This window comes from Nothobranchius furzeri, chromosome 16 (assembly GCF_043380555.1).
Source record: "Nothobranchius furzeri strain GRZ-AD chromosome 16, NfurGRZ-RIMD1, whole genome shotgun sequence".
NCBI classification, from domain to species: domain Eukaryota; kingdom Metazoa; phylum Chordata; class Actinopteri; order Cyprinodontiformes; family Nothobranchiidae; genus Nothobranchius; species Nothobranchius furzeri.
In genome coordinates this window covers 30337667-30409119 of record NC_091756.1, presented here as the reverse complement: position 1 = coordinate 30409119, position 71453 = coordinate 30337667, and the positions used below count along the sequence as shown (strand labels likewise).

Sequence of the window (71453 nt, the reverse complement as noted above, 5' to 3'; positions counted from 1 at the left end):
TTAGTTGTCACTTATGAATATCAAATTTAAATGTAATGAACATTGGAAATACATTGGTCTGTGTGCATTGCATGAATATAATGTACAAGTTTCACGTTTTGAATGGAATTACTGAAATATTTTCAACCTTTTGATGATATTCTAATTTACTGGCCAGCACCTGTATAGGTGTGTGCGTAAATGAACATGTGTGTGGGTATACATGTTCTTATGTGTTTTTAGGTATTTTTATTCTCATTTATTATGGTTGTTGTATGTTTTAGAGAGCGAACATCTACCGAATACAAATTCCTTGTAAATGTAATTTTACTTGGCCAATAAATCTGAAATCTGAATCTGATTAGTTGGTGCTCTGAATGTTTTAGACAAAGCAGCAATGAAGTTAAATTTATTTCAATTAATTGCTTTGTTTGTTTTAAACTTGTTAATAAAGGTTTTTAAAAAAAGGTTTCACAGCGACCAACATCACAGCATGCGTTACGATCGATGACGCAATGCTCCCTGTCTCAATTCAGCAATTACCTGCACACTTGTGTACTACACACTCGAAGCCTACTGTGCACTTTCTCTAAGTGCACTTTGCTGAAGACCGCAGGGCGCAGTGCGAGTATTGAGATTGGGCCAATGTTTTAGTTTCTTCACTGCTCCATCACACCTGATTTTTATCAGTAGGCAATTGGTAGACTATTGCAGAGCTTGATGAACTGCCAAACAGGTGATTTAATGATGAATCAAGTGTGTTGGAGAAGGCAAACAATTAAAACGTGCTAGACAATCGCACTCCAGATCCAGGATTGATCTAGGAGAAAGGACTGCCACCAGAGGTACAAAACTGAAATCTAGAATGTGAACATTAAGTTGTACCAGTAGGAACCCTTGTAGTTAAATCTGTTTTGTTTCCTGTGTGGACTCTCACGTGTGTGTTTAAACTGACCTTATGCCTGAACCTGTCTCCACAAACATCACACACAAAAGGTTTCAGTCCTGTGTGGACTCTCATGTGAGTGTTTAAATTAGTCTTTTGGCTGAATCCTTTCCCACAAACATCGCACACAAAAGGTTTTTGTCCCGTGTGGACATTTATGTGTCTGTTTAAAATTGCCTTAAGGTTAAATTTTTGTCCACAGACCTTACAGTCAAACGGTTTCTGTCCGGTGTGGACTCGTACATGTCTGTTTAAACTTGATGTTTGGCTAAATCTTTGTCCACAGAGTTCACAAACAAAAGGTTTTTGTCCTGTGTGGACTCTCATGTGACTTATTAAAACTGACTTTTGGCTAAATCTTTGTCCACAGCACTCACAAGAAAAAGGTTTCTGTCCTGTGTGTCCTCTCATGTGAACAATCAAATGTGGCATACAGTTAAATCCTTTTCCACAAACATCACACATAAATGTTTTTTGTTTAGTGTAGAATTGCACGTTTAAATTTGAGTTTTCACTAAACGGTTGTCCACGAACATCAGCAGCAAGTGGTTTCTGACCTGGGTGAACTTTCATATGACCGATCAAATGTGCCTTAAACCTAAATCTTTGTCCACAAACATCACAAGCAAATGGTTTCTGACCCGCGTGTCCTCTCGTGTGACAGTTAATTTTTGATTTATCGTTAAAAGAAAATCCACAGTGATCACAACTAAATGATAGTTCTGCCTGGGCTTTCTTGCACAAGTCTACATTTTGTTCCACTCCAACACTTTTCTCATTGCACCAACAGCTTGAAGAACTTTTTGCTGAAGGACTTGAAACTCTCACGTGTTTATAGAGAGACCCTTTGTGGAAAATACGTTTACCACACTCAGGGCAGCTAAAGGATTTGTTCACAGCCTTAACATCTGACTCAGAAGACTCGCTCTCATTCCATTCTTGTTCACTGTCTTCAGTTTCTGGCTCAGAGTCTGACAAGGATTTCAGCTGACAGTCACATATGTTCCCATCCTGGTCATCTTTATTCTCAATCATTTTCATCTCTGAAGAGTTGGAATCATCTCCATAAAAATTTATATCTGGATTTCTGGTACATTTTGCTCCTCCACAGTCCTCTTCACCATTTACAGCTTTTATCTGGTCAGGACAGCTGCTGGTTGGAAGATCTCGGTCAGTAGCCTGGTGCTGATTGAACTGTGACAGAACTTTGTCTTCATCCTCCTCACACAGACAAGAACCTGCAGTGGATGAAATGCTGGTGGCACATGACTCCATCATCTCATTAAGTGGATCCTCCTCTTCCTTCTTAATGTTGAGGGTCTCCAGGTCCATCTGGCTCACACCAGGACTTAGTTCTTCAGGAGCTGCTTCTTTATTCAACATCATCTGCTGAACATCTACAGGGAACACTGAAACACAAAAACATTACCTTTATGTTTACACCAGGTTAAGGCAGCTTTATTTGTACAGCACATTTCATACACAGAGGCAATTCAATGTGCTTTCCATTAACAAGAATAGCATGAACATTAGGGATGTAAGAAAATATCGATATGGCAATATATCGTGATATTATTTCATGCAATATTAAATTGATACTCAAAAGCTGTATCAAATTTTTGGGAGAATTTACATGCAAATATTTGCAAGTGGTGCTCGCTGCAGAACCACAAAGGCGGAGCTGCACCAGAAGGTGGAGCTGCACCAGAGTCAGCCCCGCCCATTCCAGAATCAGCCCCACCCATTCTATCAGAGTCAGTCCAATTCCTTCCAGTTGTCAGGCTTTATAGCATTCTGGAACCAAAGAGGGTGTTATAGCTAAAAAATGCGAGATTGAGGACGGAGTTGAGAAGTGAATTGAACAGTTTTTGTAAAGGTTCCATATAATTAAAAATCTAACTTTTGGAACTTTTAATCATGTTATATTGTCATTTCCTCATAAGAAACACGCCAAAGCCATTTTTGGCCTCATTCATGCATTTTCTTCCCATCTCAGCTTCAATTTGGTCTCCTCCCCCGAAGCGGGTCTGGTTTTGGTTCTCAAATCTGGATATTCTGTGAATTTTCTGACAAATTATTTCTGAAATGACTTCTACTGAGACACCGCCAATAAACCATACATCCCATCTCCAAAGACACACCAGATAGCATAATAAAATGTAACGCCGCCTGATTTTTATCAGATGTGGTGGTGTAGTGGTAATGGTGTCAGGTTGACATGCAGTTTTGCGCGGGTTCGCCTCCCAGCAGTGGAAATATCCTATAATCTATTTTCCTCATTTCTAGCTACACTTGCCAGTACTATGTTTACAACAATTTATTGGTATGCCGTTTAACATATAATGACTAATGTGTTTTTTTATTTATTCATTCGTTTATTTAGCCAGTGTGAGTCCATCTGTGAGCAGAGTTTCAACTAAAATGCTGTTTAGGAACGACCAAATTCAAAGAACTTGTAGAGACATAAATATTTTGCTGAAAATGAACATTACAACTAAAATATGAACAAATTAAATGTTTCAGCTGGCTAAAGATTGTTGCCGACCCCACCGAGAATCGAACCAACATCAGCTGAGGGGAAAGCAAAACTTAACTCCGACGACCTTGCCACTGGACTAACAGAACCCACATGGTGGTGGTACATGCTGTTGTACAGGAGTTTTATTAGAGCGGCTGTGGGCAGATATTCGCTAAGAGAAACCTTTTTATTTCGGGATATATTCAGACTTTGTCATGTAGCAAGTTATATTTATCTTGTTTAATTGGAGCATAGAACATAGCATTAACAATTGTAAACTAGTAACAGCCGTAATTCATGTGGGTCAGGTCAGTTTGCGATAAAGTTGAAAACAAAAACGGAAGTCAGTGGGCTAGGCTGAGTTTGCGTGAATGGGCGGGGCTGACTCTGGTGCAGCTCCACCTTATGGTGCAGCTCCGCCTTTGTAGTTCTGCAGCGAGCACCCTCTCAATATTTTTGTCTTTGCTTTTATTTTGGTGCAATTCGAACGCTGACCACTAGTTGGCAGCATTGTGCAGTGGGTTTTGTTTCTACCACTGAAATGTAAATAATCCCTTTACAATGGTTCAGATGCCTCACGTTGAAAATGTTAAGTATCAGTTTGGACTGTTTATTGAATTTTCCTATAATAAATTCAGTCTAAAAAAATCGATAATGTCATCTGACTGAATGTATCACAATATATCATGATAACGCATTGCCAGAATTTCACCAATACACATTTCTAATGACCTGACAGCACAACTGAAATACACAAGTAAATTTAGGTCAAATGAAATACACAAACTAATTTAAAATTTACGAATCAGAAAAGAACAAAGGTACAGAGTGAGCAGTTACAGTACAGAAGGTGCAGCATAAGAAACAATAATTTAACCAGGGCTGGAAGCTGACCATCTGTGTGCAGCATAGTAGCGAAAAGCAGCTTCACCCTGTTTGATTCTAGGTTCTGACCCGAGAATCGACCAGCTTAGCCTTCGGAACCAATGAATTATTGATTCTTCACGAATAAAATCGATTCTATTCTAATCATGAGCATCTTCCCGAACGTGACCTCTTCCGCAGTGAGTAAGGCAGCATCACGGTACCTGTAGGACCTCATCTGTGTTTAGGGTTGCCAACCGTCCCTTGAAAAACGGAATCGTCCCGTATTTAGAAACACAAGTGCACGTCCCGTATTGAACTCAAAAGGGACGCACTTTGTCCCGTAATATAGTATGGATCAAAATTAGTCTGTAGTCTATTACCGGAATTAACGCTTTGTTTGAAAGCCAGCCCTTCGCCTGCTCTGTGACCAATGAACTGGCCGCATGCTTACACACGAATATGATGATACAGATTACCGCTTATTTCATTGGTCGAGGAACGGTCGCTTGGGGAGAAGATACCGGAAGAAAACAGACGACAGCAAACAGCACGGCCAACCGGGAAACTAACGCCGACACTGCTGTACAAGTCTCGGACGACAGTACCCCTCCGAGAAAGAAGAAAAAAGGCTTCAAAAATACAGGGAGGAATGGGAAAAGGAAAATTCCTGGCTGGAAAAACTGCGCGAGAACACCTATAAAGCGCACTGCACCGTGTACCGGCGCAGTTTTTCCAAAGGGCATGGTGGACTCACTGACCTCAAGCAACATGCTTCTAGTAGTAGCCACATGAAAAACATAAAGGACGTGAAATTACGGGGAACCCTCGATCAGTTTGTCGTCCACAAGGCCACGGCAGAAGCAGATATGGTAAGTAAACATTGCTTTTTTAAACCCTCTGGTTAAAGTGAAGGTATTTATATGAAGAAAAAAAAACACTGTGTTGGGGCTTGTTTACTATTATTTTTATTATTTTTGTTGTCTGTTTCTGTTTTGTCATTAGTTTTTCTATTTTTTTTAACTTGGGTGTTTAGTTTCGATGTAGCCTTGTCTTGGTTTATATGTTGTTTGGATAATTTTAAACTAAAAGGATGGATAAATACATAATAAATAAAGTGAACTATTGTATTGTATAAAAGCTATACAATGTAATAAATATACAATAAATGTTTTCCATTTATTTACCACTGTAAGTGTTCTATGTGGTGCTTATAACCCAGGTTTACTTCTTATCTCCATTGGCAGGTTAAACATCTCTATGGATGAGCTTTATGACGAGTGTGTCACTGCAACCAGCCTTCTGGAGCCCCTCACCAAAGGACCTCAGGAGAAGGAAAAGTGGCAGTCCAAGGGAACAGCAGAGAAGTGTATAGAAATTCTTCAGGCAGCTGACCTCTCCAACATCCAGCCTGTTGTATCGTTTGTACTCAGCATCCCATCTTCCACTGGATTGGCAGAGAGGATTTTCTCTCTCATGAAGAATAAGTGGACTGATGTGCGGAACAAATGTTCTACTGAAATAATTAGATGTGAGCTCATTGTCACTCTAAATTGTGACATGTTTTGCTCAGAGTTTTACTCTGCAGTACTGAAAGACAACTCCTAAATGCAGCAAGATCTCAAAAGAAATACAAATGGAGAAAATAGTCTGTTTTCACATAATGTAGCATTGAGCTTTTGAGTTCATGAGTTTGGACTTTTTTTTTTTACTTCAACCGTAGGCTACAGTCAAGGCCTTTGAGGCACAAATATGTTTACAGCTTCTCCACAGACTTTCTGTTTGCACTTTTCTAATTGCACTCAATGTGCAGTTACAGCGTTGCTCTTTCTGTTGTTTTCTATTAATTTATACAATTTTAAGTTAAGCAGAACAGAGTTGTTTTAAAGAGAGTTATTTATATTCTAAAAAGTAAAGCATAACAGGCTACCGTTTAAGAAAGAGACCTACCTTTTTTTGTCATTTTGCACAAAAAGTTGAGCATGACAGTTTTCTGTTTAAGAAAAATACCTTTGTTACTTATAATAATTTTGTAATTTCACGCCATAAATAAATGGCTAAATGATCATTTGTTTCCCATGTTTTCATATCACAAAGAATATGCATCTTCTTAAACCAACTTCAAGTCAAATAGTAAAAAAAAAAAAATCCTTTCACACCCACACACAAAAAAAGAGCAAAAAATCACCACGCTGGGAAGGGTGGCCTGGAGCGGCCGGCCCTGCCCGCGAGGTGTCCCTTATTTATTTTTCAGGGAGTTGGCAACCCTATCTGTGTTTGAACTGTTTTGATTCAGCTGAGCTTTCGGAGCTATCAAAAATATTAGCTTCAGCTTAACCTTCAATTTGTATTTTAAACTAAATCCCAAACAAAAGATTACGTTTTATGCTAAGTTACGGACACACAAGAAGAAGCTAAAGTATTTAGCAACCACTAACTTAATCATTTGATTGGAAAAATAAAATTATACAAACCTGACATGTCCAGCTGGTCGTGGGGACTTTTTCCTCTGTTGCTCATTTTCCGTCTGTGGCTCCCGAATTTCTCCCTCTGCTGCATCCAGTCGCTGTTTGGCCTGCTGGCTCCACGTTGTCAACATTAACATTTACTGTGATGTTTGAGGTGGGTGTAACCAGTTTCAATTAGTGCCTCTGCTCCTTTTCTCAACCTTAAAGTAAAACAACAGTAAACATTACGCAGTTACTTCTCGGACGGAAGTTCCGTCTTTTTTTTTCTTCCGTCACGGAACACTAGCTTACCGGAACGAAAAGCAAGATTGAAGCTTGTAGAACAGAAAATGCGCCAAAAATTGTAAGAAAACAGACAAACTAAAAATAATAAAATGATTAAAAAACAATATATTTATTGATCGGTTTTAAAGGTTATTTAGTGCTTTTCATAGTTGCAACAGAATAGAATAGAAAAGCATTTGTGTTCAAGGCAACCAAATGGCTAGCACCAGCCCAGCTGGACCGAGAGTTTCACTGAAAACAGCTGGATTTTTCTGGGTATAGAAGCTTCAGTCCCCATACTATGGTTGTGAGTTGTAGTCAGAAATGATCACACCGATTGTGCTGCATTTTTATTTGCTTTTTTAATACATGTTGCTAAATTAAGGTGATGTTATGGTTCATAGAATCAAAATTCATGTGAAAGTTCAAACTATTTAGTCAACTAAAACCTATGGTTAGCTGGCTCATTTAAACCATGACGTTTTTGGACCCTGCCTCTTGAATGAATTGGAATCAATAGGAATCAAAACAAGGAATTGGAATTGCTTAAATCCAAACAATGACCTATTGGCCTGAAAACACAATAGGTAAGTTGTCTACCAAGAGCCAGGATCAATCACAACCTGCTCTACCGCCTGAGCTAGAGATGATAGTATAGACACAAAATTTACAATTCCTCACCAAAAGTGATCTCACAAGCTCTTTTCTTCACCATATCAGTACATTCCAAAATGAGCCATTTTAGGGCTTTGTCACTGTAAGAAAACAGCTCTTTTTGGGAACGTCCACCCATCCCCTTAGGCTGAGCATTTGCCACACATGAATATGGGAAATTACAGAATGTTTACTTACATGCTACAGCGCACCTGATTTGAATCTGTGTTTAACAGACATCTGCAGAGCTTGATCAACTGCTGACTGCACAATTTAACTATTGAATGAAGTGTGCTGTAGCAAGAAAACAACTAAAACATGCTTGATAGTGGTCCTGCAGGACCAGGATTGAGCACCCCTAACCTATAGGGCAAGAACTGCCACCAAAGTTTCAAGACTGAAATCTAGAATGTGAAAATTAAACCCTTGTAGTTAAATCTGTGTTTTGTCCTGTGTGGACTCTTTTGTGTGCGTTTAAACTTACTTTATGCCTGAACCCCTCTCCACAAACGTCACACACAAAAGGCTTCTGTCCTGTGTGAACTCTCATGTGAGTGTTTAGATTTGCTTTTTGGTTACAACTTTTTCCACAAACATTACACACAAAAGGTTTTTGTCCTGTGTGGATTTTCATGTGTCTGTTTAAACCTCGCTTAAGGCCAAATCTTTGTCCACAGAACTCACAATTATATGGCTTCTGCGCTGTGTGGACTACCATGTGATTGTTTAAACTGGACCTTTGGCTAAATCTTTGTCCACAGAGTTTACAAGTATACGGTTTCTGTCCTGTGTGGACTCTCATGTGTATGTTCAAAGTTTGCTTTTTGGTAAACCTTTGCCCACAGAGCTTGCAGGGAAATGGTTTCTGTCCTGTGTGGACTCTAATATGACTTATCAAATGTGCTTTATGGCTAAATCCTTTTCCACAGAACTCACAAAAAAAAGGTTTCTCTCCTGTGTGGACTCTAGTGTGACTGATCAATTGTCCCTTATGGCTAAATCTTTGTCCACAAACATCACACATAAAGGCTTTTTGTTCATTGTGGGCTCGCATGTGTGTGTTGAAATTAGTGTGTTCACTAAATTCTTGTCCACAAACATCACACATAAAAGGTTTTTGTTCACTGTGGACTCTCATGTGACCAATCAAATGTGTCTTATACCTAAATCTGTGTCCACAAACAACACAAGCAAATGGTTTCTGATCTGTGTGGACTCTCATGTGACTTTTAAATATGGATTTATCGTTAAAAGAAAATCCACACTCAACACAACCATAAGACTTATTGCGCTGGCAGTTTGAAGACCTCGCTGCTGAGGCACTTATACCTCTCATATGTTTCTGGAGGGACCCTTTGTGGAGAACAGGTTTACCACACTCAAGGCAGCTTAAAGATTTGTTCACAGCCTTAACATCTGACTCAGAAGACTCGTTCTCATTCCATTCTTTTTCACTGTCTTCAGTTTCTGGCTCAGAGTCTGACAAGGATTTCAGCTGACAGTCACATATGTTCCCATCCTGGTCATCTTCATTCTCACTGCTTTCAGACTCTGACGAGTTGGAATCATCTTCAAAAGGATTTGGATCTGGCTTGCTGGTACATTTTGCTCCTCCACTGTCCTCTCCACCACCTTCTCTTTTCTTTTGGTTGAAGCTGCTGGTTGGAAGATCATCGTCTGCAGCCTGGTGCTGATCGAACTGTGACAACAGAACTTTGCCTTCATCTTCCTCATACTGACAAGAAACAGCATTGAGGGAAGTACTGGTGGTCTCAATCATCTCCTGAAGGGGCTCTTCTTCCTCCTTCACGTTGAGGGTCTCCAGGTCCATTGGACTCACACCAAGCTTCAGTTCTTCAGGAGCTGCTTCTTTATTAAACACCATCTGCTGAACGTCTAAAGGAAACACCGAAACACAAAAACATCACCTTTATGTTTACATGAAGCAGAATCTTCTTTACCTTAATTCTTCCACATTACCTAAACAGCAAACAAACAGCATGATCCTTTTTCTTTATGTTAACTTATTTATGAAAATCCTGTGTTTAACATTTTTTACACCAAGCCAAGCTACGGGTTCTGTAGATTTTTTCATATAATTTTTAGGGATGGACTATATATCGGCATCAATATCGGTATCGGCCAATGTTAGTCATTTTTTAACATCTCAGTATCGGTTCGATAAATAAAACCGGCCAATATTAACAATCAATATTTTTTCCATCTTGTCTCCATTTGTTTGCCTGTTTCAGAGGGTCAGGGGGTGATGTGTAATTGTTGAGTCATGCGAACAGTGAATGAAATCCTCTCAGAACCATGAATGTGTGTGGTGTGTGTACATAATAATGTAAATTCGGCTTTAATAATTTTCATTCTATAAAAAATCTGCTGATTTTAGAAGCATTAATGTCAGTATATCGGTATCGGCTAAAATCATTTATCAGCCATAACAGTGATCTTAATATCGGCATCAGCCCAAAAATTTCATATCGTTGCATCACTACTTAAAATGCGTATCGTGTTTGTGCCCCGCTCCAGACTAGCGAATTTCAACACAGCCACAGCAGCGACGTTTGCACGTCCTCTCCTGTTATTACTGCAGGTAATGATCAACTAGCACTGTCTTTTATGTAAGCGTCATTAGCCTTATATACACACCCCCACACTAGCCGACTCCACGAAATAAAGTCCGACCTATGGTGAGCTTTTGCCCATTTTGCAAAAGCTAATATATATATATACATATATATATATATATATATATATATATATATTAACCTCTCCTCTGTCCTGACCGCGTTTATAACCTTTGCAATTTGTTTGGTTCTTTTGCATTTCAGCAGCCAGTGTCTATCTCGCAACAAAATGTTCTTTTTTTTCTGGGTAGAATGAAGGGAATCCCCTTAAGAGCTGAGGATGTAGCATGACCAAATATGGTTAATTGAGTTTATGTAAATGACTGAAAACGGACACGAGAACCTGAGTAAACACAGGTGGGATTTATCATCAGAAAAGTGCGGAGGAACATGCGTACACATGTTTCATAAATCAGGATTTTGACTGTTTGTACAAAAATTCTAAATTCCGTTGACAGGAAGGAATTTAGGAATATTTCTACAAACATTTGATGATTGAGGCGGCCAGGACCTTAAAATACTTCTTACAAAGCCACACCTGTTACCTGGGTGGTGTGTTTGGGATCAGGTGTCTTGCTGAACGACCCAGCCATCTTCAATGCCCTTGCTGACAGGAGGAGGCTTTCACTCAAAATCTAGTAATCAATTTCTTTTCATGAGCTACAAACTAGGGGTGGGCAATATAAACGATAGAAGGTAGAAACAATATAAAATTGGGTAATGATAGAGTTTTTGGCTATATCGCAATACCGCGATAACACATGACGTCACTAAGATGTGTGCCCTGCTGACATTGGGACAACAGAATGGCCGTGACTGCAAGCATGGAGTGGGCGGAGGAGGAGGCCTATATGCCTCAAGCGGCATATATTTGCCACATGAGGATATTTAAAAGCATGTCATTTTGACATATATAAACAGAGAAAAATATATTGCAATATATATCGTTACCGCAAATGCTTCAGATTATATCGCAATATAGATTTGAGGCCATAGCTTTGTAGAACTTTTATCTGGAGCTCCCCTTCTGCAGTTAGAGAGGCGAGTTTGATCATGATGTGGTGCTGCCTTCTCTTCAGAAACAGACTTAACCAATAACAAAGTCTGACAGCCGTGGCTCCCTTTTATGCATGTTTAGGAAGCACACTTTTTGTCACCTTTGGCTTGCCACAGACAGCGCCACATGTCTCCAGTCCACGTCAAGCCAACCAATGTGATGCCATGTGCTCAAGATTCCCTACCCAGCATGTTAAATACGTTTCTCTGCTGATTCAGAGACTGAATGACCTTCTCAGCAGCCCATCGGGCTCTGCAGCAGCCTGTTAATCATCACTGATTCAAGTCAGATGTGTTGAAACAAGGAACATATAAAACATAATGCTGGATAGTGGATCTCGAGGCCCAGGGATGGGCTCATACGTTTGATGGTAAGCTAGACACATTGGAAGAAGCGAAATGATTTAACAACATGAGAACTATCATTAACTTCATCACATTTGATTGGAAAATAAAGATACTCAAACCCAGTATAGGTCCAGCTGATCGCGGGGATTCAAAACAGTATTTTTACATTTTCCTGATGCTTATTTTCCTTAAACGTGAAAGCTCCTGCTCAAGTTTCTGCGGCTGATCTTTCAGAACGAATTTAGTGAACCTAGAATAGAAAATTCCCTTTATTTCCCTTAAGGGGGGACATTTTGGTGCAACAGCAGCAAAGCAGATTCAAATGACAACGTAAGATTTCCAACAGGAACAATGAATAAATACTGACTGTACCATCCATCCATCTGCAGCAACGAGGAGTCTCGCGATGCTAGTAAACAGCTAGGCCGTCTCAACACTGCTACCTCCAGAACTGAGGAAAGAACACACAATTGTTTCCGATCCGACCACGAAAATAAAACCACAATAGCAACCAGCGGCGGATAAACCCTGCAGCAGGAGCGATTAGTGCTCAACCCGGACAGTGCCAGAGTCTCGCGCACGGTAGGACCTGGCTGCAAACTGACTCCAACCAAGAGCACCAGGCTGCAGCCGCTGTAGGTGTCACTGCCCGATCCGTACATGAAACCCGATCCGTACCACGCATGCGCGAATGTTACGTCACTTCCTCTCTTTGCCAACTTTTTTTTAAACAGGTTTTATTAACTTGTCAATACATTCAGAAAATACATTCAATATATCCATGGATCACATTTTACAGTTGTTTACAATTGCAATAACATACATGCAACATTAGGAAACTATTAAACAAAAAAAAACAAGAAATAAACAAAAAACTGACAAAAACATTAATAACTTAGAAACATAACACTTAGGGGTCTGCTGTGTCTAAGTTGAAATGATGAAATAAGTTGATGGTCTTTGTTAGTTTATTGTTCTTCTTTTTTAATTTTTCAATGCTGTTCCAATATTTCATAAGGTCTGTAATTCTGAAATTATAGAAGGAGGGGATACTTTTCTGAAAAATCATTTTATGTAAATAATATTTTGCTAAAATAATGACTAAGTTAATTATGCATTTTTCATTGGATGATAAATGAGGGCTAGTAACAATAAGAAGTATTTCATATTTGCTTAAAGAAACATTTTTTGTAACTTTCTGGAAATGTATCTTTGTAAATGGAACCAAAACAAAGTTACATGAAAGCAATCAACAAAAACATGTTCAATAGTTGCTCCCTTATAACCACAAAAAGTACAGATGTCAGAAACATTTGGAAAAAAAATACAGATGTTTGCTTTTGACGGGTAATATCTAGGAACAATTTTGAATAAAACTTCTTTTATCTTATTCACAATGATATATTGGTGAGGTAGCAGAAAGATCCTGTTCCAGAGTTTTGTATTCATCAAAGTCCATCGATGTTTACATATCGGGGTTGAGACAGGATCAATTGCTTTTCTAATAACAGAATTATTACATTTCTTATCTGTCATTGGAATCCCAGAAATAGTTGGAGGTCTGACTGCTGCAGATAAGATAATGTTTGATTGTATGGTCTGTGCTAAAGAGAAAATACAAGCAGGGATGGATTTAATTACTATGTTATACTCTTCTTGTGAAGTATTAATATTATATTTTTCTAAGAAGTCTTAATGGGATAATGTTTCACCAGTAGTATTTAGTAGATTATTCACAGTGTTTACATTATTTAATGACCAATTGTGTAGAAAGAGTGTTTTATTTTTGTTTACAATATATGTATTGTTCCAAATAATACAATTGTGAGGTGAGAAATTGTGTTTAAAGATAAGATTCCAACATAATAAAGCTTGTTTATGAAAATTACTTAATTTAACTGGGAGTTTTCCTACTGAGAAAGGACATATCAACAGAAAGTTAAGTCCACCAACAGCATTAAATAGATTATCTGGGACAATATTCCACATGCTATTAGGGCTTTTAATGAATCTTTTAATCCAATTGATTTTTATAGTTTGGTTAAATGAGGTAAAGGTTAGTGCATTAAGGCCCCCTTCAGCCACTGGATTTGAGAGAACAGATCTTTTTACCTTGTCAGGCTTGTTTTTCCATATAAAATTATAAAGAATTTTATCAAGTTGGGAGCAAATGGATTTGGGAATATCTAAGATTGAAAAAATATAGGCTGCTCTAGACATTCCCTCTGCCTTGCTTAGCAGAACTCAACCGTATATGGAAAAATCTCTGGAGGCCAAACAATTAAACTTAGCTTTAATAGCCTGAGTCACTGGGAGCATATTTAAGTCCGGAGTTTCTCTGTTATTTTTTGATATCTTAATGCCTAAATAAGTAACTATATTTTTAATAGGAATGTTACATATTTCAGGTTGGCAGCTGTCCTTTAGGGGTAGAATTTCACATTTTTTAATATTTAGATTTAATCTGATATTTTTGAAAATTCAGATATTGTAGATAAAGCTGTGGGAATTTGTTCAGTATTTTGCAGAAACAAAGTAGTGTCGTCTGCTAGTTGCGAGATTTTGATTTCTTTGTCAAAAATTTGTATTCCCATCAAAGGTGATTGTAGTATTAAATAGTTTAATATTTGGGCTACTAGCAAGAAGATATAAGGGGAGGCTGGGCAACCCTGGTGCACCCCTTTTTCTACGTTAAATCTTTGAGATGTGCCACACATGAGTTTGACTGAGCTATTGTTGTTTCTATAAAGTGTTTTCACTGCTTTGATGAAAAAATTACCAAAGTTTAAGAAGGTTAAAGTATCAAATATAAATTCATGGTTAATTGTGTCAAATGCCTTTTGAAAGTCTAAAAAAAGAATAACTGGGTCCCCAGAGAGTAAATAATTATAATTAATCAAGTCCAAAACTAATCTAAAATTGTTTGAAATATGATGTCCAGGTAAGAAGCCATTTTGGGCTTCATGGATAATGTCATTAATTCCATATTTTAGTCGTTTGACTATTACTGAAGCAAGAATTTTGTAATCGTTGTTTAATAATGTAATGCCTCTCTTTGCCAACTTTGCGACAGTTACCGACCGCGGGACGTTTAAACAATGGATACCTCCGTATACAAAGAAATTCATGCTTTTCTCCTCAACGGAGAGCTTCCGGCGATTGAACAAAAGTGCCGTAAAATAAGAAGAATGGAGCCTAATTACAAACTTAAAGGTAAGTACGAAAATTAAAGATGATCTTTTATCATGGTCTACAGCTGCCCTTGCTGCTTGAGGGTACAGACTCTCCGTTATTGTTCTAAAGTTGCATGACACCTGCGTTGATTCAGGAGGGTGTAACGAGTAATATCAGTGTAGCATCGTCTGTAATATATAGGTCTATATCTTGGTGTGTGGTCTTATTTTAGATTAAAAAATGTCGTAAATACAAAATCATATATATAGCCTATATATTTTTTAAAGATAATTGCAATTGGAGGTAAATGTACCATATTCTCACAATTTACGTTAGATTTCCAGAGGTGGAACTCCCTCCCACTGTCATTAATTGGCAGGATTAATATTATCAAAATGAATGTGCTACCCAGATTTCTCTTTCTATGTCAGTGTATCCCTTTATTTTTGCCCATGCGGTTTTTTAAGTCTCTGGACCGGATGGTTTCTTCTTTTTTGTGGAAGGGAAGAGCCCCTAGACTTAGGCTTTCTTTATTACAACAGTTTACTTCTAATGGGGGTCTTTCCCTACCAAATTTTTTAATGTACTACTGGTCTTCGCATATTCATAAGCTGACCTACTGGTTAAATTTGCCTGATCTGATTTGGTGTAAACTTGAAATTCAATCTATTTCTTCACATTTTTCACCCGCCTCTCTTATCTATTCATCACTACCTGTTAAAATATCTTCTGTTGCTTCGAATCCCGTAGTGATCTCTACACTTAAGATATGGTTTCAGTTCAGGTCGCATTTTAAATTCATATCCCCCTCTGCCAGATTACCATTGTTAAGGAATCATCTATTTTCCCCTGCCACCACCAGCGCCGCCTACTTGATGTGGCACGAAAGAGGCATAAAGTCCATGAGAGCCCTTTACAGAGATGATGTCTTTCTTAGTTTCTCAGAGCTATCCTCAAAGTTTAACCTACCTTCCACTCACTTGTTTCTCTATTTTCAAATTAGACACTGTGTCTCATCACTGTTTCCAAATTTCCCGATTCTCCCCACTGATCCTCCGTGGGTTGACCTCCTGCTTGCTAGGCCTAATCAAAAATCACCTTTATCAAGTATATATTGTATGCTTATGGCAACTGAATCTAACTCACCAGGTAAAATCAGAACTGCCTGGGAGCATGAATTAGGTCTTGAACTGTGTGAATCATGGTGGGATAAGGTGAATCTCATCATGCGTTCAAGTACACCATGTGCTAGGCTACAGCTTATACAATTTAAAGTGATAAACAGAGTCCATTTCTCAAAATCTCGTTTATCTAAGATGTTTCCTTCAATCATAGACCAATGTGACAGGTGTCACATCTCCCCTTGTAATTTAAGCCATATGTTTTTTTTCTGTCCGAGTTTGAACAAGTTTTGGAGTGATTTCTTTTCTGTACTTTCGGGGGTTTTTGGAACACAAATCCGAGAGGACGCTCTAATAGCCATTTTTGGAGTTCCGATGACGCCTCTTAATATAACTCCCCAGCAAAATGAGATCTTGGCCTTTTGCTCCCTCCTTGCTAGACGGTGTATTTTACTTCTTTGGAAATCTCCCACGCCTCCATCTACATTGCAATGGCTTAACACTGTCCGGACATTTTTGAAGGTGGATAAGATCTCACTCACAGTGAAGGGTAGTTCAGCAAAATTTATCCACAAGTGGAAACCTTTCTGGAATATCTCAAATCTTTTCCTTAATGCGAAGCAACTTGCCCATCCTGCGACTATATTGAAAAGAATCCGACACTTATTCCTTTCTTTTTTTTAGGTAGACATTGGATTTAAGCACCCCCCTTCCCCCTTATATTTATCTATTTATTTTTATTTTTTTAATTTATTATTATTTTTTCTCTTTTTTCTGTCTTCTGTTTGATAAGTTAAAGTTAAAAAATATTGTGAAAGAAATATCTGAGAAAATATGTCATTTAAGTTGTATACAATGCAATGTATGTAAGTCTATATGTGTTCTTGATAAACAAATTAATAAAAAAAAATGTACCATATTGGTGCAGATCTCAAACTTTAATATCTATCAGACATTTCAATTTACTTTAGCCAGCAACTCTCATCTTTTTTTTTTTTTTTATCTTGTTCTAGACAACAGACTCTTCTACACTGGCTCCAGTATGCAGAGCATGCGCCTGGTAGTCATGTCAGAGGAGGAGAAGAAGTCTGTTTTGATGGAATGCCACAATAACCCTGGTACCGGGAACCACAATGGTGTCAGAGGTACCCAAAACAGCTTGCTGGCTATTACTGGCCAACATTGAACCAGGACATCTGTGAATGGGTAATGGCCTTATTTGAGTGAAGAAGCTAAATCAGGTCGTCATAATTTTTTCTAAAACCTCTGTAGACTATATAATTGAATGTATTTACTTGCTCACTTACATTTCAACATTTGTTTCTGTCTTTTTTTATTATCAATTTACATCAACTGGTTTAGGGTTTCCTAGACATATTGTTTGGAATATGCCTTTCAGGTCAGATGTTGTCATCGCTGCCAGATGAATAACCCAATCAAGACCGTGGCACCTCTCAGTGGGAGCAACTCCAGAGTGGTAGAAAGTCCAACCCCTCTGATTAAAGGGACTACATGCAGACTCCGAGACTCCTGTGAGGGGAAAAGATACTGTAGGATGTCATAGCCAGGGTAAGTTGATCTGGCTGTGCATTTGACCTGTGGGATCTCAAAATCAGGCCAGTTCGTGATGTTACATTCATAAACAAGAAACTTGAAGTCGCCATCTTAAAAAAACAGATCACGAGATTATTTGTGTGATATGCTTGTCAGCAACTAGATGGTGCCATCGGATAAGAGAAGTATTCTGGAAAAATACTTGAAGGGCTTTGTTCCAGAGGTGTGACCAAGTCACTGCTTTGCAAGTCACAAGTAAAGGTTGGTTTATGCTTGACGCGTCCGCGAGGTCCGCACGGCTCCGCGCGGAAAAGTTGCGTCATTTGCTGAAATGCCATGTTGTAAACAGTGATTTCTACTTCTACTATGGTGTAGTGTTGGGTGCATGCTGTAGAGCTCCATGCTGCCCCGTTCAGTTTGGGAGAATATTGGCTCACCGCAGAGACGAGCCGCACAAACCATAAACGCTGCGAGTTGTGAAGCGCGTTCCAGCCGCGAGCCGCATCACCGCGCGGAAAGTGAATGCGTCAAGCATAAACCAAGCTTAAGTCACAAGTCTTTGCAGTCAAGTCTCGAGTCAAGTCCAAGTCAAAGACAACCAAGTCCAAGTCCAGTCCAAAGTCAATGATGTGGAAGTCCAAGTCAAGTCCAAGTCCTTAACTTTGAATTTTCAAGTCATAATCAAGTCATCTGTCCAACTTCAATTTAATGATAATGATAATAAATAAATTCCAGAAATAAAGCATCTTAAAGCTTCATTTATTTCCTCAAACAAGCAGGAAGTGCAACTGAAACTGATTATAAACAAAGTGCTGCTGCATTTAGCAGAACAAGATCAAACACAGAACGAAGAAGGATTCATGATTTTTGTTCATGTCGTGCCACTTTTGTGCTAAAATATCAGATATGCTCAAGTCATCATCAAGTCAACAGATGCAAGTCGATTCAAGTCAAAAGTCATTTGCATTCAAGTCTGAGTCAAGTCATTAGTCTTTATAGATTTTATCAAGTCAAGTCAGAAGTCATTAAAATAATGACTCAAGTCTGACTTGAGTCCAAGTCATGTGACTCGAGTCCACACCTCAGCTTTGTTCGGTATGTACTCTCTCACGTAGTACAAGATGAAACCTACTGCCACTTTATTGGGCAGGAAAAGCATGCTTTAAGTATCTTTCACCATCTATAACTACAGTGCACTACCGTGCTTTGTGTACCAGAGTCCCCGTCAGATTAGCTTTTATGTCATCACCTCCACAGGTCCCCTTATCACACCTTTGGGTCCCTGTTCTCCCATTCCCACTTTGCTTAATGTGGCGGTGTGAGCGTCCTGTCACAGTGTCCCAATTGATTATGTGCCCTGGCTACTTGGCCAAGGGCTGACTGACTGGTTAGTGCGTATGACTCTCACCCGGGAGTCTGGGGGATCGAATCCCACCCGGGCCCTCGTTTCTCCACCTTGCCACATTTGGCATTGTCGGCAGGATCCATGTAGTACTGTCAAGTAGGTCCATGGATGTGAAGTTTGTGGCACCCTGCGCGGGAGCACGAGGACGTGCTTGTGGAAAGAGGGCGGAAGATGTGGCAGTGTGAGCGTCCTGTCACAGTGTCCCGATTGATCATGCACCCTGGCTACTCGGCCAAGGGGATATCCCTTGGGCTGACTGGTTAGTGCGTATGACTCTCACCCGGGAGTCTGGGGATGAAATCCTGCCCGGGCCCTCGTTTGTCCACCTTGCCACACTCTGGATAGATAATGCTGTTATTGCATATGACCTGACCCAGGGGGAGCATATAGAGATTGAAGAGCAGTGGTCCAAAAATTGAGCCTTGGGGGACCCCACATGTCATGGAGATCAGCTTTGATTTGTGATCACCAATAGAAAAAACATAACCCGTATTCGAGATATGATCGGAACCAACTATGGAATAGTGCCTGATAATCTCACCCAGTTTAGGAGTCTATCAAGATGGATCTTGTGGTCCACAGTATCAAAAGCTGGACTGAGCTCACCTGGAATTAGCCGTACTTAGTCAATACGTATACGTCTTGAACACAACCACATGCTTCCTGACACCAATCAGCCGGATGTCCTCTCCTCAGCGAATATGCAAGAGCACAGACGTCATCTACATAGGCGCCCTATGGACTGGTGCTGCCTATTGAAGCTGCAGAAATATACCCAGACGACCACCACCAAAGCCTCCAGCCTCTCACAGTTAAACCCTCACACTTTGTACAGGTAGTTTGTTTGAGCAGTGTTTCCACCTTTTTTTCCCCTCTCAGTTCAGGGTAGACTCCTGTGTTTCAGGCTGATAACAGTTTAACTGTTTAAGCACATTTGTTCTATTTAACCTGTTTTCCAATTTTCTAAACAGTTTGTGCTTTTTCAACCGTCTCCTGCCATTTTTTTTCTTCTGCTGATTTTACTATTGCTGATACTGCGCTAGTTTATCTTCTTCAACTAATCTTTTTCTGATGTATTGTCGCTCGTCTTCATAATCTTCTGCTAGTTTCTAGGGATGCTCTGATCCGATTACGTGATCGGAAATCGGGCCGATCACGTGTTTTTGAGGGGATTAGAATCGGAAGAAATAAATCGGATTTTTAAAACAACAAAGATGACTTTTAAAATTCATCCTTAGATATTTTCAAATTGAATAAAAATTACTTAGTTGTCATTTCAATAAGTCCCTCTACATCAATAATATTTGTTTCTTGTACGAAAACAACACAGTAACATCACACAATTTACGACAGGCAAAGACTCAGACACCAAGTGCGGCTGTTAGCAAGCCTGCTAACACAGAGCTAACATGTCTCCTCAGGACCTAAAATATTTGCAGCTTAGTGGTATTTAACCTGGATAGCGAAGGCAGAGCTACAGACACTTGTAATATGTGCAAAATGAGCATTCAGCATGCTGGAAGGAAACAGCTCCATGATTTGCTGCCTTCCAACAAGCTACTTTCGCTATTGGCTTTTCCCTTCGGGCATCAACGAAGCAAATCACCGGTCTCCATTAATCCCCAGTTTACCTCTAAAAGTCACAGTGAAGTCAGACAAAAACACAGAGCCAGCCGACAGAGAAAGTTACGTTAATGAATAGTGATGTGTCGATCGCGAATGAACCGGCTCTAAGAGCCAGCTCTTTGAAGTGAACGACGGGAGCCGGCTCGTCATTGGGAGCCGTCCCCTACCCCCTTCCCTCTTGCTTTGGTGAAAACTACAGGCGATTGGTCAACATGTGTAACTGCATGTCCAGACTGTCCACACACAGTAGGGGCAGGGAAGAGGGAGGATCAGACTCAGACACACAGCAGAGCACATGCGGGCGGAGGGAGATGAGAGGGAAAAAGGCGAGCGAGAGAGAGGAGAGTGCGACGAAGACGGTGAGAAAATGAGAACCAGCAGTCGGAAGATTTCTTAAAGTTAAAGTCCCATTAGTTGTCACAGACACAGGTGTGTGTGCGAAATTTGTTCTCCGCATTTGACCCATCCCCTGGGGGAGCGGTGAGCTGCAGACACAGCCGCGCTCGGGAAGTATTTGGTGGTTTAAGTGTTCAGTTACTAAATCCATAGAAATTATAAATATTTGATATATTGCATTTTTTTACATTAGTAAATAGTTTTACATATAGTTTTGCATTATTTTGGTTATAAATGTACTCTATGCAACAGAAAATCTGAGGAGCCACTTGGGAGCTGAGCCAAAAGAACCGACCCTCTAAAAAGAGCTGGAATTCCCATCACTACTAACGAACAAACTGAGAAATTGCCAACAGACTACAGTTTTTTTTTTTTAATTAGACTAGTTCTCCTGCAGCACGGAGCTGCACGCTGGAGCTACAGGTGTAATGCAGAGAAAAGAGCCCTGCCTACCTAAGGGTCCGTCTGCCTGCTCCAACACGTGAACATGCTTTGCTCACAGCTGCATATTCAGGGAGTGAACAACTTCAAATAAGAGCAACACAGCTACTTTGAATTATATTTACGATATAAACAAGTTTTCAATCGGAGTACTTCCTAAAAAAAGTTAAAGGACAATTTGGATGTGATTTCTTCTTATTTGAATTGAATACTTTCTTGATCCAACCCCCCCCCCCCCCCCCCCTTTTATTTATTTATTTCAATGCTTTGCCAAAAAAATTCTTATTAACTTTATGCTTTTTCTGAAAAGTATCCAATCGGGACTCAATTTCGGCAGATACTCAAACTCAAATGACCGGGAATTGGATCGGAAGCAAATAAATGTGATCAGAACATCCCTGGTTTCTCTTTCTGTTAATTTTCAAACTTAAGCTTCACTTCAGGTACACCAGTTCCAGCAAATAATTCAGCAATGAGCATTCGACGTAATTTTGCAAGAAATATTACTCTGTAGTTTCTAATTTATTTAATATTTAGAAAAGAAGATGATAAAAATTAGTCAAACGAATGCCAAAAGGCAATTGTTTTTACGCTCATATTATTTTCGTATTTATCAGAAATCAGACTACACTTGTTTTGTGTCAAAAGAGATTTCTATCCTGTGTGGATTGTTACATAAGACTTAAAATGTGTCCTTTAAATCTCTGTTCAGACATTGGAAAAATCTCCACAAGAGGGTGATAGTGGTCTGTCAGAATCAGAACGCAGAAAAAAAAATGTGTATTAATGCCATTTAATCGTCTATTTCTTAATGTTTATAACAGGTTCTTCAACTACTTGTTGTAATGTCATCAAACTACAAAAAGAGGGTGATAGCAAGCTGTAGAAATGTAAACTGAACTTTAGTTCTTCATAAATGAGCTTTAGATGAGTCTCTTCTTCCTTGACTTCAACTGGTTTTCTTCTTCAGATTACAGTATTTTAATGTACCTGATGTTATAGCAGTTCAATTAATGGTATACAGAATTTTTTTATTTGAACTGGGGCAACATTTTAAAATTACAACATGAAAAAACATTTTCCATTGTTTCCGTTTTCCAGAGTCTCTTTAGGAAGTAGACAGGAATCTTAAATCTGAATTAAAAACTACTTTTTGGAGTATTCACTGCCTCTTTCTAATCAGGAAAAGACATCATAAGCGGCATACACCATAATTACCTTGTTTTTTTTTACACCAATGGTAAACTTTTCAGAAAAACAAAAGCTGTAGTTATGACTTTAAAGGGAACACATGACATTTTTCTTCAAGTTCTAAAAGTGCTATGGTCTACACAAAACGTGTTCATAATTGAACGGTGAATTCAGAATTAAAAGAAAACTGTAAAAATACCATATATACAAGGAATAACTGAGCGGGTCAGAAGGACCCAACATAAACACCACATAGGCACCACAGCCAAAATTCATAAGAAATTAAAACACTTATTTGTACATCCGAAAGGAAAAATGAACAAGAACTATGCAATGTACGGTAGACTATAAAGTACCCAGCTGCACATGCAACAAATGCTACAGCGGAGAAACTGGAAGGTCCCTCGGCACATGAACCAACAAAACATCGTTAAGATGGCAAAAAAGAAACTCAGGCTAGACTCACCAGACACAAAAGACACACCACGGAAAAGAGACACTAATCTGTAATTACCAATCACTGCAAGCAAAACAACAACATAAAGGACTGGGAAAACATCTGCATTGTAGGAAGAGGAAGTGACAAATACAAAAGATGGATAAAAGAAGCCATTCAAATCAGAGAATAGAACATGAACCAAAAACTATCAACAGACGAGGTGGCTTGTAAACTGTCCAACACTTGGGACACACTCATCAAGGCAACGCCGATCATATGTGGGAGGACGCTCAGACCCGACAGATTCTCTCACCCCTCCACATGACGTGCACAGGGGTTCCGGATATAAGCCACGTCAGTGTCTATACAGTTGACAACTCATGAAGGCTTCAAGTGAGAAGCCAAAAATGTTGGTACAGGTGAAGAACGATCCACCTTTTTTTTTTTTTTACCCCCAAAAAACTTATTGTCAAATAGAAAAAACTTATAAGTATAGAAAGAACAGGCATCATGAACTTCATATTGGAGTTCAGATCCTTCCAGAATGAGCGGTTTCAGGGCTGTCGCTTTAAGAAGACATGCTACTGCTGGACACACTCACGCACCCCCTAATAGGACAGGAGTTTACCACAAGTGAAAATGGAAAATTACTGCATGTTTTTGTTTCCTCCCTGCTCCAGCACACCTGATATTAATAAGTGATGACTTCTTCAGAGCTTGATGAATTGCTGACCAGGTGACTTAACCATTGAATTGAATCTAACCTTTGTATTGACCCTTTGCACCGACGTCACCTAATCACGTGGGTCCGCCATACTGGACGGCAAAAGCGTGTAAACAGTGAGCAACATAAGTACTAAACAAAGGGAAACGTAGAGCCTGAAATTGATTTTTGCGATCTTTACCATTCCCTCTACTAGTTCAAGCCCATGTTCAGTTATCTGAAGAGGTAGCACACCTAGATGGGGCTCATAGAGAGCGTTATTTGCAAAAGTTAACTGTTATTAACTAGCTTACGAACGTTAGCTTAAGTTCTCTCTGCAGCTGTTCACCGATGTAAACAAGCTGCCTACTTTGACTAAATTCAACCGACTGGATTTATAACATTATGTTATAAACAGTGTTTCACTTTACACTGAAGCTGAAACGTCCGGATCCCTACTAGTTTTTGTTGCTGGTGGTGTCACCGCGTGTTCAGCTGCTGCTCTCACACCAGGATGAGACAAGATCTCTCTTAACGGCAACACTCATACTAAAAAAACGTAATTTTAACACACGTAAAAATACATTGGAGCAATATTGTAATTAATTATCTCGCATTTCACTACAGTGGACGGTACCGCGCATCCTCCATGGTGGAATATCCATCCATCAGAAGAACGCACACATTTGTCCCTGTCCCCGTCTTCGTCATGAAATAAATAAACATTAACCATACCCAGTAAAAACATGTTCACTGTAAACCTGAGGGCTGCTAGTCCGTTTGATTGATCGCTGCAGTTCATCTCCGTCCTCAGTCTCGATCAACGTTATTTGAAGAAGAAGAAAAAAAAGTTGACTTTACATTCTTGTCTGTTAGTGCAGCCAGCCAAGTAGCAAGTTGTTACCATTTTACTGTGAAACCAACTAAATAAGTGATTAAAGGCTACAAACGGGCTTGTTTTGACTAGCTTCACCGGAGTTTCTAAATGTGTAAACGGTCTTTTTGCCGTCCATCATGGCGAAGGGGGCAGTCCCATGAGTGGTGTGATGTCACGTGCAAAGGGTCAATAGTGTAGCAGGGAAACTAGCACATGCTAGTAGCCTTCCAGAACCTGGATTGATCTAGGAGAAAGAGCTGCCGCTGGAAGCACAAAACCGAAATCTAGGATGTGAACATTAAGTTGTACCAGTAGGAACCCTTGTAGTTAAATCTGTTTTGTTTTCTGTGTGGACTCTCATGTGTGTGTTTAAACTGACCTTATGCCTGAACCTGTCTCCACAAACATCACACACAAAAGGTTTCAGTCCTGTGTGGACTCTCATGTGAGTGTTTAAATTAGTCTTTTGGTTAAATTCTTTTCCACAAACATCGCATGGAAAAGGTTTTTGTCCTGTGTGGACACTTACGTGTCTGTTTAAATGTGTCTTATGGAAAAAATTTTGTCCACAGAACTTACAAGAATATGGTTTATACCCTGTGTGGACTCTTATGTGTCTGTTTAAACTTGCCAATTGGCTAAATCTTTTTCCACAAAGCTCACACACAAAAGGTTTCTGTCCTGTGTGGACTCTCATGTGAGTTATTAAAGCTGTCTTCTGACTAAATGTTTGTCCACAGACCTCACAAGAAAAAGGTTTCTCTCCTGTGTGGACTCTAATATGACCAATCAAATGTGGCTTACAGTTAAATCTTTGTCCACAAACATCACACATAAAAAGTTTCTGTTTAGTGTGGACTTGCAGGTGTCCATTTGAGTTTTCACTAAATGTTTGTCCAGGAACATCGCAAGCAAGTGGTTTCTGACCTGTGTGGACTCTCATGTGACTGATAAAATGTGCCTTATAGCCAAATCTTTGTCCACAAACATCACAAGCAAAAGGTTTCTGACCTGTGTGGACTCTCATGTGACTGTTAAGTTTTGATTCATCGCTAAAAGAAAATCCACGATCATCACAACTAAATGATTTTAGTTGCTTCTGGACTTTCCTGCATGAGTCTACATTTTGCTCCACTCCAACACCTTTTTTATTTTCCCAACATCTTGAAGACCTCATTGCTGAATAACTTGTCACTCTCACATGTTTCTGGAGAGACCCTTTGTGGAAAATACGTTTACCACACTCAGGGCAGCTTAAAGATTTGTTCACAGCCTTAACATCTGACTCAGATGACCCACTCTCGTTCCATTCTTTTTGACTGTCTTCAGTTTCTGGCTCAGAGTCTGACAAGGATTTCAGCTGACAGTCACATATGTTCTCTTCCTGGTCATCTTTATTCTCACTGAAATCAGTCCCAGAAGAGTTGGAATCATCTTCATAAGGATTTAGATCTGCATTCCTGGTACTTTCTGCTCCTTCACAGTCCTCTTCACCACTTTCTCCTTTGATCTGGACAGAAAAGCTGCTGGTTGGAAGATCTCGGTCAGTAGCCTGTTGCTGATTGAACTGTGACAACAGAAATTTGTCTTCATCCTCCTCACACTGACAAGAACCTGCAGTGCATGATATCCTGGTGGCATAAGTCTCCATCATCTCATGAAGTGGCTCCTCCTCTTCCTCCTTCACGTTGAGGGTCTCCAGGTCCATCTGGCTCACACCAGGGCTTAGTTCTTTAGGAGCTGCTTCTTTATTCAACACCGTCTGCTGAACATCTACAGAGAACATTGAAACACAGAAACATTAACTTTATGTTTACACCAAGCACCTTACTTCTTTGTTTACCTTAACAAAACAACAAACATGTAACGGCAACAAATAGCTAATTTTCAAGGCCCAGAATTAAAGGATGTGAGCTTTATGCTTGTTGTTTTGAACTGGAGATCAGCTGCAGAAAAGGGAGCCTAGTCTCCTTCCCTTTCAGTTGGCTCATGGGCTCCCAGAAAAAAAATGAATGTATGTGAATGGTGATAAAAGAGCTATTTTCTAATCTGCTTTGCCTTACACCCTGAATCGCCAATATTTTGCACTTAAATTTAAATGAAAATTAATTATTTGTGTTTTGACCACGTCTGACACGTACTTTAGGATTTATCAGCTAGTAAAAATTAGTAATTACTATGATTACAAATCAGACGTCGGCACGTCGCATACAGGTCCTTCTCAAAAAATTAACATATTGTGATAACGTGCATTATTGTCTGTAATGTACTGATAAACATTAGACGTTCATATATATTAGATTCATTACACACAACTGAAGCAGTTCAAGCCTTTTATTGGTTCTAACATGGATGATTTTGGCATACAGCTCATGAAAACCCCAAATTCCTATCTCAAAAAATTAGCATATTTCATCCGACCAATAAAATAAGTGTTTTTAATACAAAAACAGTTAACCTTCAAATAATTATGTTCAGTTACGCACTCAATACTTGGTCGGGAATCCTTTTGCAGAAATGACTGCTTGAATGCGGCGTGGCATGGAGGCAATCAGCCTGTAGCACTGCTGAGGTGTTATGGAGGCCCAGGATGCTTCGATAGCGGCCTTAAGCTCATCCAGAGTGTTGGGTCTTGCGTCTCTCAACTTTCTCTTCACAATATCCCACAGATTCTCTACGGGGTCCAGGTTAGGAGAGTTGGCAGGTCAATTGAGCACAGTAATACCATGGTCAGTAAACCATCTACCAGTGGTTTTGGCACAATGAGCAGGTGCCAGGTCGTGCTGAAAAATGAAATCTTCATCTCCATAAAGCTTTTCGGCAGATGGAAGCATGAAGTGCTCCAAAATCTCCTGATAGCTAGCTGCATTGACCCTGCCCTTGATAAAACACAGTGGACCAACACCAGCAGCTGACATGGCACCCCAGACCATCACTGACTGTGGGTACTTGACACTAGACTTCAGGCATTTTGGCATTTCCCTCTGCCCAGGCTTTCTCCAGACTCTGGCACCTTGATTTCCGATTGACATGCAAAATTTGCTTTCATCCGAAAAAAGTACTTTGGACCACTGAGCAACCAATGCTGCTTCTCTGTAGCCCCCCCCCCCCCCCCCCCCCCCCCCAAGGTCTGGAATCGGTCCTTCTCCACAATCTTCTTCAGGGTCCGGTCACCTCTTCTCGTTGTGCAGCGTTTTCTGCCATTTTTTCCTTCCTACAGAATTCCCACTGAGGTGCCTTGATACAGCACTCTGGGAGCAGCCTATTCATTCAGAAATTTCTTTTTGTGTCTTACCCTCTTGCTTGAGGGTGTCAATGATGGCCTTCTGGACAGCAGTCAGGTTGGCAGTCTTACCCATCTTTGGTACGTTCTTGCTGTGTCTGATTTCTAATTCCATTTTGGTTCTTTTTTAAAACACAGAAAAGGTTTCTTTTTACCTTGCTTGCTGACAGTTTCGTTCGCGAATGCAAAATTCCTCAGGCGTCACTTCCTACTCCGTTTATCTGCGGGCAGCAGAGGACGTTGTCGCCCTCTGCTGCCCGCTCTCCCCTCTCAGGTGATGCAGTCCCATGCACGATCCAATGTGTAGACCCCATTGTCTCTGTTCATGGTTTTCTCTTGTGCAGTGATCTGTTACGGCTGACTTCTTTATTGTAATTTCTGCTTCTTGTTTTGCTGCTCTTGTGTGTCTTCGACTTGTTTCTCTCTCGCACTCCTTTCTATGCTCTATTGTTCGTGTGTTGAGTTGGCATCCGGTTTCTCCTATGTATGTTTTATTGCAGAGTTTGCATGGGATTTCGTATACGACTCCACATTTATGTCCTGCTGGTACTTTGTCTTTTGTGTGTACTAGTCTGTTTCTAACTGTTGTGTATGGTTTTGTTGGTGCGTTTATGTTGTGTTTTTTCATTGTTGCTCTTATTTTTTCTGTTATGCTTTTGATATATGGTAGGGTTATCACTGGTTTTGATCCTTGTCTTTCTGGGTTTCTGGTTCTTTGCTTTGGTTGTTCTTTTCTTTCTGTTGTTGTTTGTTGTTTTCCTTTCTGTCTTTATCGCCCATGTCGGGTATCCGCAGGTCTTTAAAGCGTGTTGTATGTGTTTGTCCTCTTCTTTACGGTCTCTTTCTTTAGTTATCATGTTTGCTCGGTGATATAATGTTCTGATTACTGACATTTTGTGTATGGTAGGGTGTTCTGATGTCCATAATAAATATTGGTCTGTGTGTGTTGGTTTCCTATATGTGTTTATGTTTAGGGTCCCGTCGGTCTGCCTGGTTATTTTCATGTCCATAAATGCTATGTTGCCTTCTGTTTCTGTCTCATATGTGAACTTTATGTTACCTGTGTCGTCAATGTTATTCAAGTGTTGTGTTAGTGTTTCTGGTTGTCCTTTTGGTATGATTTCCAGTATGTCGTCTACGTAGAGAAGGTCATTCCAAAGAAAATGGTTTGACTCTTTTGAGTGGCGGTTTGACTCTTTTGAGTGGCTGGAGTATTCGATCACTCAAAATTCAGCAGTCTGCTATAGCTGCAGAGTCTTTGGAAAGCAGGCATGGCGGCCAAAAAAAGACAGCATCACTAGCATGGTTGGTTTTTCTAACTGGAAAAGAGCATTGGACAGCTTCAGAGAGCATGACACATGTGCAGGACAAAAAGCTTCAATGCTTGCCTGGAATGGCTATAAGGTAACTTTGACAAAAGGCAGTGTGGTTGACCAAATAAACGTGGCCAGCATTGACCAGATCACCGAACGGAGAGAGTACCTTCGTCGTGTTGTGGCTACAATATATTTTTTAGCTAAACAGGGAATGCCTTTCCGAGGCCATGATGAAACAGATTCCTCAAGCAACCGGGGGAATTTCCTGGAGCTCTTGACTTACCTGGAGGAATTTTGACCAGTTTCTAAAAGACCACAGTGCACCCTCTCATTCCACCTATCTTTCCCCTGGTTCACAAAATGAAATGATCAAGTGTTGTGCTGATGAGGTTACTGCTGGGATCATTAATGAGATGATACATTCAAAAATGTTTGCAGTGATGGCTGATGAAGCTCGTGATGGTCGTGTTGAGCAACTTGCTGTTTGTGTGCGTTATGTGGGGTCTGATGACACAGTGAAAGAGCGTTTTCTTCAGCTTTCCAACCTTGAGTCCTTTGATGCTGTTTCCATTGCAGACACCATAGAAAATGTGTTAGAATCAAATGGATTGCAAGAACTGAAATGTGTTGCACAAGCATATGATGGAGCAGCTTTGATGCGTGGTCCAGTTGGACGAGTTCAGGCTCTTTTTTGTCAAAGGCATCCAGAAGAAGTTTATGTGCACTGCTATGCTCATGAACTTAATTTGTTGCTGTGCCACACTTGCAAGGCTGTGTCAGACGCCAGTGATTTCTTGAACACACTAGAGGTTGTACAGTTTCTTTAGTGTTTCTCTGATCAATCATAAGGCTTTCACTGACATGCAAAAATTCTTGGGTTTAAAAGAGAGTCAGCTAGTTCAGCTATCTAAGACTAGATGGGCATGCCAATTACAGTCTGTAACTTGTGTCATTGCTAACTTCCCTGCACTGCTTAGGTGCCTGGCAGAAATGAATGATCCCATTGCAATTGGATTACACACACACAACTTGTCAGATTATCTAGTGTTTATATGCTGGTGATGTTTAAAAGTCTGTTGTCCACTACAGAGGGGCTCCACAAGTACCTCCAGAAGGAGGACATAGACCTAGCCCAGGCTACCATGTACAAAGACGCCGTCCTTGAAACTCTAAAATCAATGCGGACTGATGAAACTGCAGATCAGTTAGACAAACAGGCCAGAGATATTTTTGAGGCCAACAATTCACAAGATGTCTCTCGAAAAAGAAAGCAAAGACGTTTAGATGACTATGTGGTGGAGTCTACCACAGGCACAAGATGTCAAGCAAGCTCTGGGGATGAGCTAAGAAACCACATATTCTACCCATGCATTGATGGAATGCTAAGTGAGCTGGAGAGAAGATTTAGAGGTGTTGGCACTGATCTGATGAAAGGCATACAAGCTTGTCATCCAGCAGCAGAGGACTTCATGTGGACAATCATTAGCACTAATTGCCAATCACTACAAGATCTCACTCAGAAAAGAAGAGATTGTAGTTGCAAAACACTTCCTGATGGGAAAAAAGAAGGCACAATTTCAAATGTGGCAAGTGTGTTTCTTCTTCTTAACCCTACCATGTTTCCAAGCCTCAGAGCAGTGTTTCAAGTGGCATTAACCATTCCTGTGAGCAGTTGCAGCTGTGAAAGGTCTTTCAGTGCTCTACGTCGCCTACACACATGGCTAAGACTGACCATGGGTCAGAATAGGCTAAATAGCCTGGCTGCGATGGCCATTGAGAGGGATGCTGTGCATTCTGCAGACCATAAGAGTCATAGACAGGTTTGCAATGATCAAAGCAAGAAGGTACACTTTAATGATCCCAAACTCTTGTAATAAATAAAAGAAAAAGACAGACTGTGACAAACAGTTTATTCCAGAGCAGTAACTAAAATATGCCACTTTCTTTATTTGTTTATTTTACTTATTTCTTCCTTACTTTCTTGCTTTTCTGTGATATTGGAAATAAATACCTACTGAAATATTGTTTGACTTTGCAGTAATTTTTCACTGTTTAACATGCATGCATTGGAAACTAAATTTAGGCTACTTACTTTGCATAATTCTCTCTCTCTCTTATATATATATATATATATATATATATATATATATATATATATATATATATATATATATATATAAAAGATATTCTGTAATATTACAGTGCATAAAATTGTGTAACACTTGTTTTTACTTAAGTGAAATGTTGCTTGTGGTCTGGGCTCAGCCCAGGTGTTTCATAAAGCCTGGAGACGCCCCTGTGTTCAGCAATCAGTTTCAGAATTCAGCATATGCTGCTAAATGGACAGTTCAGCTAATTGTGAAAATTCAACTATTAAACTTAGGGATGCAATTTATGGCAGGCAAGGACTCCAAGTGCCGCTGTTAGCAAGCCTGCTAACACAGAGCTAACGTGTCTCCTTAGGAACTAAAATATCTGCAGCTTGGTGGTATTTTAAACCGGACAGCAAAAACAGAGCTACAGACATTTGTAATGTGTGGAAACTGGGCATTCAACATGCTGCCTTCAAACAAGCTACTTTCGCTGTTGACTTTTCCCTTCGGGCATCAACAAAGCAAATCTCCGGTCTCCAATAATCCCCAGTTTACTTTTAACACTCAAAGTTAACAGTGAAGTCAGACAAAAAAGCGGAGCCAGTTGACAGAGAAAGTTACGCTAACAAACAAAGAGAAATTGCCAACAGACTGCAGACTAGACTAGTTCTCGTGCAGCACGGAGTTGCGCGCTGGAGCTACAGGTGTTATGCAGAGAAAAGCTACCCTGCCTGCCGAAGGCTCCACCTGCCTGCTCCATCACTTGAACAAGCATTGCTCACAGCTGCATATTGAGGAAGCAAACAACTTGAAATAAGAGCAACGCTGCTACTTTTAAGTATATTCACAATATAACAACTTTTTTAATCTGTGTACTTCCTTACCAAATGAAAGTGAAACTTAAAAGACAATTTGGATGTTTTCTTATTATTTTAATGCTTTCTTGATTTATTTCTCCCTTTTTTTCATATTTTAATGCTTTGCTAAAAAAATTTTTTTCTTCTTCTCGTTTTAATGCTTTTCTGAAAAGTATGGGATCAGGACTCGGATACTCAATACCAAATGACTCGGAATCGGATTGGGAAAATTACTTGACCGGAACATCCCTAATTAAACTATTCCTACTCAAATACCAGATGTTTAAACATTTCAGTTTTCCAGGATTTAAAACTATGTTCAGAGATTTTTGTTTTCTGCTATTTATTAACTTTTTCTCCATTCTTCACTTATTTTTGGGGCTTTATTACACTTGTGATTTGTGCTTCTAAATCTTCAAATACATTCAGCTAATTTCTACAGTTTAGTTTAGTTTCAGCTTCACTTCAGCTATCCGTTTCAGAATTCAGCATATGCTGCTAATTTCACAGTTCAGCTAACTGTAAAAAATACCCACTAAACTAGTCCTACTCAGATACCAGGTGTTTAAACATTTCAGCTGTCCAGTTTTTTACACCATGTTCAGAGATGTCTGTTTTCTGCTTTTCAGGCTTTATTACACATGTTAATGAGTTTAGCTCCAAAATCTTCAAATACGTTTAGCTCATTTTGACAGTTCAGCTTCAGTTCAAACATTCAAACAGCATTTCTGCAAGAAATGTAATTCATCTAGTCTATATGTTGAATCAGTTGAAATAAGCTGCAGTGACTTTTCAATCCTTCTTCCCAATAATCCATGTCTTCAGTGATGTTTCACTTGATCTCTGAAAGTGGGTTGCTTTTAAAAACAAACAATTGTCGGGCTTACGATCTCAATAAGGTGTGTTGGATGTTTGTTGACATTAGTCACTAATACTAGCTGTTAGCATCTTGACCCATAAAACAGTTTAAAAAACAAAACACTCACCCTGGTGAGGACCAAGAAACAATCCTCACAGAGCTATTTGATACCAAGGTTGTAGGGGTGGGCTATATAAACGACAGAAGGTAGAAACAATATAAAATTGGGTAATGATAGAGTTTTTGGCTATATCGCAATACCGCAATAACACATGACGTCACTAACCCCGGCTTTCCACAGCAGCCGTCAGCAGCACGTTACTGCAGCAGCACGTCATAGCTGCTGATAGGAACCGCTGTGGTCAACAGAACCTTTTCCACTGGAGCCGTCAGCAGCGCGAGTCGGCCACATCTCAGGAGCAACATGTCGCGGCCTTTACGCGCCGGTTCTATTTTCTACACGCGACGCCTCTGAAACGGGTCAATTTCGACATTTTTAGGGAAGGAAAGACAGGAAATCAGACGTGGAAATGGAGAGAAGCTCCCGAGATTTTCAGAATAAAGAACGTACTGCCTTCCGGTTGCTTTACTTTTAAAAAAGGTTACTAACTGTGCGTCCCCGTGAGAAGTTATCACATAACTAGCGGTCTCCTTTGTTTTTCAGGTCCGTATTGGCGATTATGAAACGGACAGAACATAAAACACAAACCATGTTGTAGTTTTCTCCTGCTTGTTGTTGTGTTTACTGACGAAGTCACTCGTGTGACTTCGTGCTCTGTCGGTGACAGCTGCTCCCCTGCTGCTTCGCGTCTCGTGGGAAGGGCCAAGCAGCAGTTTACGCGAGCAAGACGTGCTGCTGCAGTAACGTGCTGCTGACGGCTCCCGTGGAAACCCGGGGTAAGATGTGCACCCTGCTGACATTGAGACAACAGAATGGCAGTGACTGCAAGCCTGGAGTGAGCGGAGGAGGAGGCCTATATGCCTCAAGTGGCATATATTTGCCACATGAGGATATTTAAAAGCATGTCATTTTGACATCTATAAACAGAAGAAAAAAATATCGCAATATATATCGTTACCGCACATGCTTCAGATTATATCGCAATATAGATTTGAGGCCATATCGCCCAGCCCTACAAGGTTGTGGACCCACTCGCTTACAAAAAAGTTAGAGGCCTCCAAATTTTCTAATGCGTTCATCTGTTGTTTTGTGTTGAAGAATGTCTGAAGGACCAGGTTGTTCCATGTCAACAGCCTCAACTCTTGGCAAATCCCAAAGTTTAGTTGAAAACTCACTCATATGCGAGTCCCGTGATGTCCAGCATAATTTGTCCCTTTGTCTGGAAATTGGGTCTAAAGCTGCGCAATAAGGACTTTGCTACGATTTCCTCCATTGTCTTTTTGTGCTTCCTGTCCTACAGTTGTAACTTTGTGTGTGATTGCTTTTGTCTGAAAGGAATAAGAAGCCAATCACAAACTAGCACCACCCCGTTTGTTTTGATTGTCAGACTAAGAAATTCTGCTGAAACGTGTCACTATGAAATTAATCAGCCATCAGAAAAACACCATTATGAAATCAACGATGACTTTGTGAAAAGAACGTTATGTAATTAAAACTGAAAGAATGAAAAAAAGGCCTCAACAATAATTTGAATTATTATGGAAAAATTGCCTCTGAAATAAAGATTTTTAACAAACACATTTTAGAAGAATGAAAATTATTTAATAATAACGATCTTAGATTATGCATAAAATTATGTTTTTTCACTAGTTTATTGTCGGATTAAATCATAGTCTAGGATTTATTTATGTTGATACATATTTCAAAATGTATAAATATGAATTTAATTTTGAACACTTTGTAGTTCCATATCAGACTGTGTGTGCTGTCAGAAAGGCATACGCTGTTACACATATGCCTTTCTGACAATGCATGGTGATTGGACAGAACACATCATTTTTATTTGTTTTCCCGCTGATTCAGCAGCTTATCGGGTTCTACAGAACCACGTGACTCCCACTAATTCAAATCAGGTGTGTCGAAACAGGGAAACAAGTAAAACATGCTGAATAGGAGATGACCGGTCCGGGCCCAGGCACATAGTTTTTATGCTAAGCTAAAGACACACCGAAAGAAGGTATATCGTTTAGCAACATGAAAACGATCACTAACAGTTAGTGACTTCATCATATAATAATATACAAACCTAGCATGCCCAGCTGATCATGGGGACTTTTTCCTCCGTTGCTCATTTTCCGTTAAACGTGAAAGCTCTTGCTGAGTGTGCGGCTGATGTTTCAGAGTAAATCTCTCAGATTTCTCCCTCTGCTGCATCCAGTCGCTGTTTGACGTGCTGGCTCCACGTTTTTGTTAATATTCGCCATTAACATTTGCTGTGCTGTTAGAGGTGGGCACAACAAATTCCAATACGTTTATCCGCTTCTTTTTTTCAACCTTGTAGAAAAAAAAACAGTAAACACCGTGAAGGAGCATCCCGGACGGAAGTTCCGTCTATTTTTTTCTTCCGTCACGGAACACAAACTGACTGGAACTACAATCAAGATTAACCTCGGGACCAAAACTTGTATTTGGTTTAAAAGGAAAAATATATCTAAATATTACAGATTAGCCGGCTGTAATTAACGAAATGTAAGTAAAATTATGTAAAATGTAATAAAAATGTTGTCAAATATCCTAAAAAAAATAAAGACAACATTAAAAAAAATTAAAGTCAATGTCAAGTGGGCAGCGATTATTTCAAATAATTGTTTGGTTGTTTGTTTGAAAGTTTTTTTAAGTAGCACACGGTAGCACAACAACCAACATCCCAGCATGCTTTTTGGTCGATGACGCAATGCTCCATCTCAATTTGGCAATTATTTGCACACTTGTATACCACACACTCAAAATCTTGCCACACACTTCCTCCAAGTGCACTTCACAGAAGACCGTAGGCGCAGTGTGAGTATTAGGACTGGGCCATTGTCTGCTCCCTGGGCCGAGTGGGGAGCCATGAGACAAAGGACGATGGTGGGCACTGTTCTTGGCCGTGGCATGGATGGCTTTGTTCAGTCTCTCGCTCCTTTGACCTGGAGCAAGCAAGGTCCATGGAGCCGCCAGCCAAGAGTCATAGTGACCACTGGGTCAACATAGGCTCCAAGGCAGGCTGGAAATGTGCAGGAGTGCACAAAGTAGGAGTGTCCAGTGCTCCAGAGTACTTTGGGTGTAGGAAATGTCATGCTGCATTTTTAGCCCCTTTTTTGTGTGTTTCAGTGTTGTGTTTAATTTCAGCTGTGGTTTCCAGGATGTTCTCTCTGCAGCCTGTTTTTGGTTTGCAGCGCTCTGGTGGTGGGTAGAGATGCCACTAGGCGTTGGTGGGCCCCTATCCCATTGGAAAGCCTCTGCTATAGGTTTTTCACCATGGTTTTAAGATCACTCTTTGATCGGGGGGGTGGGGGGGGGCTGCTGTTTGGATTTCTGGCTGTAATGCACATAACACACAAGCTTGCAATATAAAGAAGCACAACACCTGTCCCCCTCCAGCTCGGCTGTGTGACTGCACTAACCTGTCCTGTGTAACCCTCACCATGTAACCCTCACCATGTAACCCTCGTGTCCATGCTGTCTCTGGAGGAGCAGATAGGAGACAGATCTCCTGTAACTTAAAATGAACCAAAGCTTCCTCCCAGTTTCTCTTTAAGCTGAATTTAACATCAGTTTATCATGAAACAAAAGAATAAAGTGGAACAAGAACATCTATCTTCTATTTCTCTCTCATTTTAACTTCTCCGTGTCCCTAAATAAAAGAGATGGATGATTACGCTGCAGCCGCCGCCACTGACCCCGCTCCCTCCCCAAGACCGGACCTCCCGACATCACAGCACTCGGTCTGACTGAGCGCTTCCAGGAGAAACAATAATGAAATTATGAAAATAATAATGCGTGTTTGGAGGAACGTCCTCCGATCCTCTCTCTTGTGTGAGCAGACAATCTCCCTCTCTCTCTCTGTCTCAGTCGCTGATCGAGCAAGCGGAGCGCGCCGCGCAACAACCCACTCAATTAACATAATTTACGGCCCAAATCCAACAGAACCGGTCGGGCTGATTCGATTCGGGTTCAGTCTCAGGTTATAACTCCAGCGCTCAGCCCTGCAGTACCACATGAAGACAGATCAAAGTTTCCTACCCGGTAAGTGTGGAGAACACCGCTCTGACAGATGTGGATGCTGCGCTGGTGCCGCCGTTAAAATAACAAAACTACATTCCACTATAATTGATTACGGTACTCTTCTATGATGCAAAATCGTTTATGCCCGCATTTCATGCTTTGATTATTTGATTATTTTCCTCAGCTCTATCCTACACCTCCCGGTCGGCCATCGGGGGTGGGGGGTGCGCGCAGGGTTTGGGGGCCACAAAAAGAGGGCTCTCGAGCCGGACGTGGCCCGCGGGCTGCCATTTGCGGACCACTGTCATAGACTAACAAGGGCCAGAGGATTCTTGGCAAGACTCCGTGCTGGTAGATCCAGGCTTTAAATTTCCCAGGAAGGCCAGATCTATCAATGGTGGAAAGCCAGGCCATCAGGTCTTGCTTAGCTTGTTTTATTGCAGCTGAGTCCTTCAAGGAGCTGTTAAAGACTTTATCCAGGCTCTTGACCAGTCTTTCAGTCACTGATGGAATCACAGTTTCTCACAGGACAAAGTAATAACGATCGGAAACTTTACCTTTCTTCAGGACCAGGGACCTGGACTTTGCAGTCTTGAAGCTCATCCTTGCCCAGGAGATGAGCCGATCAAGTCCGAGCCACCTGCACCCTGGGTCAGATGTGGTCATTACTATCAAGTCATCCGTGAAGGCTCTTATGGGGGCCAACCAAGCCCCCACAATGCGGCTCAGAAAATGGTCTCAACCCGGAAGTACCAAAAATTGCAGTTCCACCCTCATCCGCTGGGGGCTGGTGTCAGAAGCGAGCATTGACTCCCATGTTAAAAATACCAATTTCACAGCAGAAATAAACATGTTTACAGCCTGGTACCAAAACATGTTTTTTGTTTAAATTATCTAGTTTACACTCATGACAACTCTGAGGGGGGTGAATTTTTTTCTCACTCTTCTGTTTAAGAGTAGTAAAAGCTCAGTTCCAACAGTGAGCTGGCAGTGGCAGCTAGAGCAAGCTGATTTCATCCAGGAGGCTACTGAATCTGGACCTGTGACTCTTGGTGGTGACATGCGAGCTGATTCACCTGGTGAATATGTTTCAATTTATTTATTTTATTCCTTTGCTATCAAATGTAAATTAAGTAATAACTTGCATTTCTGAAGGACACTCAGCCAAATATGGCAGCTACACCATGATGGATCTCAAAAGAAACAAAGTTATATCCAACTCGTACAGGTACAACATTACCTGATGATTCCAATGCATTTCATGGTTAATTATTCACAGATCAATGGAGAATTGTGTTTATTTTCAGAGCAATGAAGTTGGAAATAGTGTGCGAATGGAGAAGGAGGGATTTGTGCGAAGTCTGAGCACACTTTTGGAGAGGGGGGTCGATTTGCAGCAAGTCGTGACTGACCGCCACACATGGATGCAGAAGTATTTGTGGGAGGAAAAAAAGGAAATCAGTCACTACTTTGACCCCTGGCACATGGGAAAAGGTCATCTTTGGGGATGTATGAATATGTGTATGAATATTACAGGATTTTTTATTTTATTTTAAATGTGGGTCTATTTGGCTCTCCATGAATTGGTAAGAAAATCGAAGAGCTGAGGAAGAGAAAGATGACCCAGGATGTGAGACTGTGGAAGCAAAGTGGTCAGCATCCCTCTTTATTCCAGATTGGTTCAGCATTTACATGCTGATGTGGCGATATGTCACAGAGTGGTAATGTTGTTCTTATGTTTAATGTTCCTATGTTATTTCATATTTCATGTTTTCTAATTGATTAGGTGCTTTTAGGTTGTTTTTTAACTGTATGGGTGTTTTTAGTGATTGCTGCAACATTGCATCCCATCTGTGTTAATCCTCCCCAATTACCCACACCTGGGAGCGGGGTGTGGACTGGACTGGCAAACAATGAACAGAGGCAGGGCGGGAGGTGAACAGGCAGAGGGTTTTGTTTACTCTGCCCCTGCGCGTAAGTAATTGATCAGTGCCTGGCAGTTTTAGAGTTGCTCTCTCTCTCTCTCTCTCTCTCTCTCTCTCTGTGAGTGGTCTGGTGCCGGGGACCTATTTACTGCCGGAGTTGTTGTGTGCCACAGGGGCCGGGCCGAGGAGGAGGCGGATTGGATCCACCGTGCGGGGATCCTGTGGTTCCCAGACGACTACGCCGGCCTTGGAGGTTCCTTGGTCGAGAGCTCAGCAGGGCCGGACTGGACCGCCTTGTCCCTTGGGGCCCTGCGCACACTCGATTGAACGCTTTTTTTTCCCTTGGCATCATCATCAAGGTTTTGTAATAAATGTCCCTTTTTAATTTGCTTTGGCTGTCGCTCTGCTTGCCTTGTTTTTTTTATAACCTATTTTAATCCTTTTAATATTAGTGGCACCTTCCATTCCACCTGGATCGTGTCACAGATACATAACCCAAACCAATATTACAATAACATAAACTCTTACACAAAACGCTCCTCTTGATAGAGCAAATCTGTTCAGCACATTCTGACAGACAGACCACCTTTCTTCTGTCATGTTGCTGTACAGGACATTTTAGAGTTTTTCTTCATAAAGATGAATAGTATTACATTTAAAGAGCAATACTTTCACATCATCATTTATACCTGTATTTTGTTTTTCCATAAATGACAAATTATTTAAGTTTATGGGTTTTTTTGCACACAAATATCTATCTGTAAAAAAATATCTACAAAGCTAATATTTACATAACAAGTATGATTGGGTTTTGCATTACGGCACTGTTTATTTTAGCAAGATTCTTAAACCAAGTAAAGTTAGTAAAGAACACGTTTCTATTGGCTGCTAAGAAACTGTTGGGATTTAAAACAGGCCTGTTGGAGAAACAACTTGGCAAATGATTCTTCCTTTTTTGTCTTAACCAAAGAAATTCCAGTAATTGAGCAAAAACATTTATTTTTTTACATCACATTTTATAAAAAAAAACAGGAAACAAAGTGTCGGGACATTTAAAAAATTGTTAAAATAATTAAAGGGGACCAGAGAGCTGCAGAGTGAGTGGAACATTGGGTTGTGAAGGAAGAACAGTTCTCAACAGTGTGATATGAGGGTGTAGAAGGTGAAGCCGGTGCAGGTCCTCCATCATGTTCACCAGATTCACACTGCTGACCACCCCATGTCATTGCCGCCACAGTGGATGAGAAGGACATCAGGAGCTGCTCTTCCATGCATGGAGTTGAAAAAGAAGGGAAGAAGGTCTTTCCACCTCAGTCCGCCCCAACCGAACCAGGAGACACGGACGTCAGGGAGGCCAAGGTTGTCTCCGCTGTCTCCAATGATCCAAATGGCTATGGAGAAAAAAAATAACAGGTTTGGCCAAGCTGTTTAAAGTACAAAACCATACATGAAGTGGCCAAGACAGGTATTTGGAACTTACACTTGCTGCTTTGTGTAGCCGATGAAGACACACAAGATGCCATGGTGACCTTTTAACAGATCTAAGAAAAAAAATGTAATAAAAGAATGAAACTTAAAAACTCCCAGACCTCATTTCATGATTGCTAATCAGCTATGGCTGATTTATTGTTTGGATTACAGTGAGTTACACTAATTCTAATATATTTTTATTTCTGTTACACATACATACTTTTTAACTGTTATTTTCACATATCAGGCTGTCTTGTTCTGGTTCTCATGATAGTAATTCTGTTTCTTCCAGTAAGTTATCTTGTGCTTACTTCATCTGTATAATGTCTCTTTACTTTTGGTGAATTGTACTGAGTCCAGAATAAAGGCTAGTTGGCTGTACAAGATACAAACAAGGATTACGTTTTGGAAATATATGAAATGTATTTAGCCTGCTAATTTATCTCAAATACTAAAAACTACTGTATTTTCCGGACTATAAATCGCACTTTTTTTCATTGTCTGGCCGGTCCTGCTACTCCGGAGCGACTTATATAACAAAATATGTAGGCTACACCGCGCTGCTGCGGGCCGACTCCGACCCAAGAATGAGTTCCCCTGTCCCGCTGGGAGGGTTTCAAACACCGCCTTCCTCTGCTGGAGAGCGTGGCGCACTGCTGCGGCGCACTGCTGCGGCGCATTATTCAGTTATTGTTACCGGTACTTTTCTTGCAATGTGAAACGCTTTGTCTCAGATTTTGTAAGAAAAATAAAATTTCCCCCCAAAGTACGACTTATATGTTTTTTTCTTCTTCATTATACATTTAATGGCTGGTGCGACTCAGGAGCAACTTAATAGTTCTGAAATTATGGTACGTGAAAAATAGTGAAAACTTGCTCAAAGCAAAATATATTTTCATTACGGAAATAACTTATAAACTTACCGATTTAATATTTTTTATTCACAGAAAGGTACTTCTCATGAAAAAGCGCCGCAAACCTCCAACTGAACTCCATGCGGTCGATGGGTGTTCCCACCCCCGGACTTTCGCATGGGCTTACCTGGGCTACAGCCCTGGGCCCCTGCGTGCTGGAGGCCCCGCTGGAGGTCCAAAAAGCATTTTTATTTTTGTATGTAATTCTCTAACAAGAAGCTACCATTTAGCTGAGAAGCACTGGGATTTGTTTTGGCAAACATATGTCATGACTGCTTATAACTGGTCCAAGTTTTCTCACACTTCTTACATCACGGCGGGCGTTTGCAGCCTGACATACCCCCGTGTGCGGCCGGTCCGACACCGCGACGGCACCTGCTGAGACCACGTCCAACAACACGAATGATCTTTTCCTGTCAGTGAGTGATTGTGGAAAATTGGCGGCAGAATCCGCGGCTGATGTTCAGGCAGCAGAGACGCTCGACCTGGAGGCATCTGAGACCACCACGTCCTCCATGGATTATCTTTTCCCATCGGAGAGTGATTGTGGAAAACTGGCGACCGAAAGTGCGTCTGGGCCACAGACTGAAACTTTGGATGAACCTTGTTACAGTACGGATCCAGCTTGCTGGGGAAAATGTGATGCGTCTGTGCGTGCCTACTGGGCTGAGCGAGGACCACAGAGCTGCCGCATGGACGTAAATTTTAAAGCGTCCGAACGAGCGTACAAACAGCAGAAGCGGTTCTTCTCCAGACTGCACTTTAAACGCAGACTCGCCAATGGTGAGTATGTCCAAAGACAGTGGCTGCTTTACTCTCCATCTACCGGAGCTGTGTTTTGTTTTGCATGCCGCATTTTCAGTGATGCTAAAAGCAAATCGTGCTTTGAAACTGGTTTCAGCTGGAAACATGCCACAAACCGGATGAAAGAGCATGAAAACAGTGAACATCACAGAAAGGCTATGCTGACTTATATCACACTTGGGTCAGCTGCTGGAAGGATAGATTCAGAGCTGGAAAAACTATTTGAATCTGAGAGTGCATATTGGACTGAAGTTTTGAGAAGAGTTGTGTCTGTTGTGAAGTTTTTGGCAGAGAGAGGACTTGCTCTTAGAGGATCTATGTTTTTGGCAGGACTGATAATGGTAATTACCTGGGCCTTCTGGAGTTAATCAGCGAGTTTGATCCCTTTTTGAAGTCTCACATAGAGAAATATGGAAATGCAGGTGCAGGGACACCTTCATATCTTTCTTCTAAAATATGTGAAGAGTTTCTTCAACTGATGGGTGATCGTGTTCTGTCTGAAATAGTCGGTGAAGTAAACATGGCCAAATACTATTGGATCTCTGTTGACTCCGCACCAGATGTTTCCCACCTTGATCAGTTAACATTTATTCTGAGATATGTGTCACCTGAAGGGAACTCCCAGGAACGCTTTCTTAGATTTCTTCCCATAGAGAGCCATACAGCTTTGAGCACAGTCTTCTATCTTAGTGGCAGATAAGTGTGCTTTTGCCTTTTGTTTATTTTTGTTAAAGTTATTTATTTGACAGCAAAAGCAGAGTTTGAATTGTATTAAAATGTTCAATGTGTAAATGACTACCTAATGTTAGGTTATTGATTCACACAGCTTTTAGAAGCCAAAGTTGAAATAATGTTTTCTTTCTATAAAATGCTAATCTATTCATTCAAGGATTATTGTAGTGTGTGTGGATTGGTTTATTAAAGATGTGTGATCTAAAAAAAAGTATCAATTTGTAGTCCTTAAAATAATATAGTAAAATTATAAGTGTGTGTGTGCGCGCATGCGTGCGTCTATGCAGCAATTTTGAAAAAAGGGCCCACCTAAATTGACTGAAGCCCATGGGCCCACATCCTCCTAAATCCGGCCCTGGGTGTTCCACAGAGTTAGCTCCGGTTGTAGCTAGGTGGCTACATCCGTTAGCTCGGCTCCCACCTCCGCGTTAGCATTGGGTTAGCTTCAGGTTAGCTTGTAGCTAGTTCGACCGGGTGTCGTCAGTTGATCCCAGCCTTACAGCCCCACCCTCAGCTCCTCCTCTCTTCCCTTTTATGGAATTGTCTGGGCTTGACGGAACCTGTGACACGGTCAAAATGGCGGTGGTGGCCACCTCCCATTTTAGCACAAAAACTTGTTATTGGAGCTATGGAAACCCATTGTCCATATATTAATGTCGATGGGGCTGACGAGTCCCAGACCTTGATTTGGGTCCTCTACACTCCACCTCGGCCGACTTGACAATCATGTTCATGGCCAGTGAGAAGAGAGATACAGATATTGTGCAGCCAGTGACTATCACCTTTTCTAGATGGTGCCAGGAGGATGTTTCTTGTCCTGAAGTGACTCGCGCACTGAAGTTATTGTAGTAGTCCATAATGAGATTGCGGATCTTGAGAGGAACATGATGTCTTACCAGTGCGATTTCAACCAGCTTGTGTGGAATAGATCCATAGGCATTGGCCAGATCCAGCCAGATAACTGCCAGATCTCCTTTGCACTCCTTGGCCTCCCGGATCAGCTGTGTCCCCCCCCCCCCCCCCCCTTCGTGTGTGCTCCAGACACCCAGGTACTCCTGGAACTCCTCCCTTTTGGACTGAGGTGTCAATGTAGTTGTTTTTCAGGAGGAAGTTTGTCAAACGCTGGGCCACGATCTTGACGAAGATCTTGCTTTCAAAACTGAGCAGCGAGATAATATGAAACTGTTCAATGTTGCAAGACCACTCTTCCTTCGGGATCCAAACTCCCTCAGCATACCTCCATTGTGCGGTAACTTTCCCTCTCCGCCAGGTCACCTTCATGAACTTCCAGGGTCATCTCAGAAGTTTCGGACACTGCTTATAGACCTTGTGAGGGACCCCACTGGGGCCAGGAGCAGAGCTTCTCTAACAGCTTCTTCCACCTCCTTCTGTGTTGGTTCTGCGCTGTTGAATTGTGTCTCTGGTTCGGGAGGTGCTACCAACTCCCTACACGGTCCTAGGTTGAGGTCCGTCATGGTGCCACAGAAAGTGGCGTGGAGATGGTTGACGATTTCCTCTACCGGGCACGTGAGGTGGCCACTTCGCTTCTGTCCCAGTAGTTTCTTGGTGAAGCCGAAGGGATTGCAAATGAAGGCACTGCGCTTCCGAGCCCTCTCTTTGCCCTTCCTTCGATGCTGCTCCGCTCTCCTCAGTGAAATGAGTCTCCTCCGAGTCTCCTCCTTATCAAGTTTGTGAGTTCTGACAGGGCAGTCCTGTCATCTTCCTTGGCCATCTTGAACTGACGTCTCAGGGATTTTAGTTCTTACCTCAGCTGGCTGATCTTGGCTTCTCGCCGGTTGACCTTCATTGGGTTTCTGTCTCTTTGTCTTTCCACGACACCAAACCGCTCTGTTCCCATGTTTATTGTGATGGTGCACATTGTCCGAAGCTTCTGGTCGACGCTGCCCTTTGCGATAGATTTGTTGGGTTATTTATTTATTGATCCAGTTCACCTTAAAAGAAGTCAAACGCACAAAGAGGATTAGAGCAATATTATTGTTCAATTTTACTTTGCAAAGTGGAGAGATAACATGAATACACACCCAAGCATGGTTCACCAGACCTCTCATCGAACCATCGTCCTCCGAGAGTATTTATTAACCAAGCACACACACACAGAAAGCATATCACACCACATTCCCAAACTGCTCCGTAACACCAGGTGGTAAGCTGTTTCATGTAAGGAATAAAAACACTGTCATCTCTTCACCCACACAAACCCAGGTGCTATCAGTCAACATGCTATTTCTCATGGGAGTGTAACCATAACACAGAACAGCATGATCTGAGGAAGGTCGTTCTCCTCCCTGTTGAGACGGGAAAGCTAGTAAAAAGATAACACTAGCATTTTAATGAAGCAACAGGTGTTTTCCCTTAAAAAGGAGGTGGTTATGTTTAGAAGCAGTAATGACAACAAAATCCACTTTTTCCCTAACAAGATTCAAGGCACTTGTCTACGTCTTCATCTACCTTGAGCCACTCCTTGCTGTTTGCAGTAGGCCACTTTACCCTACGGAGTTCCAATTTCCTGCTTTGTGGGGGGATTTGTGATGCTTGGAGGTTCTGGGTACTGTGGGGAGATTCTAGACCTGGCACCTCCACCGTCTCACCAGGTTCAGCAGCCGGCATGACAGTAACTGCTACCCCAGCTGCCGTCCATGTGCATAGCTTCACTTTGTCCCTCCCGAGGCAGGCCATCCATGCCTGGTGGATCTTCAGGCCTTTCAGGCTTATGCAAAATAATACAATTTTTACAAAATTACAGAAGACAGTTGTAACAAAGGGAATCCATCTCAAGGATTTTTAGTTCGGTTTAAAATGTAGTCAAGGAGATAAACTCGGTTAATTTCCAGTTTTCCTGCAGCTTGTTCCATGCAGAAGGAGCAGCGTGAACGAAAGCCCCTTTGCCCAGTTCAGTGTGAGAACATGGAACACTAAATAACAATTGATCATTTGCATGCAGACGGTGAGAATTACACTTCTCCATGAGATTAAGTTAAAGATGTAGTTGAGAAGTAATCTAAGCATGACCTTATAAATGAAAGTGTACTAATGTCCCAACATCCTGGTGAACAAAGGTGGCCATCCCACTTGAGAATACAATTCACAATGATGGGTCAGTGGTCTGCAGTCAGTAATAAACCTCAGAGAGGTATGATAAACCACATCAATCTTACCAAGACACTGTGCTGAGGCAGTCATATACAAAAAGGTCTCCATAATCCACAATAAACAGAAATGCTGCAGTAACTAGTCATCTTTTTGCCTCAAAAGAATAACTTATTTTCAAAGAAACCCAGACTGAGTTTGAGTTTCTTCACAAGATTATCTATATGGGGCTTAAAGGAGAGGGAGTCATCGAGCCAGACACCAAGGGATTTGTATGTGTGGACCGCCTCTATGATATTTCTCTCAAGAGTGGTCACTGAGGGCATACTTAGAGGTCTTTTTTTAGAGTTTGAAAACAACTTTAGCTTAATCATGTCGGCATTGAGGACCAATTTTAACAGCAGAAGTGTTTGTTGGACCTCATTAAAAGCTTTCTGTAAGAAATCAACAGCTTTAGTGGGAGATGTTCCATAACAATAAATGATTGTCATCAGCGTAAAAGTGCATACTAGCATCTGACACATTTTCTCCTGTGTCATTGATACACATAATGAATAAGAGGGGTTACTTGTTATGTTTCGGTTGCTAACAGGCACCAGAATTAAAATGAAAAATTAAACAAGTAATCAATTTCTTCATCCATCGTCACCCGCGAGGTACACATGTAGGGAAATCCGTCCGACTGAGGCCTGGGACACACCAGCCGCCGAAGTGCCACGAAACGGGGGCCGCCTTCATTCGGCGCCCTTGTTATCCTATTCTATTGGTATGGATGTGTCCCAGGTGTTAAACGTCGACTTTCAGCCACTCCCCCTGCTGCGTCCGTCTGCTCTCATCTGTTTTCCAGGCGAGGCGCTGCTCAACTCGAACAAGCCCGATGTCAAACACCTGTGTGGCTCAATACAGCAGAGCATCATGGGAAATAGAGTCCCAGTCAATGAAAACAGTGCACTTATTAAAAGCAATCTAAATCAACTCAAGAGGGGAGAGATTTATACATTGCAAACATCAAGCTAAAAAATGCTATCATAAAGCAAGGCAATGAAGTATATAAAAATACAACAGTATGCTTTCTTTAAAGAAACAATCAGTCTCTGACCGAAAGCTCGACAAATAAAGCTCTCACATCGCAGATTGAAGTGTGCGGATTCTGATCTTTTTGAGCGCTGCTGGTTTAACCATTGCTGATGTTCTGCTACTTCTTCTATTTATCCTTTTGGGTGTCTTCTTCCTCTCATCATCATCTAGTATTTCTAGCCATAGCTGAAACATGTCAGGTAAAAACAAATTTTTTTACTAAACTGTGTAAAAAAGGAACAAGAAATGTACTCTGTACTTTCTCTTTTTTTATATTTACAAAAGGGTTAGGGTTAAGTCCTCCATCAGATTTGTGCCTCTTCTAGTGCCATTCTAAAGGATTTTATTTATTTATTTAACCATTACTAGATTACCAGCAACAGAAATGCTACTAGAAACACACAATTATGTGAAGCTGGAAAAATTAGAATACTGTGCAAAATGACATTTATTTCAGTGATTTAACCAGACTGAGAGACCATTTAAAGGCTCACGAACCTTTACAGGTGTTTATTTGCTATTTTAAATTTTAGCTGATTAGAATCTTGTTAAATATCACACAGTGACATTTGAATAGTCTAGATTAGTGTAATGTTCTTGTTTGTAGTTCCTCCAGTAAAGTGCCCATTGATTTCAATTATTCAGTTTTGTAAAAAAAAAAAAAAAATTGGACATACATTTTATTATGTTGCCCTGAAACTTCTAAATTTCCTTTTTTTACGTTTCTTTGGTTCCCTAAAAGGCTATTTTTAATTTCTTTAAATCTAAATTAACAACTACTTTACCATTATTCACTGTCTCTATCTAACCAGAAAAAAATACCACAATCCACATAGACCCCAATTACCTTCAGATTTTTTAAACAATGATAAAGTTTTCATAAAAACAAATGCTATAATTATAATTTTAAAGGGAACACATGGCATTTTTCTTTGAGTTATAATAGTGCTATGGTCTACACCAGGGATTCCCAAAGTGTGGTGCGCGCACCCCTGGGGGTGCGCGAGCTGCCGCTAGGGGGTGCGCGAGGTGAAAAGTGTAATGGCTGCGGAGCTCAGAGAAGTCTGTCATATGTCACCATGGACGTAATTTTGGGGGGGGACAGGGGGGACATGTCCCCCCCACTTTTTCCAAAGTCAAGTTTTGACCCCTGCATTTTTACCATCCAAAAGCAATATTACACTATATTAAATTGACACTGGTTGAGCTCTAGGACCAAGCGGAAAACAACTGTTGAAGGCTGTTTCCAATTAGAGCATACTGTAAATATACACCCCCCCCCCCCCCGTGTCCCCCCCACTTCTTAAGTGAAAATTACGTCCATGTATGTCACCATTAGTGTAGAAACTCATTTGTGGGTGGGCCAAAGAAAAAGTAAGTGGGCACAATAAATGTAATTGAAAACAAGTATATTTTTGCGCGCGCGTGTCCTCCACATGTGCCCTAGCTTCATAATAATAATGCGCTGAGCTTCAGCACTCTGGCCTGCGCACACCGATATGTTCTGTCGCGCGCGTGTCCTCCACATGTGCCCTAGCTTCATAATAACAATGCGCCGAGCTTCAGCACTCTGGCCTGCGCACGCCGATATGTTCCGTCGCGCGCGTGCGTGTCCTCCACATGTGCCCTAACTTGAGAGAGAGAGAGGGAGAGAGAGAGAGAGAGAGAGAGAGATGCACCGATGTGGGGGCTGGGGGGGGGGGGGTGCGTCGACATGGTCGGGACATAGAAGGGGGTGCGCGTCTAAATAAGTTTGGGAACCACTGGTCTACACAAAAGTTGTTCATTACGTTTTTTTGCATTAAATCCCTCACACAAAAAGTGATGTCACATGTTTTATTCTTGACGTCACCATTTTAATTATAGAATTCACCAAAGAAAACTGTAGAAATACCATATGTATAAGGAATAACTGAGTGGGTCAGAAGGACCCAACATAAACACCACATAGGCACCGCGGTTCAAATTTTTGAGAAGTTAAAACACTTAGTACTTTCGAAAGGAAAAATGAACAAGAACTATGCAATGTACGGTAGACTATAAAGTACCCAGCTGCACATGCAACAAATGCTACAGCGGAGAAACTGGAAGGTCCCTCGGCACATGAACCAACAAAACATCGTTAAGATGGCAAAAAAGAAACTCAGGCTAGACTCACCACACACAAAAAACACACCACGGAAAAGAGACACACTAATCTGTAATTACCAATCACTGCAAGCAAAACAACAACATAAAGGACTGGGAAAACATCTGCATCGTAGGAAGAGGAAGTGACAAATACAAAAGATGGATAAAAGAAGCCATTCAAATCAGAGAATAGAACATGAACCAAAAACTATCAACAGACGAGGTGGCTTGTAAACTGTCCAACACTTGGGACACACTCATCAAGGCAACGCCGATCATATGTGGGAGGACGCTCAGACCCGACAGATTCTCTCACCCCTCCACATGACGTGCACAGGGGTTCCGGATATAAGCCACGTCAGTGTCTATACAGGTGACAAAGCTTCAAGTGAGAAGCCAAAAATGTTGGTACAGGTGGTGAACGATCCACCTTTTTTTTTTACCCCAAAAAACTTATTGTCAAATAGAAAAAACTTATAAGTATAGAAAGAACAGGCATCATGAACTTCATATTGGAGTTCAGATCCTTCCAGAATGAGCGGTTTCAGGGCTGTCACTTTAAGAAGACATGCTACTGCTGGACACACTCACGCACCCCCTAATAGGACAGGAGATTACCACAAGTGAAAATGGAAAATTGCAGCATGTTTTTGTTTCCTCCCTGCTCCAGCACACCTGATATTAATAAGTAAGTGATATCAGACTTCTTCAGAGCTTGATGAACTGCTGACCAGGGGACTTAACCACTGAATTGGATTTAACCTTTTTATAGTGGAGCAGGGAAACAACTAGCACATGCTAGATTGTGGCCTTCCAGAACCAGGACTGATCTAGGAGAAAGAGCTGCCGCTGGAGGTACAAAACTGAAATCTAGGATGTGCACATTAATTCCACCTTTTAGTTCTTTTTAAAACACAGAAAGGTTTTATTTACCTGCAACGTTTCGTTTGCAGCTGCAAACGTCCTCAGGCTTACGCTGATGGTGGCGTCACTTCCTTCTCAGTTTATCCGCGGGCAGCAGAGGACGTTGTCGCCCTCTGCTGCCCGCTCTCCCCTCTCCGACGATGCAGTCCCATGCACGATCCAATGAGTAAACTCCAGTGTCCCTGTTTATGGTCCCACATCCACGTCTCCTTATCTCGATAGCTTCTTTTATCCATCTTTTGTATTTCTGTTGTTCGGTGTTTATGATCCTTGTGTTGTCCCAGTCCATTATATTGTTTTCTCTTGTGCAGTGATCTGTTACGGCCGACTTCTTTATTGTGCTTTCTGCTTCTTCTTTTGCTGCTCTTGTGTGTTTTCGACTTGTTTCTTTCTCGCACTCCTTTCTATGTTCTATTGTTCGTGTGTTGAGTTGGCGTCCGGTTTCTCCTATGTATGTTTTATTGCAGAGTTTGCATGGGATTTCGTAAACGACTCCACATTTAAGTCCAGCTGGTATCTTGTCTTATTGGGTGCACTAGTCTGTTTCTAACCAGCAACCCAAAAAGACAAGAACCACAACCAGTGATAAAAAAACACAACATAAACACACCAACAAAACCATACACAACAGTTAGAAACAGACTAGTGCACACAAAAGACAAAATACCAGCTGGACTTAAATGTGGAGTCATTTACAAAATCCCATGCAAACTCTGAAATAAACATACATAGGAGAAACCGGACGCCAACTCAACACATGAACAATAGAACATAGAAAGGAGTGTGAGAAAGAGGTAAGTCAAAAACACACAAGAGCAGCAAAAGAAGAAGCAGAAAGCACAATAAAGAGGTCAGCCGTAACAGATCACTGCACAAGAGAAAACCATATAATGGACTGGGACAACACAAGGATCAAAAACACTGAACAACAGAAATACAAAAGATGGATTAAAGAAGCTATAGAGATAAGGAGACGTGGATGTGGGACCATGAACAGAGCCGATGGAGTTTACTCATTGGATCGTGCATGGGACGGCATCGTCGGAGAGGGGAGAGCGGGCAGCAGAGGGCGACAACGTCCTCTGCTGCCCGCGGATAAACTGAGAAGGAAGTGACGCCACCATCAGCGTCAGCCTGACGAAGTTTGCAGCCGCAAACGAAACGTTGCAGGCAAATAAAACCTTTCTGTGTTTTAAAAAGAACTAAAAGATGGAATTTAGAATTTCAACACAGCAAGAACACACCAAAGATGTGAACATTAAGTTGTACCAGTAGGAACCCTTGTAGTTAAATCTGTTTTGTTTTCTGTGTGGACTCTCATGTGTGTGTTTAAACTGACCTTATGCCTGAACCTGTCTCCACAAACATCACACACAAAAGGTTTCAGTCCTGTGTGGACTCTCATGTGAGTGTTTAAATTCGTCTTTTGGTTAAATTCTTTTCCACAAACATCGCATGGAAAAGGTTTTTGTCCTGTGTGGACACTTACGTGTCTGTTTAAATGTGTCTTATGAAAAAATTTTTGTCCACAGAGCTTACAAGAATATGGTTTATGTCCCGAGTGGACTCTTATATGTCCATTTAAATTTGACAATTGGCTAAATCTTTTTCCACAAAGCTCACATTCAAAAGGTTTCTGTCCTGTGTGGACTCTCATGTGACTTATTAAAGCTGTCTTCTGGTTAAATGTTTGTCCACAGACCTCACAAGAAAAAGGTTTCTCTCCTGTGTGGACTCTAATATGACCAATCAAATGTGGCTTACAGTTAAATCTTTGTCCACAAACATCACACATAAAACGTTTCTGTTTAGTGTGGACTTGCAGGTGTCCATTTGAGTTTTCACTAAATGTTTGTCCAGGAACATCGCAAGCAAGTGGTTTCTGACCTGTGTGGACTCTCATGTGACTGATAAAATGTGCCTTATAGCCAAATCTTTGTCCACAAACATCACAAGCAAAAGGTTTCTGACCTGTGTGGACTCTCATATGACTGTTAAGTTTTGATTCATCGCTAAAAGAAAATCCACGATCATCACAACTAAATGATTTTAGTTGCTTCTGGACTTTCCTGCATGAGTCTACATTTTGCTCCACTCCAACACCTTTCTTATTTTCCCAACATCTTGAAGACCTCATTGCTGAATAACTTGTCACTCTCACATGTTTCTGGAGAGACCCTTTGTGGAAAATACGTTTACCACACTCAGGGCAGCTTAAAGATTTGTTCACAGCCTTAACATCTGACTCAGATGACCCACTCTCGTTCCATTCTTTTTGACTGTCTTCAGTTTCTGGCTCAGAGTCTGACAAGGATTTCAGCTGACAGTCACATATGTTCTCTTCCTGGTCATCTTTATTCTCACTGAAATCAGTCCCAGAAGAGTTGGAATCATCTTCATAAGGATTTAGATCTGCATTCCTGGTACTTTCTGCTCCTTCACAGTCCTCTTCACCACTTTCTCCTTTGATCTGGACAGAAAAGCTGCTGGTTGGAAGATCTCGGTCAGTAGCCTGGTGCTTATTGAACTGTGACAACAGAAATTTGTCTTCTTCCTCCTCACACTGACAAGAACCTGCAGTGCATGATATCCTGGTGGCATAAGTCTTCATCATATCAGGAAGTGGCTCCTCCTCTTCCTCCTTCACGTTGAGGGTCTCCAGGTCCATCTGGCTCACACCAGGGCTTAGTGCTTTAGGAGCTGCTTCTTTATTCAACACCGTCTGCTGAACATCTACAGAGAACATTGAAACACAGAAACATTAACTTTATGTTTACACCAAGCACCTTACTTTTTTCTTTACCTTAATAAAACAACAAACATGTAACGGCAACAAATAGCTAATTTTCAAGACCCAGAATTAAAGGATGTGAGCTTTATGCTTGTTGTTTTGAACTGGAGATCAGCTGCAGAAAAAGGAGCCTAGACCTTGATGTCAACTTGGTGATGCACATAATCACTTTATTGGCATCAGAATGTCTTTAAAATTCACAGACATCATACGTGAAATCCATGACACATAACCAAGAGCATTAGAAAATAGCTTTTATAGCCCCATTGACTTGCATTCATTTTTTGTTCTTCTGGGGTCCCATAGTCTGGAAGTACCGTTAGATGGGCGTGACTTAGGCTCTCTACTGTGGGTGGGCCTACTGGGCCTTTTCTAATAAACTCCGGTGTAAAGTGAAATCCGTTTTAAAACATAAAGTTATAAATCCAGCAGGGTGAATCCTGGAAAAGCCTCCAACTTGTTTACATCGGTGAAAAACAGCAGGGAGAGTGTAAGCTAACGTTTGTAAGCTAGCTAACACTTAACTCTTGTAAATACTGCTCTCTAGGAACCCCACCTAGGTGTGCGAAATCAAGTGAACTGGAATTGAACTAGTATACACCGGCAAAAAAACACAACCTCGGTTGCAGTTTTACCTTCTGATCAATACTCAATGCGTAATTCGCTGCAGACGTCCACTATGGTGGACCCACATGATCAGGTGACAAGGGCTGAAACTATATATATATATATATGTGTGTGTGTGTGTGTGTGTGTGTGTGTGTGTGTGTGTGTGTGTGTGTGTGTGTGTGTGTGTGTATTAGAGCTGGGCAATAAATCGAAATTTCTGACTCTTATCGAGATAATTTTCCCCATGTCAATAAATCTGATATTAAAAAAAATTAAAAGATGTGTTTGGGTCCGCAATGTTCATGTCCCTTTAAGAAGCTGTACCACCTTGAGTCAGGTAAAAATGTGACTCAGCGTAATACGTGTGACAGCCCCATCTAGTGGACAACGTTTGTTTCTGTGCATACCTATAGTTATCATCTATTTATCGTTATCAAGGTGAAATCCTCAATATATCGTCATATTAATGTTAGGCCATATTGCCCAGCCCTAATATATATATATATATATATATATATGTATGTATATATATATATGTATGTATATATATATATATATATATATATATATATATGTGTATACATATATATATGTATGTATGTATATATGTATGTATATATATATATATATATATATATATATTATGTGTATACATATATATATGTATGTATGTATGTATGTATGTATATATATATATATATATATATATATATATGTACAGTGGGGCAAAAAAGTATTTAGTCAGCCACCGATTGTACAAGTTCTCCCACTTAAAATGATGACAGAGGTCAGTAATTTACATCATAGGTACACTTCAACTGTAAGACAGAATGTGAAAAAAAATCCATGAATTCACATGGCAGGATTTTTAAAGAATTTATTTGTAAATCAGGGTGGAAAATAAGTATTTGGTCACTTCAAACAAGGAAAATCTCTGGCTCTCACAGACCTGTAACGTCTTCTTTAAGAAGCTTTTCTGTCCTCCACTCGTTACCTGTATTAATGGCACCTGTTTGAACACATTATCTGTATAAAAGGCACCTGTCCACAGCCTCAAACAGTCAGACTCAAACTCCACTATGGCCAAGACCAAAGAGCTTTCGAAGGACACCAGGAAAAGAATTGTAGACCTGCACCAGACTGGGAAGAGTGAATCTACACTAGGCAAGCAGCTTGGTGTGAAAAAAATCAACTGTGGGAGGAATTATCAGAAAATGGAAGACATACAAGACCACTGATAATCTCCCTCGATCTGGGGCTCCACGCAAGATCTCATCCCGTGGGGTCAAAATGATCATGAGAACGATGAGCAAGAATCCCAGAACCACACGGGGGGACCTGGTGAATGACCTGCAGAGAGCTGGGACCACAGTAACAAAGGTCACCATCAGTAACACACTACAACGGCAGGGAATCAAATCCTGCAGTGCCAGACGTGTTCCGCTGCTGAAGCCAGTGCATGTCCAGGCCCGTCTGAAGTTTGCCAGAGAGCACATGGATGATACAGCAGAGGATTGGGAGAATGTCATGTGGTCAGATGAAACCAAAGTAGAACTTTTTGGTATAAACTCAACTCGTCGTGTTTGGAGGAAGAAGAATACTGAGTTGCATCCCAAGAACACCATACCTACTGTGAAGCACGGGGGTGGGAACATCATGCTTTGGGGCTGTTTTTCTGCTAAGGGGACAGGACGACGGATCCGTGTTAAGGACAGAATGAATGGGGCCATGTATCGTGAGATTCTGAGCCAAAACCTCCTTCCATCAGTGAGAGCTTTGAAGATGAAACGTGGCTGGGTCTTCCAACATGACAATGATCCCAAACACACCGCCAGGGCAACAAAGGAGTGGCTCCGTAAGAAGCATTTGAAAGTCCTGGAGTGGCCTAGCCAGTTTCCAGACCTCAACCCCATAGAAAATCTGTGGAGGGAGTTGAAAGTCCGTGTTGCTCGGCGACAGCCCCAAAACATCACTGCTCTCGAGAAGATTTGCATGGAGGAATGGGCCAAAATACCAGCTACTGTGTGTGCAAACCTGGTAAAGACCTATAGTAATCGTTTGACCTCTGTTGTTGCTAACAAAGGTTATGTTACAAAGTATTGAGTTGAATTTTTGTTATATTTTCCACCCTGATTTACAAATAAATTCTTTTAAAAATCCTGCCATGTGAATTCACGGATTTTTTTTCACATTCTGTCTCTCACAGTTGAAGTGTACCTATGATGTAAATTACTGACCTCTGTCATCATTTTAAGTGGGAGAACTTGCACAATCGGTGGCTGACTAAATACTTTTTTGCCCCACTGTATGTATGTGTGTATATATATATATATATATATCATATATATATGTATGTGTGTATATATATATATTTTACTAAGAAATGACAATGTAACCATAGAAACATTACTTGGTATACGTGTGTGTGTGTGTCTGCTCTGTCTTTTCGATCCCCAGTGAGTCGTGGTGGATGGCTGCTTATACTGAGCCAGGATCCTCTGGAGGTTTCTTCCTGTTAAAAGGGTGTTTTCCTCTCCACTGACGCTAAATGCATGCTTAGTATGATTGCTGTAAAGTCACTAAGTGACAAAGATGCACTTTGCTGGGTTCCTTATATAGGAAACTTTTTTCTAATTGGTTTAATGAACTGACCTGTATTGGAATGTTTACTATGTGGAGTCCCCTGAGACGACTCTTGCCGTGATTTGGCGCTATATAAATAAACTGAATTGAAGTGAATAGGAGAGGTCCGGGTCCAGGGACACCAGAAGAAGGTATATCGTTTAGCAACACGAAAACGATCACTAACTTCATCACATTTGGTTGAAAGTATAATAATATACAAACCCAGCATGCCCAGCTGATCATGGGGACTTTTTCCTCCGTTGCTCATTTTCCGTTAAACGTGAAAACTCTTGCTGAGAGTCTGCGGCTGATGTTTCAGAGTAAATCTCTCAGATTTCTCCCTCTGCTGCATCCAGTCGCTGTTTGACCTGCTGGCTCCACGTTTTTGTTAATATTCGCCATTAACATTTACTGTGCTGTTAGAGGTGGGCACATCAAGTTCCAATACGTCTATCCGCTTCTTTTTCCACCCTTGTAGAAAAAGAACAGTAAACACCGCGAAGGAGCATCCTGGACGGAAGTTCCGTCTATGTTTTTTCGTCCGTCACGGAACACAAACTGACTGGAACTACAAGCAAGATTAACCTCGGGACCAAAATGGTTTAAAAGGAAAAATATATCTAGCTATTACAGATTAGTCGACTGTAATTTAAAAAAAAAATACAAAAATGAAAATACAAGAAAAGTAAAATGTGATAAAAATGTTGTCAAATATCCTAATAAAAAAACAAGACATTTAAAAAATAATTAAAGTCAATATTAAGTTTAAAGGAAAGCAGCAATGAATGTAAGTTTATAAAAAAAATTGTTTGGTTGTTTGTTTGAAAGTTGTTAAGGTTTTTTTTTTTTAATTAGCACAGCGACCAACATCCCAGCATATATTTCGGTCGATGACACAATGCTCCATCTCAATTTGGCAAATATTTGCATACTTGTGTTCCACACACTCAGTCTTACTACGCACTTCCTCCAAGTGCACTTCACAGAAGACCGTAGGGCGCAGTGCGAGTATTAGGACTGGGCCATTGTCTGCTCCCTGGGCCAAGTGGGGAGCCATGAGACAAAGGACGATGGTGGGCACTGTTCTTGGCCGTGGCATGGATGGCTTTGTTCAGTCTCCTTTGACCTGGAGCAAGCAAGGTCCATGGAGCCACCAGTCAAGAGTCATAGTGACCACTGGGTCAACATAGGCACCAAGGCAGGCTGGAACTGTGCAGGAGTGCACAAAGTAGGAGTGTCCAGTGCTCCGGAGTATTTTGGGAGTGGGAAATGTCATGCTGCATTTTTAACCCTTTTTTGTGTTTCAATCTTGTGTTTTATTACAGCAGAGGTTTCCAGTGCGTTCTCCCTGCAGTCTGTTTTTGGTTTGCAGCACTCTGGTGATGGGTGGAGCCTTTGGTGGGCCCCTATAGTATAGCAATAGTCTTAGCAGAAATACCAAAAACTGGAACGTGTTTAGTGGAAAATATTTAGTGCAGAGACACTTACTGCATTTGGGATGGAAAAACAATGTGGGCACATCTTGCTCCTTATCAACAAATCTTGAGGGAAGTTTCCTCTTTCTAGAGGTTTTCCTGGTTTCTTCCATTATTTACAAAAACAAATTTAACATACAAAATATTAAAACGCCTTCGTGAAAAACGCAGCTGGAAAAAGTCAAACTGTGTGACAAAACAAGTACAAAAAAAGGCGAAGCAATGTCAAATATATGACTAAATATATTCTAAAGTTACTAAATAAAAACATAAAGTAAGATATTTAATGAAAATAATTATTATTTATACCAGTAGAAGAGATAGAAGTTGAAAATACGCGTCCAAAACAATTCCTCCCTCCTCTATGAGCATGGCAGAGTATTGATTTCCTGGTTCTCAGGTACGAACTTGCTTACAGTAACAATAACGTAATCTATTATATAACACTGGAAAGCACATCGTCTCAGTTTTCAGAATTCGTTGATTGCAGAAACTGTTGAAGAGTTATGATAGTTCAAAGTATGAAAACCATTTTGTGTTGCCGCTAACACAACTGCAGCAGCTTTGGGGCCCTATGCAAATGCATGGGTTGCACATAGGAAGAAACAGCCGTGTTAGTTGGTAATAAACATGCTGGTGAAAAACCTGAGAAAGGTGACTGGTTTGGGAAACTCGGGGTCTTGGCTTTTTGCAAATGCTGTGGTTTTGTTGGCGTGACCTTCAGAATGACATTGGGTGGTTCACAGCCGAGTGTAAGCTCCGTTGAGTCTGGTTCTCAGCAGGAAAGAGTAGAAATGCTCCCTCTGGATCAGGGGTCACTCAGTGTGTTTACAGAAAATCAAACTGTTGCCCTAAATAGACTGATGTTGTTTTTTTAATGCATGTAAACACGTTAGTCTTGCTGAAGGCAAACTGGTTCTAATCGTGCTGAAGCACCCAGCTAATGCGGTAGGAAACCAATTACATCTACATGTAAACGGATCGGTTGAGCTGATACCAGTAACTCCTGGAAGTGACGAGACCACAGAACCGGTCTTCTGACTGAATCATTGCCACAAAGAAACATCATCAAACAGTACAGTGCGTACCAAATAAGCTGTGCTGCAGCGATGTTCGTGTCCATCCCTTCAGCTATTGTACACATGCTGTTTTAACTTCGACTGCTTCACTCCCACCAGCATTTCTTTGCTATTTGTGTTGCCATAAGCTGACTGGAAGGATGCCGATATGAAAGGGCTCATGAGTTTGGTTTTCTAGCATACATGTAAACTAGGATAAAGGCTCCCAGTTTGCTACTTTAGATCCACCTAGGTCGAATTAGATGCAAATGTAAACACACTGACTGCCTTAAGAGAACGTGGCTCCAGTGCAGAAAGGCTAAACTCAGATTTACAGGAATGCCTACTGTGGATGGATGGATGGCAGCAGAGGGTGAGGTGGTGCTCACTCCTCCCTGCCACATGGACCCATGGGATAAACCATCAACCCTGCTCAATGGTCAACTTTCTTCGCGGGGGTCACCCATTAGGACAGTGGGATGGTTAACTCACACCGTGGGTCCAGACCCCCTCCTTATATTGCGATCCCACGAGCCGCATCATAACACAGAGCAAAGCAGATTTAAGATTCGCAACAAGAACAAAAACAATAAATAAGACTGGACAGAGAACAAAAACATATGCTCAAATAATAAATGGTACATTTCAACTTAGATAAAATTATTAATAAAAAAATCTGACCATAAAGCTACAGAAAATTAGGCCGCAAACGTAAAAGACGAGAACAACTTCTTAAATATTTTTAGATACCAACCAGTAGTCTGACATAAATAATCTTGAGATGTCCCTGTAGATTTAAATATTTAGCCCTTGATCCCACTATTACAGTTAGATGGCCATTTATCCATCACAGAATAAGGGTGATACTGAAATCCCCTCCGATTAAATTGTACTAGTTTGGATAATTAACAATACTTTAGTTTGTCTCTAACATCAGCAACATTTTCCTGTGAAAGCTGGAGCCATAGATAATAAAAATGATACTGGAGCTGTTTATATGACAGATAAAATGTCGTTAGGATGCATAACTGTAATTCTTAATGTCTAAACCCTGCTGAATGTTCCAATCCATGAAAAAGCCACAGAAAATAACATTATCTTCAATTCTCCATCAAACAAACACCCATTTGGACCTATTCTATGAAAAAAGGGGTCTTCATTTTTCTACGTGGAATAGTAAACTGTTCATTCCTTTATCTACAGATTTGTATTGTTTAAACTTTTCATTTGGAAAGAAACTTTTTTGCAGAAACACTGATTTTGGAATAACCAAATTATACACAAGCAAGTACATTTGAAATAAAACACACGCATCATTACTTTTTGTCTGATTTTGTTTTGTTTTTCCTTAAAGTGTGTACCGGTATTTAGTATTATGGATTTTTCATCTTTGAGTTAATGTTTTCTTGTTATTTACTCTATTTTTATCTCCTTTTTTGTTCCTGTAATGTCATCGCTGCTGTGAAACAAAAATCTCCCCACTGAGGCACAATAAAGGGATTTTCTATTCTATTCTTCTATCTGTAGCCTTTCAAGTTCCTGTTTTACTGCAGGTTAAATCCTTTCTCACAGGCCAACATCAAAAACCAAAAAACAATCATTTCCTCAAATGAAAATGCTAAATTTCACCTATCAACATTCCTGCTTTGGAATAGAAAAAGTGCAAAAAACACACTAATTCAAGCTCAGTTTGCTTCACTCTGATGCTCACTGGTTCAAGCCAGATACCAGCATCTTCATCAAAGAGAACAAATTAGAAGCATTTCAGTTTGTCTGATACTGAGGAGAGTACAGCTGCAGACGCAGAGACATGCACGGACATAGACATCATATACTGATGGGCATGGAGGCCAAATGAATGTAAGCAGGAAAGGTGGGGGCGCTACACTGCAAAGCACAATGGGATTTGTAGTATCTGTGAAAAACAAGCCAGCAGGCCAGTTAAAACACATTTGATATATGATCTCTGAGTTTGACGTGTCATTTAGAGTGGTGTGAGCTTTTGTTTTAAATCAGATTGTTACCGACAGCAACTACATTTAAGTGTTTTAGTCTCCCTTTTGACTGAATCATTGTGATGCTTTGTGCTTCAGCATGTCGGCGTAGATACTCAGTTGTCTCACCTTAAGAGATTTACCTGAAAACAATAGAACTTTTCTGGTTTTCTCGAAGATGTGCTGCCTCTCATCCAAGAGGCTTCTTCAGCTCTAAACCCTGGGTTGTGAGCAGGAGCCTTAGAAGTTGTGGTCAGAAACAAAAATGCTGATTGTGCTGAAAGTCTCTTTTTCTCCTTTAAAAATAAAAAACATCAGACTGGCGGGCTGCTCTATTGGACATTGAGCCGAGTACCTGGTGCTGCAGTCTGGTTCCAGCACATTTCCTAGGAATAAGAACGCTGCCCTCTGCTGACTGAAGTGCATCATAATTGCTGACCAGACCACAACAACATAAAATGACTTTAAAAACTGCATTTTTAAATGTATATTTAAACAAAAACCTAAATTAAACCATAATCTTCTTAAACAAACATTTATCTTTCAAACATAAATAGTCAGAATAAAATAAAACTGTATAACTGCCTCTGATGGCAGCTACACCCATCTGTGGCAGCGGAGCATTATCTAGTCACGAGTCTGTCAGAGGCTTAAGTTCAGAACCTCATGACTATAGCCTCTTCAGCAAGCTCCCTTGTGACATTTGATATTGCACAAGCAGATGCACAGTTCAGGTTAGTGCAGAGACGGAAGGTGGCTTTGGACCACAGCAGGTGAAATGTTCCTAAGAAATTGTTTAATTGCATTGTTTGTGTTACTGGGGAACTCTGGACAGCTTGTTTGGACTAAATGTTAATTAAAAATAATCATAATTTAATGTTTATTTATTATTGTAAAAATGAGTGACAGGAAAAAACGGATAATGCCACAACTGACTGTGAGCAAACGCATCCTCTTGAGTGTGTCCAAACGCGGCAGCAATTCAAGACGTCTCTCCCTTGCCCTGCCTCCAACACAAGGCCGGATTAACCATATGGGCAACTGGGCAATTGCCCAGGGCCCACGAACTCTAAGGGGCCCAGGGCAGCAAGCGCACGAGCAAAATACTGTAGGCATATCTGTAATCTCCCGCATTATATTAAACTAGGGTGACCGTATGTCCGGTTTTCCCCGGACATGTCTACTTTTCACTCTCTGTCCGGGCGTCCGGACTGGGGGTCCGCGGTCGTATTGATGAAAATGTCCGGCTTTTCATCCAGGAGCAGGGATCGAATTATGGGGGAGCTGTATATCTTACACATCCAGGGGAGCCGGAAACAAATTTTCTATCTATATTTCATCATTTATGGACTCTTCTGAGCAGAGAGCACAGAGAGCGGCACAGCGCGTTCTTGCGCAGCGCTCCAGGCAGCTGCTTCCAGCGCACGGTCCTTTCTCAAAGTGGCGCAACCAAAAAACTATAATTAGCACACGATCATTCATGTCCGCACATATTCTCTATTTTCTGTCTTATTTGTGCCTGAAGCGCTCTGCTGCTGCGCAGCTCATCACCTGTGCTGCGGTGATTTCACCTCACTGACGCAGCATTGAAAGGCGCACTCCGCTTTGTGGTCAGGAGATCCCTTTGATCTGCTCAAAAGTAACTGATGTGGTGAAAAAGTAAGAATCCAGGCAGCAGTTTTTTCTGGAGAGTTTAGAGGAGATGCAGGAAGATGAGAGACAGACAGGACAGGAAAATAGTTAAATAAAAACAAGAAAACAAAACAAATTGTTGAAAAGTAAAATGTAGATTTATCTCCACTACACGTTTTTACCTGTATAAAACAATAAGTTACACACATGTAATATTTATACATCTGATACAGTTCAGATCACCTTCAAAACTCAGTCACACACCCAGGGCCGTTTCAAGACATTTTGGGGGCCAAGGCAAAATGACCCCACCCACCCCCACCCCCCACCCCATAACTGGGCTCCCCAGAAGCCTCTGTGTAATTCTTACCCTCTCCAGGAGTATTAGTTATACAGTGTTTATAAAAGCCCCTCAGACATTACTGACATGTTCAAATGTTATCAGATGAAAAACTAAATTATCAGACATGCTGTCTCATCTGCTTCTTTTCTAAACTTGCAAAAAACAAAACCATTTGAAGGCCACTATTTGTGGATTCTCTGAAAGTTTCCATGGCGTGTGTGACAACTTATGTTTTCATTGATCCTATCGTCTAATCTCACAGCTGAAACAAGCATCCTTAATAATCTGTGCACAGGAAGCGTACCGATGCTGTAGTAAAACAAAAGGTATAATAATTTATTATTAATACAACCTTGTTGCAGCACTAAAGCAGAAAAATTAGATTTTGCAATACATATGCTAAATATTTACATATGAATTGTTTTAGAGCCCTTTTATTGGTAGAATCTGATATTAATTTAGTTCTTACAAAAAAATGGGTCCCAGCATGGTTTGTGTGGTGTTGCCATAGTGTGCCGTCATAGGCACATATCCCCTGTCCTCTTGTTTGGAAATGGAAATATGATCACCCTATATTAAACAAACTGTCCACCCGGGCTTTTGCGCTGCACAGAGACGCTTCGCTGCCTATGACTTTGAACGTCAGTTGAGAGTCAGTCTCGTGCAGACTGACCATTGAAGAGAGGGCCTCAAGTTAAGACCCTCTCCTCATTGGTCAGTCCACACAAGATGGGTCAAAGGTTATCCTGAGCGGGTTACGTGATGTCAAGCATTCAAGCATTGAGTATATTTACTGCATATTACAGAAAAATATTCTGTATGTGACCATATTATGGTGATCCTTGGGTCGTGATGATGGGGCCCTTGAATATTGTTGCCCAGGGTACAACGAAGTCTTAATCTGGCCCTGCTCCAACATGCCTCCATCTAAAAGGCTAGGTTATCCAGAGTTATCTCTGTAGTTATGCTGCTATAGGCTTAGACTGCTGGAGGATACACTGACCACTTTTCACACTCTACTACTTTCTTCTACTATCTGCTCTTTAACTGTATTATTTCCTGCTATTTCAGCTGTTAACTTTATTTTTTCTCTAAGTGTTTTTCTCCCCAGAAGAAGCTACAATGATGTTCTGCTGAGCTGTGGTGGCCTCATGGAGGGGGCCATCGTCTAGCACACTGCTGCTAACCACTTAAACATTCTCCCTCTCCTGATGATAACTTTTTGCTTTCTTTGACATTGAATGTGCTACTACTAGTTTACCCGTTTAATTATAGATTCACTAGGATAAATACAATAAAGTTTATCTCTCACCAAATAGAATATTTACTAAGAAATCACAATGTAACCATAGACACATTGCTTGGTGTGTGTGTGTGTCTACTCTGTCTTCTCAATCCCCAGTGAGTCGTGGAGGATGGCTGCTTATACTGAGCCAGTATCCTCTGGAGGTTTCTTCCTGTTAAAAGGGAGTTTTCCTCTCCACTTTCGCTATATGCTTGCTTAGTATGAGGACTGCTGTAAAGTCACTGACACTAGTCAGTGACGTGATGCAATTTGCTGGGTTCCTTACAGTATATAGGAAACATTTTTTTCTGATTGGCTTAATGAACTGACCTGAATTGGAATGTTTATTATGTGAAGTGCCTTGAGATGACTCTTGTGATTTGGCGCTATATAAATAAACTTGAATTGAATTCCATTTCCTACTCAAACCCAAAAGAAAGAAATGCAATATTCTATGTTCAGAAATCAAAAAAACATTTTTTTATTAAATATCCCACTGGTGCTCACTGCAGAAAAACAAAAATGAAGCTTCTTTTAACACTATAACCGTGTTAAATACGGGCCATTGATATAACAATATCTGACCTGCACTTGTATAGAGCCTTTCAGAGTCAGAGGACTCCTCAGCGCGTTACACTAGTGTATCATTCATCCATTCACACACACATTCACACGACAATAGCAATGAGCTACAAAGAGCCACAACTGCCCCACTGACAGGCGATATGTTACCTCAACCAAACAAGCCCAAAATTAAACAAAAAGTTAAAATAAATATCTAAATTTTATTTTTACTAACTACCATATATGCTATGCTTTTATTTTTTTTTTAATCCATGTTTGGACACCTTCTGTGTTCGCAAATCTATAATTACATCACTCAAAAAGTTGCAAGTGCTAGTATACTGCACCTTCCATCGTCATTTATTGGGCTGACATTTGGAGGTTGGAAAAAATTATACTTTTTGTCAAAACTTAGTACCAGTAGGGCACCTTGTCGCTAAATCTGTGTTTGGTTTCCTGTGTGGACTTTAGTGTGCGTGTTTAAACTTATCTTATGACTGAATCTGTCTCCACAAACATCACACACAAAAGGTTTCTCTCCTGTGTGGACTCTCATGTGAGTGTTTAAATTAGTCTTTTGGTTAAATCCTTTTCCACAAAAATCACAGGCAAAAGGCTTCTGTCCCGTGTGGACACGTGTGTGTCTGTTTAAATGTGCTTTACAGATAAATTTTTGTCCACAAACCTTACAATCAAAAGGTTTCTGTCCTGTGTGGACATTCTTATGCCTGTTTAAACTTGACCTTCGGGTAAATCTTTTTTCACAAAGGTCACAACCAAAAGGTTTCAGTCCTGTGTGGACTCTCTTGTGCCTGCTTAAACTTGTCTTTTGGCCAAATCTTTGTCCACAGAGCCTACAAGAAAAAGGTTTCTGTCCTGTGTGGACTATCATGTGACTGATCAAATATGCCTCATGGCTAAATCTTTGTCCGCAAACATCACACAGAAAAGGTTTTTCTTTGGTGTGGATTTGCAAGTGTGAGTTTAAACTTGAGCTTTTACTAAATGTTTGTCCACAAACATCACATACGAAAGGATTCTCTCCTGTGTGGACTCTCATGTGACTGACCAAATGTGCTTTATGGCTAAATCTTTGTTCACAAACATCACACACAAAAGGTTTCTGACCTGTGTGGATTCTCATGTGACTGTTAAGTTTTGATTCATCGCTAAAAGAAAATCCACACTCATCACAGCTGAATGATTTTAGTTGTGTCTGGACTTTCCTGCATGAGTCTACATTTTGCTCCACCCCAACATCTTTCTTATTGCCCCAAAAGCCTGAAGACCTTATTGCTGAATAACTTTTCACTCTCACATGCTTCGGGAGAGACCACTTGTGGAGAACAGGTTTACCACACTCAGGGCAGCTTAAAGATTTGTTCACAGCCTTAACATCTGACTCAGAAGACTCGCTCTCATTCCATTCTTTTTCACTGTCTTCCGTTTCTGGTTCCGAGTCTGACAAGGATTTCAGCTGACAGTCACAACTGTTTCCGTCCTGGTCATCTTCATTCTCAGTGATTTCCGTCTCTGAAGAGGTGGAATCATCTTCATAAGGATTTAGATCTGGATTCTTGCTACTTTCTGTTCCTCCACAGTCCTCTCCACCACTTACTGCTTTCATGTGGTCAGAACAGCTGCCGGTTGGAAGATCTCCGTCTGTAGCCTGGTGCTGATCGAACTGTGACAACAGAACTTTGTCTTCATCCTCCTCACACTGACAAGACGCGGCATTATATGAAATCCTGGTGGCATAAGTCTCCATCATCTCATTAAGGGGCTCCTCCTCTTCCTCCTTTACGTTGAGGGTCTCCAGGTCCATCCGGCTCACACCAGGACTCAGTTCTTCAGGAGCCTCTTCTGTATTCAACACCATCTGCTGAACATCTACAGGGAACACTGAAACACAAAAAACATTACCTTAATGTTTAAACCAAGTATAATCTTCTTTACCTTACCAAAACAACAAACCTAAATGCAACAGCAACAAACTATAGCACTGTGAGATGTATGTTTGTTGTTTTGGCCTGGAGACCCTTAGATTCTCACTTTTCTCTGTTAACCTATGTATTTTTTACACCAAGCCAAGCAGGTTTATTTTTGTTTATATGTTTTGGGTATTACACCCTGTGTGCCTCCTAAACATTTGTAACAGTAGCACCAAAAGATGAATGTAATGTATGATTCTCAGTAGTCCAGGGCATGATAATCACAAAGGCTTATTTGGAAACAACTGGACTTATGTTGTTCTGTTGAAGATGCTTTGCCTTTCACATAAATGGTTTCTTTCACGCCTCTTTCGAGCCATCTGTCTTCACTGTCCAAAATGTGTGCATTGTCTTAACCCTCCCACTGTCCTAATGGGTGTGACCCCGCGAGGAAAGCTGGCCATTGAGCAGGGTTGATGGTTTATCCCTTGGGTTCATGTGGCTGGGGTGAGGAGTGAGCACCACCTAATTATTTCTCTGTGTTAAATCCTAACCTGCTTTATGAATTAACAATATATCGGCAAATGAACTAACTTTTATATATTTTATCTTTAAGGTAAAGCAGGCCCTCAGAGCTGTGACTGGTTCCCTGACCCTGACTGCTGACGTGCGGATTGGCCGTGCTACAAAGGCGTAGCTTGGTGTTTCCTGCCATTTTCTTAGCGAAGACTGGAACATGAAAAGCTTCAACCTTGCCACCATGCCTCTAGATGAGAGGCACACTGGTACAAATATAATGACTTGGATAGAAGAGGTTTTAGCTAAGTTTGAAATCCTGCCTGTTAAAATAAAAGCAGTAGTTCATGACAGTGGGTCAAATATGGTGGCAGCAATGAGACTGCTTGAAGAGAAACATGGATGGGCCTCTATCCGGTGTGCTGGACACACACTCCTGGACCTTGTGTGATTATTTAGCTGGATACATTTCATGTGAGCTCAAAGTTTTTTTTTGTTGTATTTTAGTTTTTAGTTGCGTACACCTGATCTGTTTGACATTGTAGCATTTGTATTAACATGTTGCAACAAGATTCATTAAAAGCAGTTTGATAAGCTATTGTCTTTATTATTAGATGGCACATAACTGATCACACATAGAATTAGAAGCTAATGATGGGTATATTAGAGCATCCTGGTGCAATAAGCTATACTTTTATGAATGACACGATTAGTCGTGATTAATCGTCACCAAACTGGCGACTTGTCGACTAATAAAATAGTCATTTGTGGCAGCCCTAGATTTCACATTCTATGGTTTCTTTGTAAGATGTAAACTCACAGCATTACAGTACTGAGGTTGTGGATCCACCCCCTGGCAAAAAAGTTAAATGCCTCAACTTTTAAATGCTTTCGTCTGTTGTTTACTGTTGAAGGACGCCTGAGGGACCAGGTAGCTCCATTTCAACAGCCTTGACTCTTGGTAAATCCCAAATTTCAGTTGAAAACTCACTCATTTTCATTACATACGGGTCACGTGACGTCCAGCATAATATGTGCACCTTTGTCTGGAAATTGGGTCTAAAACTGCGAAATACAGACTTTGCTCCATTGTCTATTTGTGCTTCCTGCTCACCAGTTGAAACTTTGTGTGTGATTGCTTTTGTCTGACTGAATGAGCAGCCAATCAGTAATTGAATCACCTGTGCAGCAGCTCATCAGGCTCTGCAGAAGCCTGTTAATCACCTGCTGATTGAAATCAGGTGTGTTGAAGCAGGGTTAAAACTAAAACCTACTGGACATTGGCCCTTGAGGCCTGGAATTGATTAGCCCTGGAAACTGGAAACTTCCAAAACAAAAGTCACGTGCATTATGTCATTTCCTGTGAACTTCTGTAACCAATGTAAACAGAACAGAAAACAACCCACAGACCTTTTGATGCATGCAGTTGTCTGTCTTCTGGTTTATTTTGTGTGGACTTCCGAAATCACGCGTGGTGTTGCAATCCTCCCGTGAGTTTGTGAGGTCACGGGACCAGCTGTGTGGAATGCTCTCACCCCCATTTCGTGTCAGAATTGCTCCCGGTTGGAAATGAGTTCGTAGATAAAACGCCGCAATTACGTTACGCGGCCGCTTTCACGGCCAGTGGAAAGCCGGGGTAAGATATTCTGCTGAAATGTGTCACTATAATAAATGAATCAAAATAAATCGGCCACTGGAAAAACACTATTATGAAATCAAATCTGAGTTTGTGAAAATAACATTATGTAATAAAAACAGAAATTATTTAATAAACATGCCTCAATAATAATTTGAATGATTATGGAAAAATTGCATCTAAAATAGTTTTATATTCATTTTAAACACATTTTAAAACCGTTGGACTATTTGTGTCGGACGTTTTGTTACATTAGGGACTTTAAGGTAGATCCCAGTGGATTATGTGCTCATTTTCATTTCTGATGATGAGTTTGATTTTATATGCTTTGTTGAAGAATGCGGTCATGTGACCTGCTGACTATGTGACATGGCACAGGTGTATTAATAAAGAGGCAGAGATGCCGGAAGAGCAGTCACTTAGAATGACAAAGACCATGTGTTTTTCTTCAAGTTAAACGCTGTGGTAATAGCAACCTACTAACAGGTTAAGGGGTCCAGGATTGGAAACACGAGTTGAGACGAGTATCTGAACTTGACGGAATGAACAGGAAAGAGAGAGATTCTGTGCCAAGTACCTGTTGGACAAGGTTTGTGTTTAATGGGGGTGAGAAAAATTCTGAGTTACGGGAGACAAAGTTTTTGGGCCACCCCTGTCTTCAAGAACTGAAAGATACGATCCTACATGAACCGGATCCTGACGATGACAGCAATGAAGTAAGGAATGCAGAGGCATACTCGGAGCTCATTCAGTTCCTGGATGACAAAAGCCTGTTGCTGATAATGCGCAAAGCAGCAGTTGATGGACGTGCGGTACTGAAAATTCTTTGGGAATACTACGCTGGTAAAGGAAAGCCAAGGATTATCAACATGTATATTGAGTTGACATCCCTACAAAAAGTCATCCACTGAGACCATCACAGAATATGTCATCAGAGCAGAAACAGCAATTACCACCCTGAGAAGTGCAGGTGAGGCGCTCAGCAATGAACTTTTGATAGCGATGGTTTTAAAAGGTATGCCTGACACGTTGAAGCGCATCAGCTTTGGAAGATAACGTGATGAAGGCAAGAGCGCGTGTTGGTTCAGAGTGCGTAAAAGCTGGTGCCAACAGTGAAACTACAGACATGTGTTACAAGTGTGGCAGCACAGGTCATAAAGCAGGGGTCCCCAATTCTGGTCCTGGTCATTTTCAGACTACACAATTGTCTAGGATTTACTTTTGTGATACATATTTCATAATGTAATATATATTTAATTAATTTTGAACACTTTGGAGTTCCATATAGGAGTGCTATCAGAAAGGCATACACTGTAAACTATACGTCGATGTGTAATATACGCTGTAAATTATACGTCCATGTGTAATATACGCTGTAATCTATATGTCGATGTGTAATATAAGCTCTAATCTATATGTCGATTGTGTAATATACGCTGTAATCTATATGTTGATGTGTAATATACGTATGCCATTCTGATCATGTATGTATGACAGAACACATCATGTTTTATTTGTTTCCCATCTGATTCAGCAGCTCACCGGGTTCTACAGAAGCATGTGAATCACCACTGATGCAAATCAAGTGTGTTGAAACAGGGAAACAACTAAAACATGGTGGATATGGCCCCTATCCCCTATCATTGGGGACATGTTTCAATGCTACGCTACAGACACGCCGGAAGAAGGTAAATCGTTAGGCAACCTGAATTTGATTGAAAATATAACGATATACAAACCCAACACGTCCAGCTGATCGTGCGGACTTTTCCCTCTGTTGCTCATTTTCCGTTAAACGTGAAAGCTCCTGCGGCTGATCTTTCTGAGTAAACCTCCCAGATTTCTCCTTCTGCTGCAGCCAGACGCGGTTTGACCTGCTGGCTCCACGTTTTTCTTTCACCTTTAACATTTACTGTGCTGTTAGAAGTTGGCACAACAAGTTTCAATAAGTTAAACCGCTTCTTTTTTTTAACCTTATAGTAAAAGAACTGTAAACACCATGCAGGTAAATCCCGAACGGAAGTTCCGTCTACGTTTTTCTTCCGTAACAGACCACAAGCTGACTGGAACCAAAAAGCAAGATTAAAGCTTGGATATAGCTACCGTAGACTTTTGACGTCTAAAAAACATACTATAAAAATAAAATGTCAGGAGAAAATTAAAGAAAAAAAATATATATATATATATATACATCAAGTCTAAAAAAATCAAATGGTAAATTAATTTAAATCAGAAAAACAGTCGTAAAATTATAAAACACCATAAAACATGATTACAAATTTGAGTTAAAAATAAGAAAATAAAAGGTGTAGGTAAAATCAGCTTTAAATAAAAGGGTATTCAGCTGTTTTTTAAAAGTGCCCAGACTGTCAATGCTACCTTAGGATAAAGGAAGATCATTCCAAAGTTGGAGTGCAACACTCTGGAAGAGGCGATCACCATGACTTTTATATCTGGTCTTTGGAACTTCTAGAAGGTTCTGGTGGGTGGACCTGAGGGCTGGGTTGGAGCATAAGGCTTTAATAATTCAGTAATACTGTATAAGGAGGAGTTTGACCATGTAGCATGGAAAGTTATAGTCAGGATTCTAAAATGAACTCTAAAGTTACCGGGTAACCAGAGCAGACACATCAGAATAGGAATGATGTGTGCTCTTCTGTTTTCTCAAGTTAGG

The 71453-nt window shown here is 40.8% G+C and overlaps 5 protein-coding genes across 7 annotated transcripts; all 5 read right to left on the bottom strand.

Annotated features, from left to right (window-relative positions):
• Positions 1–625: 625 nt before the first annotated feature.
• Positions 626–7008, bottom strand: LOC107388114 (gastrula zinc finger protein XlCGF57.1). Its single transcript, XM_015963503.3, has 2 exons — positions 6782–7008; positions 626–2334 (listed from the first exon to the last, which is right to left on the bottom strand). Exons 1-2 carry the CDS (start codon positions 6864–6866, stop codon positions 854–856), a joined length of 1566 nt encoding a protein of 521 aa, XP_015818989.1. The 5' UTR covers positions 6867–7008; the 3' UTR covers positions 626–853.
• Positions 7009–7376: 368 nt separating this feature from the next.
• Positions 7377–12420, bottom strand: LOC107388113 (gastrula zinc finger protein XlCGF57.1). Of its 3 annotated transcripts, none has more exons than XM_015963500.3 (2): positions 12101–12420; positions 7377–9589 (listed from the first exon to the last, which is right to left on the bottom strand). In XM_015963500.3, exons 1-2 carry the CDS (start codon positions 12393–12395, stop codon positions 8112–8114), a joined length of 1773 nt encoding a protein of 590 aa, XP_015818986.1. In that variant the 5' UTR covers positions 12396–12420; the 3' UTR covers positions 7377–8111. The 3 variants fall into 3 exon arrangements, with proteins under 3 accessions (XP_015818986.1, XP_015818987.1, XP_015818988.1); XM_015963501.3 differs by having other exon boundaries at positions 12106–12294; XM_015963502.3 differs by lacking the exon at positions 12101–12420 and adding an exon at positions 10875–11013.
• Positions 12421–22226: 9806 nt separating this feature from the next.
• On the bottom strand, positions 22227–35958 carry LOC107388116 (gastrula zinc finger protein XlCGF57.1). The gene is made up of 2 exons (XM_015963505.3): positions 35276–35958; positions 22227–26433 (listed from the first exon to the last, which is right to left on the bottom strand). Exons 1-2 carry the CDS (start codon positions 35319–35321, stop codon positions 24959–24961), a joined length of 1521 nt encoding a protein of 506 aa, XP_015818991.2. The 5' UTR covers positions 35322–35958; the 3' UTR covers positions 22227–24958.
• Positions 35959–50490: 14532 nt separating this feature from the next.
• LOC107388115 (gastrula zinc finger protein XlCGF57.1-like) lies at positions 50491–56882 on the bottom strand. The gene is made up of 2 exons (XM_015963504.3): positions 56568–56882; positions 50491–53053 (listed from the first exon to the last, which is right to left on the bottom strand). The coding sequence occupies exons 1-2, from the start codon at positions 56611–56613 to the stop codon at positions 51579–51581; spliced, it is 1521 nt and encodes a 506-aa protein (XP_015818990.2). The 5' UTR covers positions 56614–56882; the 3' UTR covers positions 50491–51578.
• Positions 56883–64589: 7707 nt separating this feature from the next.
• Positions 64590–70844, bottom strand: LOC107388118 (gastrula zinc finger protein XlCGF57.1). The gene is made up of 2 exons (XM_015963506.3): positions 70519–70844; positions 64590–66598 (listed from the first exon to the last, which is right to left on the bottom strand). The coding sequence occupies exons 1-2, from the start codon at positions 70562–70564 to the stop codon at positions 65133–65135; spliced, it is 1512 nt and encodes a 503-aa protein (XP_015818992.1). The 5' UTR covers positions 70565–70844; the 3' UTR covers positions 64590–65132.
• Positions 70845–71453: the final 609 nt, after the last annotated feature.

Excerpts from the sequence above, each read along its gene's own strand:
- LOC107388114 (XM_015963503.3), bottom strand. The coding sequence starts at position 6,866 with ATGCAGCAGAGGGAGAAATTCGGGAGCCACAGACGGAAAATGAGCAAC. Across the intron at positions 2,335-6,781 it reads CGACCAGCTGGACATGTCAG|TGTTCCCTGTAGATGTTCAG; the intron begins GTTTGTATAATT and ends TTTGTGTTTCAG.
- LOC107388113 (XM_015963500.3), bottom strand. The coding sequence starts at position 12,395 with ATGTACGGATCGGGCAGTGACACCTACAGCGGCTGCAGCCTGGTGCTC. Across the intron at positions 9,590-12,100 it reads GCAGATGGATGGATGGTACA|ACGTTCAGCAGATGGTGTTT; the intron begins GTCAGTATTTAT and ends TGTTTCCTTTAG.
- LOC107388116 (XM_015963505.3), bottom strand. The coding sequence starts at position 35,321 with ATGAGCAACGGAGGAAAAAGTCCCCATGATCAGCTGGGCATGCTAG. Across the intron at positions 26,434-35,275 it reads TGATCAGCTGGGCATGCTAG|ATGTTCAGCAGACGGTGTTG; the intron begins GTTTGTATATTA and ends TGTTCTCTGTAG.
- LOC107388115 (XM_015963504.3), bottom strand. The coding sequence starts at position 56,613 with ATGAGCAACGGAGGAAAAAGTCCCCATGATCAGCTGGGCATGCTGG. Across the intron at positions 53,054-56,567 it reads TGATCAGCTGGGCATGCTGG|ATGTTCAGCAGACGGTGTTG; the intron begins GTTTGTATATTA and ends TGTTCTCTGTAG.
- LOC107388118 (XM_015963506.3), bottom strand. The coding sequence starts at position 70,564 with ATGAGCAACAGAGGGAAAAGTCCGCACGATCAGCTGGACGTGTTGG. Across the intron at positions 66,599-70,518 it reads CGATCAGCTGGACGTGTTGG|TGTTCCCTGTAGATGTTCAG; the intron begins GTTTGTATATCG and ends TTTGTGTTTCAG.